This window comes from Chiloscyllium plagiosum, unplaced genomic scaffold, assembly GCF_037043375.1.
Source record: "Chiloscyllium plagiosum isolate Xiang-an unplaced genomic scaffold, Cpla_swu_hap1 HiC_scaffold_4, whole genome shotgun sequence".
Taxonomy (NCBI): Eukaryota; Metazoa; Chordata; class Chondrichthyes; order Orectolobiformes; family Hemiscylliidae; genus Chiloscyllium; species Chiloscyllium plagiosum.
Genome location: NW_028270142.1, coordinates 56,594,462 through 56,666,550, shown reverse-complemented (window position 1 = coordinate 56,666,550; position 72,089 = coordinate 56,594,462). Strand labels below are relative to the sequence as shown.

The window sequence follows — 72,089 nt, the reverse complement described above, 5'->3', positions numbered from 1 at the left end:
TAAAGCAAAGAGAGAAGCAATTTAGTGTGTCAATTCTGTGCCAGTGCATTAAAGGAGCTTACCCGATTAAATTGGAAATCAAAGTGCATTCAAACAAGGAGAGGCCTGTAATTCAAGAGGGTGGTGTTCATGGTTTGAAGTTTAACAGTAACAGAGCTGACATTGCTGCATCACAAGTCACACTCATCTGTTTTGCACCATCCTCATACATCCATTCCATCTCAGCTGTAACTACTCTGTGACATCCATCATAGAACTACCCCAGTTTGACCTCTTTAATTCCTGTTGTCTATTTTGCCACCTCAAACAAAGTCTCGGTAGCTGTTCAGCTCTGATCAAGTGGCTGAAGTACTGGCTTTTTCTTTTCTGGACATCACTATTTGGAGTTCTTTTAATTTCAAGCACCTCTTCATTGCAAAATATTTGCTGATACTAATGGTCCATCAATGAGTTCTGACTGTGCAAGGTCATTCTGATTTTTTAAAATTCTCTGCATGCACAAGCCATTTGTTTAAAAAATTACAAGATTCTACTTTGCTTGTTACATGTTACTACATGTACTAATTTATACATTCATTCAGATTGTTTCATTTTTGTGTTTTTACGAATTTTTAATCATTCTTTTTAAAAGTTTGTTTGACATTTATTGCTTCTACTGCACATGGATGTCAGAAGATGCAGCCTTTACCCTATGGTCCATGTATGGAGTTTTTAGCTGATGTCACAGCACCCACATTTCAAAGGCCTTTTTTTTCACTTAGTGTCAAGGTTGCTGAGACAAACAGGAATGTGGATCAATGTGCTTTTTGAGTTTTCTTGTTGTTAACACAACTTTCACCTTCGTAAAATTACCTCTGGCCACATCTATCCTTCTAGCTTCTGCATTACATCTGCCATCTTCTGTGATGATTTGCAATACAGAGTTATTATTTTTGCTTTTTCTTTGCAGGATTGGGTAGTACTGGCAGAAGATGGATTGGGTGCTGGAGTGGATCCACAATATAATTTCAGCTTTGGCTCTAGATAGTTTTCACATCAATTCCTTCACTAACCCGCTGTGGAAAGAGAGAAACAACCTTAGCCCAGCTCCTAAAAGCTGTAAGCAAGGCTGAATTGTTCATGTTGAGGTCGATTTTGACTCCCACAGAATATTTGATGATGCAGAAAGTTCTTGCAGTTTTTCATTATCTAACAGCGACGAAATAATTTCCCTTCTGGTTACAATGGAATTACATTAATAAAGCATTGAGAATGCACAGATCCAAAACAACACATACTTTGTTGATGCAGATTGATAATTTGGTGTGTGTTAGCAGTAGAAAGGAGAGACTCTGTTAGGTTGATTCAGTTCTGATTGTACATTTAGAGATATATTCATTAGGGTTGATTATAACTGATTCCAGGCGAAAGTGAGGATTGCAGATGCTGGAGATCAGAGTCAAGATTAGAGTAGTGCTGGAAATCGACATTTCAGGCAGGATCCCTTCATCAGGAAGTTCCTGATGAAGGGCTCCTGCCCAAAATGTCGATTTTCCTGCTCCTCAGATGCTGCCTAACCTGCTGTGCTTTTCCAGCACCACTCTAATCTATAACTGATTCCACCTAGTACTAACGGATTGGGTACAATCTGAGAACAGGATCAGGGCCTTGTTTTCCTCAGTAGCAACATGGACTGCTACCACCATAGGATGTTTCATTCCATTATGTCAACCCACACCTGAACCTTACCTTATTGGCAGCTGCCGGGGTGGTGAGTAGGCCAAGTCTGGCATTGGCCACACCTGTTTGGTACCTCAAAGCTTGATGATCCAGCATAAATGAGGCTGGTACCTCTTTATCTTGGAAATGGGACACTGGCCATTCAAAGATCAGAATCACCTTCATGGTAACCTCCACATACCATTCAGTTATTATTACCCTCTCCTCCTGAAATTAGGTAAAAATAATTTGCATTGCTGTTGAAGTGTTTCATCTTGCACTTGTCAGGATAGATGGAAGAATGCCAAATTTCAAAAGGAGCAACAATTGTTTCTACCTGGGAAATAAACATGCTTTAAAGATAACACAATCTCTCCTTTCCACTGCTAATTTGCACGTATCACTCTCAAACCTGAAAATTTAGCATAGGGCTAATGAAAAACTGAACTGGTTTTGACAAAACCACTGAAGACCACTATGGTAACTTCACTTAACTTGGAGCAATGTCTTTCATTTCTCTCATGGTTGGTAGTTTATCAAAATAGATTGATTGCCTGACCACCATAAAATGCAATTGATTTCTATTCCACTCATTTCTATAGCTCAAATATAGAAATGAAAAGTGATCTGTTCTGACAGATTACAGCTCACACAGTGAAGGTGAAAATGTACCTCCTTGAATGTTGAGTCATAGAAGGCAATTATTTGTTCTTGTCCTATAAAAACTGCTGTTCTGATCCAGGTGTGGATGAGCGAATGTTAATTCAGGAATAAATGAACGCTTGTTTAATATTACCATGTAAGGTCAATAAAAGCATCCTCAATTTTAAGGGGAGCAAGGAGAATGAACACTCCTATAACAATCCTAATTTCAAGCAGCTACACTCAGTGGGATGCACCCCTTGAAATTGATGGTGTTCCTGAGATCTGAGGTCCTTCAGGATGTTTTCTAGCCTTTTGTTAGCTGTAACCAATGCTTTTGTTGAAGCATGCTATCATAGGTCCTGTGCATCTCCTTCCAGAATCTACTGCCTAACTTGGGAGATAAGCCATTCTTTCTGATCAGACCTTCCTGATTATCTGTGTGGGAGGAAACACTGATATGGTACGACTTCGGTGAAGGACATCGCATTAATTGTTTGTAATCAAAGGCACAACACAGTTGTCGTGGATGTATCCAGGAATAGACTGGCTACTGTGATCTTAGGCAAAGACTTGCAGCTCCACCCTTGCTAATGTTTTGGACATTGACATTGTTCCTCTAAGTTAATTTTATGCTATTGTGTGTTATTGCAGCCAGATGGAGTGGCTCTCCAAAAGCTAGTGCTTCCAAATAAACCTGTCGGACTATAATTTGGTGTTGTCTGATTTTTAACTATGTCCACCCCAGTCCAACACTGGCATCTCTAACTTATTCTTCCTATTAAGAAACATTTTGCTTTCTAGCACTGCACTCTTCACCCATGGGGAGTAGACTTTGAAAAAAAACAGAGTAATTTAGTAACGACCTGTGTTACTGCTAAGAATCATTGATAGATGTTGATACAGGCCCAGTCATAGATTTGTTTAGTAAGGTAAGGCAAAGAAAACTCCCATGAAGGTCACTCAAGTGCTAAATAGCATTAGTGTCAAAAAAGGTTCAAAAATAGCCTGGAGTCATTTAACAAGAACAAGAAATAACCGTGCCATTGAAGCTATCCTCCCAAAGCTGGCAAGTACCAGAGGATCATAATTCCATTAGACATAGGAGCAGAATTATGCCATCCAAGCCAGCAAGTCTGTTCCACCATTCAATCATGGTTGACATGTTTCTCAATCCCATTATCCTGCCTTCTCCCTGTAACCCTTGATCCCCTTACCAATCATCTATCTCTGTCTTAAATACACTCCATGATGGCTTCCACAGCCTTCTGTGGCATTCAGTTCAATAGATTTACCTAATTCTGGCTGAATAAATTCTTACTCATCTCAGTTCTAAAAGGTTTGCCCTTCACTCAGAGGCTATGCCCAGGGATTCTAGTCTCTCCTACTGGTTGAAACATCTTCTCCATGGGTCCATTCTATCCAGACCTCTCAGTATTCTGTACATTTCAATCAAGATCCCCTCGTCCTTCTAAACTCCACCTCAACTGCTCTTCATAAGACAAGCCCTACATCCCCAGGATAATTCTTGTAAACGTCCTCTGCGCACCCTCCAAGGCAAGCACATCCTTCCGTAGATGTGGGGCCCAAAACTGCTCAGAACATTCCAAATGCGCTCTACCTAGAGCCTTATACAGCCTCAGCAATACATCTCTGCTCATTAAACAAATACTAACATGGCATTTACATTCCTAAATGCCAAATGAAGCTCCACATTAACCTTAAAAGAATCCTCAACATGGTATCCCAAGTCCCTTTGTGTTTCAGATTTCTGAAGCCATTCCCTGTTTAGAAAATAGTCTAAGCCTCTAGTCTTCCTACCAAAGTGCGCAACTTTACATTTTCCCATATTGTATTTCATCTGCTACATTTTTGCCTACTCTCCAAGCCTATCTAAATCCTTCTGTAGCCTTTCCACTTCCTCAACGCTATCTGTCTCTCCATCTATTTTTATGTCATCTACAAACTTCGCACAAGTGCCCTTGGTTCCTTTGTCTGGGTCGTTAATGTGTAACATGAATAATTGTGGTCCAATCATGGACCCTCCAGAAGATCACCAGTCACCAGCTGCCATCCTGAGAAAGACCCTTTTATCTCTACTGTCTACCTTCTGCCAGTGAGCCTACCCTCGATCCATGTCAGTACCGACTCACTACACCATGGGCTCTGACATTATTTCGTAGTCTTCTGTGAGGCATTTTGTCAAAGGCCTTCTAAAAATCCAAATGGATCATGTCTACTGGCTCTCTTTTGTCAAATCTGGTCATTACCATCTCAAAGAATTCTAATAGATTTGTCATGTATGACTTTCCCTTGTCAAAGCCATGCTGACTCAGCCCTATTTCACCACATACTTTTACATATTTCATAATCTTATCCTGAATAATGAACTTAAACATTTTACCAACACTAATCAGCCTAAAGTTTTTTCCTTCTACCTTCTTCCCTTCTTAAACAGGGGGTTACATGAGCTATTTTCCAGTCAGCCAGGACCTCTCAGTGATTCCTCAAAGATCACCATCAATGCTTCTACAATCTCCTCAGCCATTTCCTTCAGAACTCTGGGGTGTAGCTCATCCAGTCCAGGTGATTTATCTAAAACAGGCCTTTCAGCTTCCCCAGCACCTTCTCCTTACTGAACGCCACTAGACTCACCTCTTCCCCTGACCCTCTTGAAGATGTGGTATGCTGCTGGAGTCTTCCACTGTGAAAACAGATGCAAAGTATCTATTCAACTCCTCAACCATTTCTTTATTCCACATTACTACTTCTCCAGCCTCATTTTCCAGTAGTCCACCTTTGCCTTTCCCTTATCTTTTAAGTATCTTCTTTTGTATTACGGATGAGCCCACCCCCTTTAACTTTTTCCATGATTTCCCTTTCAAGTGACACCCCCCTCCCCCATTTAGTTTAAAGTAGTTTAAAGCTCTATTTGCAATTCAAATTATGTGATTTGCCAAGGCTGTGATCCAAGCATGATTAAGATGGAGCCTATCCCATTATAAAAGCTTCCTCCATCTCCAGTATTGGAGCCAATGTCCTAAAAATTTTATACCTGTTTCTCCCACACCAAGCTTTGAGCTATGTGTTTACCTCTTTAACCTTGTTGACCCTGTGTCAATTTGCTGGTGACTCAGGTAGTAATCCAGATGTTTGGCTCTGATTTTTAATATGGCCCTTAGCTGATCATAATCCCTCAGCAGAACTTCATTCCTCTTTGTACCTATATCATTAGTACCTATGTAGACCATGACAACTAGATCTTTCCCCTCCCACTACAAATTCCTCTGCAGATGGAGAAGGAAAAGCTGAAGGGAAGTCTAGCTACGACAGTGCAGGTCACTGGTGAGATTCACATTAAGCCTGTTGCATATAAGAATCCCTACAGTGTATCTGTGAAGAGTATCCCACTCACAGCCATTCCCCAACCCTATTACTCTACATTTCCCCTGACTAATGCACCTAGCCTCCACAGCACTGAACACAATGGGCAATTTAGCATAGCCAATTCACCTAACCTGCACATCTTTGGACTGTGGAAGGAAACCAGAGCACCCAGAGAAAACCCACGCAGGTACAGGGAGAATGTGCAAACTCCACACAGACAATCACCCAAGGTTGGAATCAAACCCGGGTCGCTAGTACTGTGATGCAGCTGTGCTAACCACGGAGCCACCATGCCACCCTTTAGTCACCTTACTCAAGTAATGAAATTCTTACACTGGGGTCAGTTTAGAGAAGATTCATGTGGCTGATTCATGGATGAAATAATTGTCTTATGAGGAAAGGTTATTCAGGTTGGGTTTATATCCATTGGAGTCTTGATGCATGAGAGGTAATCTTATTGAAACATAATATTCTGAGGGGGTTTGATAGGGTGGATGATGAGAAGGCATTTCCACTTTTAGGGAACTCGTGAACTAGGGAATACAATTTCAAAATTAAGGGTCTGCTTAAGTCAGAAATGAGGAGGAATTTCTTCTCTCAGAGGTACAATAGTTATAAGCATCACAGAGTCATAAAGATATACAGCACAGAAACAGACCTTTCAGCCCAGCTTGTTCATGCTGATCAGGTATCTTCAATAAATCTAGACCCATTTGCCAGCATTTGGTCCATATCCCTCTGAATCTTTCCTATTCACATACCCATCCAAATGCCTTTTAAATTTTGTAATTGTACCAGACTCCACCATTTCCTCTGGCATCTCATTCCTTACATGCACCACCCTCTGCATGAAAAAGTTCTCTTTTTACAATTTCCTCCTCTCCCCCAAACCTATGCCCTCCAGTTTGAAACTCACCCACTCTAGAGAAAAGATTTTAGCTATTCACCCTATCCATGCCTATCATGATTTTATAAACCTCTACAAGGTCACCCTTCTGCCTCCGACACTCCAGGGAGAAAAGCTTCAACCTATTCTACCTCTCCTTAATGCTCAAATGCTCCAACCCTGGCAACATCATTGTAAATCTTGCCTGTACCCTTTAAAGTTTTACAATGTCCTTCTACAGGAGCGAGACCAGAATTACACACGGTTTTCCAAAAGTGGCCTAACCAATGTCCTGTACAACTGCAGCATGACCTCCCAACTCCTATACTCAATGCACTGACCAATAAAGGCAAACATATCAAATGCCTTCTTTACTATCCCATCTACCTGCGATTCTACTTTCAAGGGAAGTTGAATCTGCACTCCAAGGTCACTTTGTCCAGCAACACTCCTTAGGACCCGACCATTAAGTGTATAAGTCCTGCCATGATTTTCCTGTCCAAAATGCAGCACCTCGCTTTTATCTAAATTTAACACCATCTGTCACTCCTCAGCCTATTGGCCCATCTGATCAAGATCCCCTTGTAATCTGAGGTAACCTTCTTCACTGTCCAATGCACCTCCAATTTTGATGTCATCTGAAAACTTAACAACTATAACTCCTATGTTCACATCCAATCATTTATATAAATGACGAAAAGCAGTGGACCCAGCACCGATCCTTGTGGCCCTCCACTGGTCACAGGCCTCCAGTCTGAAAAGCAATCCTCCACTAACAGCCTCTATTTTCTACCTTCGAGCCAGTTCTGCATCCAAATGGCTAGTTCTCCCAGTATTGCATGAAATCTAACTTTGCTAACCAGTCCACCATGAATGCCTTACTGAAATCCATATAGGTCATGTCCACTATTCTGCCCTCATCAATCCTCTTCATTACTTCTTCAAAAAACTCAATCAAGTTAGTGAGACACAAATTTCCACGCACACAGTCATGTCATCCCTAATCAGTCCTTGCCTTTCCAAATGCATATAAATCCCATCCATCAGGACTCCCTCCAACAATTTGCCCACCATCGATTTCAGGCTCACAGATCTATAGTTCCCTGGCTTTTCCCGACCACACATCTTAAATAATGGCGCCATGTTAGCCAACCTCTAGTCTTCTGGTACCTCACTTGTGACTGACTATCGATGATTCAAATCTCTCAGCAAGGGGTCCAGCAATCACTTCCTTAGTTTCCTACAGAGTTCTAGGGTACACCTGATTGGATTCTGGGGATTTATCGACGTTTATGTGTTTAGTTTCTCCTCCATTGCCTGCAGTTCCACACAGTCATATAATTTTCAAATCCTTACCTCCTCCTCCTCCATGAGCAATGGAGGCCAGATTATTGAATGTCTTCAAGACTTTAGATTTATTAAGGAGTCAACAACTATGGGGTAGGATAGAAGAGTGAATTCCAACCACATCAGATCAACCATGACCTTATTGGAATGGCAGGCAGGAAGAGGACAAATGGCTTCCCTTACTTTTACTTTTTATGCTCTTTCTTGCACATGGCTAGCACTGAACGTTTTGTTCTCTCCATCATTTTGTCATCCTTTTCTGCTCCTTTCACTGTGGGGGGAGGTGTAAATAGCACAATAACGGCTACCTGCTGTGAGTCCATGTTAGTCATCCTCAGTGCAACACATAACACTCTACCTGACCTAGACCACACCAATGCCCTTTCCCTGTCTTGAGGCCCTGCTAGAAATTCCTCCTCTTTTGTGTTAAGTCATACAGCAGATACTGCATTTCTTTAAGGGGGCATGCTTGTGATGTCATCACCAAATAATGACATGTGATCTAATAATATAAAGCTCTCAGTCTCTATCTTACAGAGTTCTGTCCTCTTGTAGCAGGGAATGCTGAAGGAAGTGTGCTGCAATATATCGGAATTGCTAATTTTGAGTCCAGCTATGCAGGTATCCATGATTATTCATATTACTGACATGAATGCCAGGTGCTCTAATAAAAGGTCATTGAGTTCATACGCGAACACTTCTCATTTGTCTGCTTTTTTATAGTTCATTCACAAGATGATGGCATCTCTGGCTAGGCCAGCATTTATTACCCATCCCTAATTGCTCAGTTAGCAGGTAAGAGTTAACCACATTGCTGTTGGTCTGGAGTCACATATAGACCAGACCAAGTAAAAGTGGTAGTTTCCTTCCCGAAGGGCATGAGTAAACCAGATGAGATTCTCCTGACAATTGGCAATGGTTTCATGGTCATCATTAGACTCTTAATCTCAGATTTTATTTTTATTGAATTCAAATTTCCCTATCTCCCATTGGCAGGATTCAAACCCAGGTTCCCAGAACATTACCTGGGTCTCTGGATTAGCAGTTCAGCATGGTGGCTCAGTTGTTACTACTGCTGCCTCACAGCACCAGGGACCCGGGATTGATTCCAGCCTTGGATGACTGTGTGGAGTTTGCACGTTCTCCCTATGTCTGTGCGGGATTCCTCTGGGTGCTCTGGTTTCCTCCCACAGTCCAAAAATGTGCAGGTTCATTGGATTGGCAAGTTAAATTAACTGCAGTGTCCAGGAATGTGTAGGGGGCGGGTCTGGGTGGGATGCACTTTAGCAGGTCAATGTGGACTCGATGGGTTGAATGACTTGCTTCCACACTGCAGGGATTCTCTGATGTATAAAACCACTAGGCCATTGCTTTGCCCTTATGTTACGGGAGCTAACGTAAGTATCATTCTCAAAGGACCACTTTACCGATTTCTTTACTAGATCATAGGAAGTAGTTGACTTTCTTGGCACAGGAACAGAGGCTAGTTTAATCTTCCTGTTCAGTAATAAGCAGTAAATTGCTCACCCTGTAATAATCACTTCCAGACAGAGAAGGTGCCGCACCATGATGATAAAATAAATACTACATGCCAGAATTGGTTTGAAGGGCATTATTAAAGTTATTGCTGTCTTTCAAAGATGTTTTACCAAAAATGGTGATGGATTATCGAACTTTGTAATTTAAAAAATTCATAGAGCTACTGCTGAAAGTATGGTCTGCCCCTGCCTTTTATAACACACTCATTGTAACAGTGTCATCAAAATCTTTACAAGTTCATTCGACTGAATAATATTCTAAAGTGAACACCCCAGGAAGCAGCATAACCTGTAACTGGGAAAGGGAAGAGCTAGGATTTGGATTATCTCTGAAATTGGGGAAAGTGCATGTATGCTAAATTTTCTGTCTGTGAGTATTGTAGTCATTGACCCATAATTACATATTTACATAATTACTCAAATGAGTGTTTTTAATTGCTGTTCTGCTGGTTGGCAATTGCCACTGAAAGAATTGACCTGGTACATCTGATCTTCAATCACTGCCACCGCCTCCATATGGTGCAATCCTCTTTTAGCGAGTACGGAGTCTAGAAGTGGCCATGTTGGTACCCTGGAGGAGATTATGATGAAGCAATTAAAGGCTACATCTGGGAGCCCTGTTTGATAATGAAGAATGATGGCTGGGACTCCTGGAGGCCAAAACAATGGGAGCACCCGAGGTTATGGGCAGCCCTTCGCCCTACCTGAATCTGGGAGCGAGACTCCCTCAGAAGACTTGAAAATGGTGTAAAACATTTCATGTTCAACGCTGCTGGGAGACTCTTCTCATTTTTTCTGCAAGCTCCAGGCACCATTGTGGGTGGAGGAGAGGACGTTGGGGAGGGGGAGAGTGGGAGGCAGTCTGCCATCTGGAAAATCCTGACAGCACATAAAGAGTACCCGCAATTGGCACCTTAACTGGCCAGCTGTCACTGGCAGGTGGGTAGCCATCATCCTGGAAATAGTCCAGAGTTGGGAACATCGAGAAAGACTAGCACACAGGCCAGTGACAAGAAAACATTGGTACTCTTGCTTCCAAACTTGCCTCGATCTCCAGATGAAATTTTAGCTTTGCCTTTTTGTGATGTTAAATGCAATGATTAACACTGAGTTAAAACTGAACTGCAAAGGCAATGATAATATCATTATTTCCTTAATTGTAAGATTTCGCCACACTATCGCTTTATTATTTATATCTGAAGACTTTTCCACACCATCACAATTCCCTGTTCAAATATTATCATCTAACCTGGCCCTGCTTACTGAATATTGTGTCCTAGCTCGCCCCCTCCACCCCACCTTGGTTTAGTATCATTCCCGCCACACTTTTGATCTTCATCTTCCCTATGGAAGGAGTCTACTTGTGTATGAAGTCAGATGGTAAGGTCTCTGCATATCATGGCAGAAAGTAATGATAAAAACACATTTGTCTGGATCAGGGAACTCTGTACAAATAATGCTGTGCTAGAAACTCGGCAGAAGGGTTGTCTCTCCTCTGCCTATGATTTGTTCTTCCTGATGATAAACGTTAAAGAAACTATGGTCGTGGGAAAAGTTGTTGCAGATCACACCAAATAACATCCCATTGGAAATGGTTAGCAAATTGCGTTACCTTGAATCCATAGTAACAATCTATTCCTTGATACACAGCTCAATACATGCATCAGGAAAGGACCTACTATCTTTGGCATAGGATAACAAGAAGCTGCCCTCTGGGGCCAAACGATACATTGTAAAGCCTATGTTCTCAGCACCTCGCTGTAAAATGAGTCGCCTATAGCTAACTGGAAAAGAAGCTCAATAATTGTTTGATTAGATTAAATTCCCTACAGTGCAGAAACAGGCTCTTTGGCCCAACCAGTCCACAACAACCCTCCGAAAAGTAACCCACCCAGACCCATTTCCTTCTGACTAATGCACCTAGTTCTATGGGCAATTTAGCATGGCCAATTCACCTAATTTACACATCTTTGGAATGTGGGAGGAAACTGGAGCAAACCCACTCAGAAACGGGGAGAATGTGCAAACTCCACACAGTCACCCAAGGTTAGAATTGAACCTGGGACCCTGGTGCTGTGAGGCAGCAGTGCTAACCACTGAGCCACCATGCCATTATCTTTGCTCTCTGTATCACACTATCTTGCCAGCAGAATAAGCTATTAGTCTGTGATACCAACACAGTGAAGGCAGAAGCAGAAGCAGATGAGGCAGAGTCACAAATGTAACTATCCTCTCAGATGCAGAGCTCCTAAATGTGTTGGCACTAATTAACCAGGAGTAGCTTCAGTGGATTGGGCATATCTGCAGAAGGGAAACATACCCAAGGATCTTCTGTGTGGATAGCTAGCTAGTAGGGCACCTAAAACTCAATTTGCAAGATGCTAAGGTCTCATCTACCTGCAAATTTGCAGGTAGATGAGACCTGAACATCAACTATTGCGTTAGGGAGTTTATAGATGGTGCTAAGACGGATCTAGGAGAAAGTGAGAACTGCAGATGCTGGAGATCAGAGTCAGGAGTGTGGTGCTGGGAAAGCACGGCAGGTCAGGCAGAATCCGAGGAGCAGGAGAATTGACGTTTCGGGTATTTCAGGAAAGAGGCTTGTGGGCCAGGACTGAGACATAAATGGGAGGGGGTGGGGTTGGGTGGGTAAGGTAGCTGATAATGTGATAGGTAGATGAAGGTGGGGGAGAAGGTGAGAGGTCAGAGAGGAGGATGGAGTGGATAGATGGGAAAGGTGATGGATAGGTCAAAAGGATGGTGCTGAGTTGGAAACTTGGGACTGGGATAATATGGGAGGAGGGGAAATGGGGAAACTGGTGAAATCCACATTGATCCTGTGTGGTTGCAAGGTCCCATGGCAGAATATGAGGCATTCTTCCTCCAGGCGTCGGGTGGTAAGGGTTTGGCAATGGAGGAGGCCCAGGTCCTACATGTCCTTGGTGGAGTGGGAGGAGCAGTTGAAGTGTTCAGCCACTGGGCTGTAGGGTTGGATGGTGCAGGCATCCCAGAGATGTTCCCTGAAACAATACGTAAGTTGGCACCCTGTATCCTCGATGTAGAGGAGACTATATCGGGTGCAACAGATATAGTAGATGACATTATCTCTCAGCCACCCGGCCCACAAGCCTCATTCCTGATGAAGGGCTGATGCTCGAAATGTCGACTCTCCTGCTCCTTGGATGCTGCCTGACCTGCTGTGCTTTTCCAGCACCACACTCATGGCTAATAGGGAACTGTCCATAACTCCTGTGACTATTGTCTACTACCACAATGACTAGTGACTACAGCAGCTTGGTGACAGGCACCAGTGCTGAAAACAATCATCTGTTTTGTCATATGGCAGCTTCATGTGCATGATGCACAAGCTGTCTCTCCAGAAATGGCCTTCAAAATCATCAGCAAAGATTCACCAAATGAAGCGTTCATACAATCCCCACCACACCTATCATTTGCTGTATGTCCATTATCTCTCATAATTGAAAAAATTAAGCAGTTACTGCTCATACGAACCTGACCAGGTGCTGAGAGCAAAATAGACTTTGAAAGTTTGACTTTCCTGAAAGTTGGATTTTTAACTCATCTCCAGCTTTTGTAAAGACCAAGTAATTATATATTTCTGTATTTTTTATTGTGGACTAAAATGGGAAAATTTAAAAACCAAGGATTGTTGAAGGGTTGTTGCATTTTTTAAAAGCAAGTTTCCTGATACTCATTGTAAGTACTGTTTACACAGCTACTTGCTCAAGCAGTAGTTGAAGTCTGGTTGCAGATGTGCTTGAGCCAAGGGGCTGTTTACAAAGGGAGGTTCAATCAGCAACAAGTAACTGATTGGTCTGTGGATTAGTGACCAGTTGTAAGTGTGAACCAAACACTCTGTACCTCCTGAAAACAAGCAAAAATATATACAGAGAAAAGGTCGAGAGTCAGCATTCTGATTAGCAAAAAGATAATCTCAGCAAACCAAATGGACAGGGAACACTGAACTATGTTCTCAGTCTTTCCCTCTGTGCATACCACCCATGTTTTCTTTGTGTCTATCTGTGTCTGTCCATATGTGTATGTGTAGGGGGTATTCTACAACTGGATTAGAGTTTTGATGAGTCAAGTCATGTTGATGGTTCACGATCACCTGTAGTTAGCAATGACCCATTTGCAATAGTCATTTTTGTGAAGCACAGAAACTAGCCTATGTTTTCTGTCAGTCTTGTTCTAAAAGTTGGATAAATTAGGGAATTCTGCAAATTTTTAAAACATTCTGTAACTTTGTGACAACATGGGAATAGCAGAGCCTGATTTCTAGCGCACTACCCCAGTGAGGTCTGACATTTTCCAGTTCTGATGCTCAATATCATAATTTCATTCCAGATCCTAACCTAATTAATATGAGTGAACTTAGCAGAGACAAGCACTGAAGCGACTATTGGCTTCCTTGGTCTCAGTATCACATGTAGCATAATGTGTTTTGCGCTTAACGCCATTTGTTGGAGACACTATGGCTTAAAAAAAAAGCTCAGAAATGACAATTTGGCCTCTGATGGTTGTTTTTAAGTGTTGTGGTCTTGAGAACAGTCACAATGATTAAACTCTTCTCACACCAAGTCAGCTCTCAATTTCTTTGGGGTTTTTTTTCCCCCCAGCCCAGATAATTTCTGTCTCAGGCTGTGCAACTCAAAGGGGTGTGGGTGTGAAAGGGGGCAGCCCCTTGATTTACTCATGGGGTTCCAGTGCATGATGAAGCTAGTTTTGGAAAGTACCTGTTTCCCAATAATTCAGGTCATGTGAAACATTTCACATCTGCAAGTGTACTGCTGCCTGCGTTATGTAAGAAAAAGAGAGAAGCATATTGTGTTTGGCAATGTGAAAAATAGTTCAATGTTCTCACCCAAATGTCTTTAAATTTATAGCCTTTACCAGAGCTCTGTTGAAGGATTTCATCGCTCTGTGTTGTTCCATCGGGGAGGTTACTTGAATACCAATGAGTCATATACTAATGGATCACTGAATGCATTCTTTAACTATAGTGGGCATCCTGTGATGCTTATTTATACAGGCACCACATTTTAAAATGTGAGCATTAAAACATTGAGGACAAGGCATCCAACTTTTCTGCTGCCAGTTCTTGAGATCAGAAGTAAAGAAATGTACACATTGTCAATGGATATGCAAGCAACCATTAGTTTTAGAGTTGTGGCTTTTCTTTTGAAGCAAAGGAACGGTTCTATTTGGTGAAAGAGGTGACAGGTATTGATAGAGACATGTTAGTGACATAGGATAGGATGGTTTCCCACTTAGGAGGGCCAATGTTACTCTCAAACATCAAAGTCTACATAGACTCTTACAGCATAGAAACAGGCCATTTGACACCACTGGTCTCTGCTGGTATTAATGCTCCTCTTGTTGCCCTTTCCACAAGAACAGAAGAAAAAGAAACAAGAGTGGACCATATGACCTGTTGAGCTCCATTATATGATCATGGCAGATCTTGCATTTTGCATATAACCTTATCAACATGTCTGTCTATTCCTTTCTTCCTCATATGTTTATTTAGCTTCCCCTTAGATGTATTGTGCACTTCACCACAGCCAGTGGTGGTGCATTGCATCTTCTTTCTACAGGCAGTTGCTAAGTAATGTCTTCTGTACCCTGGCTGTCCTGTGGGATGGAATTTTGATTGGTGTCACAAGCAGACACAGGAATAGCCACATGTGCACCATATTCACCCAGTGTGTTGCTTAGGTGGCTTGAACCACTTCCTGGTCATTGATATTTTGTTAGTGGACAGCACAACCAAAGACTAATTTCAGATTGGAGTTTCCCAGGTCCCTATGCCAGAACATCACCCATTATTTGGGTTGACCTCACCTTTGCTGATGATACTAAGCTGGGTGGCAGGGTCAAATGTGAGGAGGATGTTAGGAGATTACAGGGTGACCTGGACAGGTTAGGTGAGTGAAGAGATGCATGGCAGATGCAGTTTAATGTGGATAAATGTATGGTTATCCACTTTGGTGGCAAGAACAGGAAGGCAGATTACTACCTAAATAGAGTCAAGTTAGATAAAGGGGCAGTACAAAGAGATCTGGGTGTTCTTGTACACCAGTCAATGAAGGCAAGCATGCAGGTACAGCAAGTAATGAAGAAAGCTAATAGCATGCTGGCCTTCATAACAAGAGGGATTGAGTACAGAAGCAAAGAGGTTCTTCTGCAGCTGTACAGGGCCCTGGTGAGACCGCACCTGGAATATTGTGTGCATTTCTGGTCTCCAAATTTGAGGAAAGACTTTCTGGCTATTGAGAGAGTGCAGCGTAGGTTCACAAGGTCAATTCCTGGAATGGCGGGACTATCATATGTTGAAAGATTGGAGCGACTGGGCTTGTATACCCTTGAGTTTAGAAGACTGAGAGGGGATCTGATTGAGACATATAAGATTATTAAAGGATTGGACACTCTGGAGGCAGGAAACATGTTTCCGCTGATGGGTGAGTCCCAAACCAGAGGACACAGCTTAAAAATAAGGGGTAGGCCATTTAGGACAGAGATGAGGAGAAACTTCTTCACCCAGAGAGTGGTGGGTGTGTGGAATGCTCTGCCCCAGAAGGCAGTGGAGGCCCAGTCTCTGGATTCGTTTAAGAAAGAGTTGGATAGAGCTCTCAAGGATAGTGGAATCAAGGGTTATGGAGATAAGGCAGGAGCAGGATACTGATTGAGGATGATCAGCCATGATCATAATGAATGTTGGTGCAGGCTCGAAGAGCAGAATGGCCTACTCCTGCACCTATTGTCTATTGTCTATTGTCTTTAAAAATATGTTATATCTGTCAATACCTGAAGAACTGCGCTCAGTGTGCATTGCACACAATCCACCCACTTCTCTTTAAAACTGCAATCAGGGCATCAGAACCAGGCATAGCATCCTAGCTTGCTGTTGGGGCATAGGGTACTGTGTGCTTAAATAAAGACCTGGGTCCAGGTTAATGCCACCAACTTTAAATTGTTAGTCTTCTATTTTGGAAGACCAGCTTTGAATTTTTTTTGCCATTTTTAACTCACACTTACAGCAGGATACCCCAATTGTACTGGTGTGATGTTTCCTGATTTTAGCTCTAGCCATCCATTGATCCATTTTGAGTGTTGTTTTGATATTTCCTATTTCTATGACTTGGCAAGTGTGTACTTTAAAGAATGCATTAATACATGTTATTTATTCTTGAGACATCTTGAACAACTGTTCCTGTACTTTGTAATTCATCAGAAGATCAACCTGTTAAGTGATAGAACCCATGCTGATGTCTGTAATAAAGTTGTAATGTACATGTAAATACATCTTCTCCAGAATTTCCAATTCCATTGAACTCTATTCACTTTTTCTATCTCCAGAGCATCCTCCAACCCTCCAAGATCTCTGCACACCTTCATTTTGACCTGTTGCATAACACTAATTTCAGCCTCTGAACTGTTTCCAGCTGCCTCGGTCTTAAGCTATAGAATTCCCTCCTTAAATCTTGTTGCATCTCTATCGCTCTCTGATTTAAGACACACTGTAAAACCTACCTCTTTGGCTGAGCTTCTGGTCATCCTTATTGTGGGACTTGTGCCAAATGTTGTTTGATAATGTTACAGTGGGACTTTTCTTATGTAGCATCTTATAGATGCTATACAAATAGAAGTTGTTTTTGCTCACAATGTTTTGGTACAGCAAAAACACTGTTTTAGGATAGAGGATTAGGCCATTTAGGACTGAGATGAGGAGAAATTTTATCCAGAGAGTGGTGAGCCTGTGAAATTCTCACAGAAAGCGATTGAGGCCAGAACATTGAATGCTTTCGAGAATGAGTTTAATATAATTCTTAGGGCTAAGGGGACCAAAGGTTATAGGGAGAAAGTGGGAACATGGTGCTGAGTTAGATGATCAGCCATGATCAGATTGAATGGTGGAGCAGACATGAAAGGCTAAGTGGCCTACTCTTGCTCCTATTTACTATGTTTCTATATAAGGAAATCCAAGTTATTTGCACTCTTAAGGATTTGAGTGCCCATGAAAATATTAGTTATTTTGAGGCATTCCAAAGAATGACTGCCCAATACCATCCAGAACTGAACAACCATTCACAAATCTGGCACCCATTCTCAGTCTGACTTTGGAATTTTTTCCAAAAACCTTTCCACCTCCCTTTTTCTTCCTGTAAGGACTTTTTAAAACTTAACTCCTTGACCAAACTTGGTCCTAATATGACAATATGTGTCCCAATGTCAGAGTGTGTTTGATAAAGCTGTTGTGAGGAGCCTTGAGATGTTTTACTGTGGTGAAGGAGCTATTTCAAGTAAGTTGTTGTTATTGACTCAGAAAATAAGTTTGGAAGCCCAAGTAAAACAGAGTCAGGGTTGCACATAATGACTTTTCCATTGCCAAGGGAACAGGAGAGCAACTTAGACAAAGTGGGAAAATGGGGTAAACATGAATTTAGATATCACAGAAGCCACTTATATTTTAACAGTTTTTGACTGTACCCTGATTACTTTCAATATTTCAGTACTCTCCACTGTGAGAATATAGCCATCCTGCTGGTACTTCATCACCTGTAAACTATTAAATGAAAGCAGCAGGAAAAAGGCATGACAAAATGTGTCGATTTTCAGTTCAATAACTTAATATTGATAATGACTTGAGAATCACAAAATCAATTTGTTTGGGACTCGCCACCCCGATTGCTTTATGAACAATATTAAAGTGGCGTGTTTCATCAAGCTGACATCTTTTATTGCGCACAAAGGATTTTAAAGTGTCCGAGCTTTTGCTTTCAGCTGATTAAGTGATCACTCAGCTGAAAACGGCCCTCTGTGGCTTTTACTAGCTTGTGCACGCAATACTATGTCTCTAAAAAGGGGCCATCCACACAGAAGCACCAGCATATCTCTGGTGGCCAACTCTGTCATTTTATGCAAGTACTTTCCAGCAACTCCATGTATTATTGATGAGATGGGAGAAGAGAAAACTACAGCTGACCTCTCCTTTATCTTGTGTAGGGGCAGCAGTGGCCAAATTTTACTTAAATGCTAACTTCCTGGTGATAGTGCCCTGACTGAACACCTCAGTACAGAAGAGGTAAAATCTAAACCTACAATTATTCCCAGTTTCCGGAAGACAACTGCAAACCCAGAATCAGCCGTCATTGGGATAAATTTACATGGAGCTCCTGAGATAAACCCTCACATTTCAGCAGCATATTCTGAGAAATTGAATGAGCGCTGATGATTTTTCATCTTGAATTCCACAAACATGGTCCGCCACAATAGGAATTTAATGCATATTCCCTTTGTCGTTATGTTTGCTACACATAAAAGAGTGGCAGATACCTTATGAAGGTCAAGTATATTTGCCTGCTGTGTTTTCCTTTTAAAAAAAGGTTCTGAATCTTTTAGAAAACCTGCCCTCATGGCATGACAGAACCTGAATTCTTTATCAGTTTCACTTTGCAACAAATCATGGGAGTAACGGTACTAAATAATGTTGACAGACTCTTAACTTATTTAAAGCCAGCTTCGGTAGTAGCAACCCAGCCTCTGCTCTTACACCATTCTGTAATTTCACTTCCTCAACCAAAACTGGAGTGAGACCACCCCCAGCCCCAGGCAATGGTCTACCAGCCAAAAAAAAAATGGCAGTTGGCTGCATTCCAAAATTGCACCTTGTTCTAAAATGGCAGGTGGCCAAGAGATAATGTGAAAGTGAAAGCAGATGCAAACCATGTGCAGAAATACCATCACTGGTAAACAAAAAAAGCACTGAGGACCAGAAAGCTACATCTTCCATTCTGCAAGGGAATGCTGTCACCGAATTACTGACTGCACAATCGTGTGGAATTTGGCTCATTTTCTGGAGAAAATAACTTTTAATGGTTAACTCGTGTGACGATGCACACTTCTGAGATAAGAGGGTGGCACAGTGACTCAGTGGTTAGAACTGCTGCCTCACAGCGCCAGGGATCCAGGTTCGATTCCAGTCTCGGGGCGACTGTCTGTGTGGAGTTTGCACATTCTCCCCGTGTCTGCGTGGGTTTCCTCTGGGTGCTCCGGTTTCCTCCCACAATTCAAAGATGTGCAGGCCATGTTAAATTGCCCACAGTGTTAGGTGCATTAGTCAGATCGAACTGGGTCTGGGTGGGTGACTCTTCAGAGGGTGGGTGTGGACTTGTTGGGCTGAAGGGCCTGATTCCACACTGTAGGGGAATCTAATTTAATCTAAACAAAATCGGCATGGAAGCAGTGTGAAGAAGTGAATCTATCTGTCCAAGTTTCAACAGGAATAGCGTAGCTCCTTTAAATAGTTAACAGCTTGCAGCAAGAGGTCAGCTGTTGAGGGTCAAAGAATCCAGTGACAATATTTGTGAACAAGCATGTGGAGACCTGAAATACCCCCAAGGAACACAAGTACAAGTCGTATTGGTGTCTGGGAATTGTCCTAAATATTTGCCTGGTCTTATCATTACAATGGAACCTGTATCTATACTAATTACGGGCTCACAGAATTACAGTCTAGCTGAACATCAGCAATGCTATAATGTCAATGCATCAGCTACGACTCAGTGCCAGCATTGTCACCTTTGTGTCACAAGGTTGTGGGTACAGGCCACACTCCAGTTCAAATGATATCTGTGTGTCATCATGATGAGATGCTAAGCCAAAAGTCTCTCTGGCCCCTCAAAACACCAGTAATTCATAGAAGTACAAGAGAATGTTCTGCATATACTCACCATTGAAACAGATGACCTAATAATTGTCTCATTGCTGTTTGTGGGTGTTTGCTGTAAATTGGCTGCTGCGTTTCAGGTATATTGGTACAGTGTCAGACTGGACCACAGTAATTACAGTTTCCAGTAAGGTTCTCCTTGACAAAGAGATTCGTTTCACTCAAGTCGGAATACAGCCTCAAGAAATCCTGCCTTGCAAAGAGAATGAAACAACGTTGAAATTAACTTCTTTAATGCAGGTGGCAAGGCTGCATGATAGTCATACAAGGTTGGTTACCCATAATGGTTGGGGCATGGAAAAAGATGGGTCTCCACCTAAAGTTGCTAATCTTGATTTTAAAAAATTGATCCTTATGTTCAGTCCCTCCCTGCTTCATCCTTCCCTATCTCCAAACTGTCCTGCAGCCCTATAACCCTCTGAGACCTCTGCATTCCTCCAATTGTGCTTCTCTGCACATCCTTGGTTACTCCCACCATTAACAGCATTGCGTTCAACTGCCTGGGTCCCAAGAGCTAAAATTCTCCCCCTCACCTTCTCCAAATTGTTATTTTTCTCCTTTAAGATGATCGTTACAACCTATATTTTTGTTTCAGATCACCTGGCCTAATGTGCGACTTGTTGTCAATTATTTTTTGTTGTTGTTCTTGTGAAGCACCTTGGGACATTTTGCTATGTTAAAAGATAACTTGCTGTTGTTTGTGTTAATTCATTGTGATTTATGCCATATGCACCAATAATCCAGAGGTGGCCCCAACTAGGTAGTTAGATTAGCCATGCTAAATCGCCCAGAGTGCCCAGGAATGTGCAGGCTGGGTGGGTTAGCCATAGGAAATGCAGTTATATGAGGGGGGGGTGGGTGGGATGGTCTTTGGACGGTCAGTGTGGACTTGATGGGCTGAATGGCCTGCTTCCACACTGTAGGAATTCTATGATACTAATACTGAGAAGTCATTAGAAACACTCACTATATCCCTGGGACAGTTTAGGAACTTGAAGGTGTGAGACACCTCCTCAACATCTTTCTAACACTGCCTGTCATATTAATGTAACCTGTAACTACTTACTAATGTGAAATAAACTACATCTTGTTACTTACAAGAAACAGGAAGTGGTTCTCCTCTGTCACCATGCAGTTTACTACAGTTGAAGATGATGGTGACAGCCATCTTCATCATGACTAGCAACTCATACAAAATCATCCTCTCCCCCAACTGCATTTATCCTATTCCCCAACTCACAATGCGGATGATATTACATTCAGACCATAATGGGTTTCTAAGCAAACGACAACAAAGGTTTGTCAAATACTAATGCACTGAAATTGTGTACTTTCATATCAATGTCACCCCACAATAAATAAACACAGAAAACCCAGGCTTAATGTTGCCTTTAATCTTGTTTATTCTCAGATCCAGCAGCTTTGTGTTGGCTCTGTACTTGAATCCACAATGTCACATTCATTTGCACTACTCCATTTACACAGCTGACTCACCAAGGTGCTTTTGTAGTTAAGTTTGTTATATTTTGTTCGTATACATTTCACAACTGGATCATGTGCTATAGATGCTGATGTTAGTCCCTCACCCAAAATATTGTGGGAGTGCGTGATTAAATACCTCACCCATAATTTGCCAACAAGTCAGCCCTGGTATAAAGCAAGCGCTGAGGTGGAGGGCATGAGTCCGAGACTGTTTCAGAATACAGTATCAACAGAGGAGATTGCGATAACATTAATTGAGCAGTCTGACTTCAAAGGGAGCAAAAATAAGGAGTGAGGAGAATAGACTGCCTGTTCACTGTAACAGCTTGATATTGTCACACAGTGTCGCAATCTACACCACTGAGTCAAAGTGATCGCTGAAGATCAAACAACTTATATCTTGTCTGACCTCCAACTGGTAAGAGGCAATGGTTGGACTGAAACTGATGTCAACAATCTCTGCTATGGCACAGTTGCCCAATCTAAGATATGACAGGTTAAGTATTTGCTTTACAAGGAAAAGAGCAGTAAAAAATTATCAGAGGCACTGTTTGTAAAGATTACTCACTGTCACCGGATTCAAAGCAGGCCCAGCAGCGGGATGCCCACCTGAACTATTGATCATGACACAACCAAACAACTGAAGAAAATACCCCGTGCTGAAAGGAAATTAAAACATATTATCAATAGGGTTTTTTTAAAAAAACAAATGCTATGGCTGCTCGACTGGAAATGAAAACTGAAAATACTGGAAATACTCATCAGGTCAAGCAGCACTGATAGAAAGACAAAGAGTTAATGGGCAAAATGTAATGTTTGCGACAGGATTCTCCCCTTGCCAAGTGGATAATTGGTTGGAGTCCCGCATTCCCTCTGCTGGTGAAGGCCCACCTTGGGTTGAGACCACCAGACGCTCGAGTGGAACAGTCAGACCTTCCTCTGGAGTAAGGACTTGAGCAGCAGAAATCCTGCCCCTAGAGACCTGCCTGCCAGTCAGCAAATAACCCTCCATTGCCACCATCGCCACCAGTGGCAGTGGCAGCTGTCAGTCATGCACCCACCAGAGGTCAAAAATCAAAGAAGAATCCCATTGAGACTTGATTTACATTGCAAGGAAGGCTCAAAGGAGAGTGTTGAGATTGGGGAAGAGGGTGGGGTTGTGGGGAGGAGGTTTGGATGCAGGGTCAGGAGGTGACTTTCAGAAGAACTGCCACTGCTCCCCCTCCATTCTCAATCCTCAAGGTCTTCAGCACTCAGTGCCTTTGAACATGGTAATCCCCAACAGGCAAAAGAGGATAGTGCAGATGTTGGAAATTACAGTCAAGATTAGAGTGTTGCTGGAAAAGCGCAACAGGTCAGGCAGCATCCGAGGGGCAGGAAAATCGACATTTGACGCAAAAGCCCTTCATCAGGAAATGATGGTAATCCCCAATGTCAACCCCAGCACACCCCCATTTCCCCACCAAAAGCATTTGACAGTTTACTTCTCAGACTTCTTTTATGATCACTGATCAATGATGGTTGTGGGGTTACACCCTTAATTCCCTACTTGAGAGCCTTAATTAGCATCCAGGCTGGAAAAATCAACCTTTGCAACCTGGATTTCACCAGCTGTGGGTGGGAAGGCAGTGGAATCTCACTCAGTAACATCCTCCTGCTCCCGGTCTCGAACACTCTGTCAGGCAGGGAGCAGTGACATGACATTCTGCCCAACATTTCAGATCAATGACTTTTCTATAGAATATTATTATTTCATTAGAATAAACAGATAAACATATTAGTTGATCAGCAGTAAGAATGCTATGTAATATTTTGAGACATAAACTTATGTAAAATTTTGACTCATAAACTTACATATTGTCAAATCCTTTAGCACACTACTTTAATGGAGAGATTAGCTTATTAAAAAATGAAACTGATAATATCGCCATTAAAACAAAGTGGGTTTTGATATAAACATGCAAAATCTTTGTATGATAACACAGAAGAACATTCAGGACAGAGGTTCTTATTGAAACATATAGGATTCTTAAGGGGCTTGACAGAGTGAGTGCCAAGAGGATGCTTCCCCTCATGGGAGGATCAAGGACCAGACGGCATAGACTCAGAATTAACAGATCCAAATTTAAGACTGAGCTGAGAAGGAATTTCATCTCACAGAGAGGTGTGGATCTTTGGAACTCCTTGTCACAGAGAGCTGTGGGGGCAGAGTCCTTCTGTATATTTAAGGCTTAGATAGATAGATGATAAATCAGTAGGGGAATCAAGAGTTACAGGGATTGAGGAATGTCAGATCAGTCATGATCCTATTGAATGACAGAGCAGGTTCAAGGGGACAAATGGCCTACTCCCTGTTCCTATTTCTTGTAGTCTTATGATTATGTTGGGAAATATCTTGGAATGACACATAAGCTTCCAAAGAGAAGTTGGTTTCTGAAAGACAGCATTTCCTATTGTGATTTTCACAAATAAAATTTAAAGCTACAAATGCACATAATAAAAAGTGGCCAAGGTCCAAGGACAGACATTTGACTACATATCTACAAGCTTTCAATTTAACTCTCCCTTCTGGCTTTGATGTTCCGCCACATCTTTATCAGCAATTGGTTAACAACATCTGACATCGGCTGTGTGTGCCTGACATGCAGGTGCTCATTTCCTTTCTCGTGACATCCATCGTTTCAAGGACTCCAATAGGTTACACTCTATGACCCCAGAGAAATATGCCTGGTGTCAGGCAAAAACAACTTGAACTGCTACTGAGGGCAAAGATCCCCTCAAGGTCGGGCATCTGTTTTTCTTATACAGGGTAAAGCTATGTTCTCAACTTGCAGGATGTAGATACGTTGCAATTCACAATTCTTGCTGTCATGTTTTAACAGAACTTGACTTAATGCTTTTTTCAAGTCAAAGTCTGAAGGATTTATTTGCAATTACTTCTGTGTATTTTAAGGTACTAGCCTTAAAGTAGAATTGTTATAGAAATCAACACTCCACATCATTGAGTGTGAGACTATTCTAATGTTGTGGATTTTTTAAAATCAAATTTGGATTCATTGATTAATGAACAAGTTTCAAGATATGATAATTCTATTGCTGCATCACCCCTTGGTGCAGTTTCAAGGTGTGTTATTAAAGGTGATTAGACTCGTTAGTTAGATTAAAGGAAGTACACAGAACTACACTTGGAGGCACAAAACGGAGCAGCAAAGTGGCAAAATTGAACTTGTCCAAGACATTGATTACAATACTCTTAAACAATAGCGAATGGTTTTTGAACAACTGCTTATAAGCAGAATGTAAAATAAACGTAGAAGGTGTAAATTAATTTAAATGTTACCAGGAATGAGGAGTTAGTGTTATCCAGAGAGAACACAGGGTGACCTGATAGTGATCCAATGAAAGCCGCAATCATTTTAACAGTGATAGACGATTCCCTCCAGTTAGTGAACCCATAAAACAATTGAAAGGGAAGTTAGAATTCTTTGCACACAGAGTAGGTTTGGAACATGGAATTTCTTACCACCAGCTGTTGTTGAAACAGTCCATAAATTCTTTCAAAGCAAAATTATAGAGGTGTTTGAAAGGTGACAAGAGTTAAAATGGGAACAAGAAAAACTATACTGTTTGAAATGAGCACTTAGACAGATATGAAATAAACATTTTTTTTAATAAATAGTGGATTTTAAATTTGTTAGTCCTTTTAAATGGGTGCAGTGATCTCAATGCGTGTGATTAATTGGTGTCTGGATGGGAGATGAACTACCAGCTGATTTCATTTGCTGTATGCAACCAGAGTTTCCAGCATAAACTGCAAACATCTGCAAGAGGCACAGTATTTATAAGAACTTACATTTCTTCAGGGTAGCCTGTTTTACACAAAGGTAAGCTGTATCTCTTAAAGGGGAAGAGGTGTTTTAGTTGCAGATGCTGACTTTCCTTTTACAACTGAATCTGGGCTGGAAAAGCAGAATGAGAGAATGATCTACATCAAGGCTTTTGGTTGGTGCACTGTAAGTTTTGGAATGATGTGTAATATGGAGGACATGTCTTGTATCTGAAGGAGGCAGGAGGCTCTCCAGGCAGATGATGAGCAGGCAGAGGAGCAGATGGTCATGGAGGTCAATGCCTGTACAGACCCAAGCACCTGGATGCAGTTCTGGAAGATGTTTAATGCCCACACACTGATCAAATTAATGACTGCATTATAGAATTCTATTTTCTACCAACTGCACTAGTTATTTCTGCCTCTGCTCAATATGTCCCAACACCAATAGTTACCTACTGACAACCTTAGTCAATCAGAACCCATACTTTACATTCATATGCTTCACTTCATTCTCATATACTTTGCACCATTGCAAAGGTCTCAAAATAAGATCTCTCAACTTGATAATACTGGCAGCTATTCAACAATGATGGTCATATCATCTGAACAGATTGTATCACACTCACTGACACACTTTCCTCTTTCTGACTGGGAAATAGCCACAGACAACTAGACACAGCAAGAGCTAACCAGAATGAAAGGAACTTGTCTATGCGTCCTGACCCCACGTAAAAGGCGATGCCATCCATTGCTGGGACCAGCAACTGACATGAATGTTTGAGGATGATGCCATCTTCATATCTAATCCTCCTTCCCACTGCTAACTCGCCCTTTATCACATGCTGTCTTGTGACTGAGGAGCTGGTGTTAGCGTACACTTCTATCTTTCTCTCCTCCCTTCTCCACTAATTGAGCCTTGCCCTTTCTTTATTCTTTCAGAGCTTGTAAACTAAAACCTGGCCAGGAAGTAGACAAAGAAGACAGTGACAACGAGACACGCTGTCACATGTTTTTATACACCAGCTCAGATATTGACATAATTTAGAGGTCAAAATAGAGATGGTATCTGCACACATGATGAGGTGCTAGGCACAAGTGGTCTGCAGCCAATTAAGGGGAAAAGAACATCTTTGGTGCCAATTGGCTAGAAATTGATGCCACACACTATCCTACTAAAAGCTCAGGTTAACCTTGGCAACAATAACTGATTCAGAGCATGCATGAATGCACAGACCTAACTGTTTGGTGCAGATGAAAGCCTGTAAGGAAGTCTATGTTCAGTGTCAAGGAGCATGGATCATCGAAAGCTTAGATTCCGTTCTTTCTAACACAGAATGGATGGCCACCTCCATCAACAAAACTTCGGAGCTAAACATAACACTGCCATTCCAGCACAAGGATATGTCACTGAACGTCCATGCAATGGGACCTTAGACTGAAGATCGTGCAAAGAATATCACATAAGCTGTTTGCCAAGACATCCCCTGCTTAAAAACCATCTGCAGATATGGGCTCCTACTTAAAACCTTTCTCCCCTTCCTTTTCTCCATCTTTGAGCAGCCTTACATAACCTCTGTTCATTTTCCTAAACTATCTACCAGGAGGAAACCTTACCAGCTCATTCATCTATGGAGGCACTTGGTTTGTGCATCACCAAAAAAAGCTTCGGCCCCTGATCATGTGGAAATACACCCAAGATGCATAGAATTGCATTAGCCATGAAAATGCAAACTACCTAAAAGTTGTTAATGATTCCTTGCAATGGTGCTAGGGAAATGTAGTAAGGGTGGAAGAGATGGGTTTTTCAAGCCATTGAATACATGTTGAGTCATACAAGGTAAAAGAGGGCTTATGCTAAAACATAGACCTCCAAAATGGTAGGGCTGGTGTCAAATCAGTGCAGTAAGCTGGCTCATATCATGCCCAATCTGCTCTGTATACACTTAATGGAGCTAACCATTTCACCAATATGGCATCTGGTACACTTCGGATTAGATGTATGTGTGTGCCACAGAAATCAATTTGGAATCAATGTGGAGCACCCAAGATGTTCACCATACTAGATATACTTCTTCTCCATACAACTTGCAGTAATATTCCAAATATAGCTCTGTCTAATACTTTTGATCTCTAGCAGATCGTATGTTGGCTCTTTTAAGATTGGAAGAGCAAAATGTGCTTATTTTCCAATATTATGAATTAATCTTGTGGTTTATATCAGTACTATCCCCATGGTTTCAATGTATTCCTTTTGTTTTAGTGATCAGAACTGTGTCTAGTAAAAAGGTGTGGTCTGACAATAGTATGATAACAGACTTCCTGCTGATTTATACTATACTGTTTCTGCCAGGTTGGACACATTGAGTGCCAAGTTCAATAGCACACTGAAACCTTTATATGACATAACAACAGGGGCTGAAATTACAAAGAAATTCAGTGTTCTTAAAAGTCAATGGTTATCTTGATCATGCAGTAAATGGTGCAAATTAATAGGAAAGTAGAGTAAAGGTTATGTTTGACAATGTTTAGAGGAGTGCACTTCCTGTCTTTAGTCCCACTACTTCACAGGTAACATGAATGTCTACTCTATCAGATTCAGAATAAAACCATCTATCATCAAGGTTTCTTTAAGAAAAAAAACAGTAAAATTATGTACTACAATACAAAGACTATTCAGTAAAGATAAAAAGCTGATTAATGTACTCAATTTGACATATGAAAGTGTAAATGTTTATCCCTCTGAATAATCCAATACATACACAACAGATAGAGAACTAAATAATGATATTCTCTGCAGAAATTGACTTTGTGAAAAATTACTTGGCCAATAATTATTAGTTCTCAAAAGGCAAAAGAATAAAGCATGAAACCTTCGAGATGGCTTTCGGTTAGCATCGGACATGTCAATCAGTGTTAGCAAAAATATACAACTGTCTCTAGGACCTCTGCAGATACAGTTTCCTCAGGAATTGTCAGGAAGAATTCTTTCAGATGCTTCTCAAGAGAACACCTGGATCTGAATTTCAATTCTAGCACGAACCTCAAACCAGAGGTTTCTCAGGAAGGCAGAAGCTGAACTGGGGTGCTGCTTTCTTTTAGCAGACTTTGACCCTGACAACCATGAAACCAATCACCCAGTTTCCAGTGGATAGGTTTGAATAATTAGCTTAAACTATGTGATTCTATATTTATTCTTACATGGGATATAGGTATTTTGGAAAGGCTTGTTTTCTAACCCTATTTGCCCATGAAGCTAATGGCTTGCAAGGCCATTTTGGAGGGCATTACTGTGTATTTGAAGTGACAGATAGGCCAGAACCAATTTAGAACGGCAAATTACCTTCCTTAAATTGACGTTAGTGAATGAGATGGTTTTTTGTGATAGTCGGTGATAGTCTCAGCACTGATGGTCATGAAAGTATCTTTGCATATTACATTAATTAATGTGTACTGGGTATTGATCCTTCCAGAGCATTTGTCTAGGCCTTTGAATTATTAGTCATTATTACCATGACACCCATCTCCCCTACAGGATGCATAAGAAAATAAGTTTGGGGTCATTGTGAGAGATGTGACAGATAAGAAGGATGCAAATGTAACTTCTTTGCAAACTTCATTCTTGACTTTTTTTAACGAGTTGAAGCATGTGAGTAACCTGATTTTTATTCCTCTATGACTACATGACACTTAATTATATTCAGTGTCATCTATTATCATTTTGTCCATTGATAGGTTTTTGGTAGTTCATTTTATAATTCACAAGCTACCTTCTCAAATTCAAAAGCTCCTCCTCGTTTGGTATTGCCTGCAAATCGATTCAGTTTGTTTTGAGTTTCCATTGCAATGTCATCGATATAATTTTTGAAACAGGAGAGATCCCAACATTGAACTCAAAGACAACTCTTCCAGCTTGACGTTGATACGAAAGAGTGCCTCATACTCCACGTACTAGAACCTAATAATCGACAATTTCCACAGAACTGTTCAGTGGAGCATTTCTGCTAGGACTCTGGCAAACCGACTACACTTTTCAGAATTATATTTGCAGATACATTTTATTTTGCTCAAAAAGTCCCCAATTTGCAGATAGTCAATACAGGCAGTCAGTCCATGTAAAATTTCATAAATTCCCCTTTGGAAATAGAACCAGTCTATCTCAAGATTTGGATACAGTCAGACTCTAACCTTACACCTTTAATGCATTGTATGAGCTGAGATGTCACTTTTTCTTTTCATAAAACCTTACTTTATCTCGAGAACGTGACTTAAAATAAGTTCTGGAACTTGCATGTCAATGAACCAAAACTTGCAATCCATTCTAAAAGATGAAAGACTTAACAGCAATCTAGGTTTGTTCAATATATCATTTCAGTTGCATGACATTGTCATCTTTTGCTATAAATTCTGTGTCTTATGGCCCTGCTCCGCAGCTGCCTGATAAAGGAGCAGCGCTCCGAAAGCTAGTACTTCCAAATAAACCTGTTGGACTATTGCCTAGTGTTGTGTTATTTTTAACTCTAATTAGACGCAGTTATTCTATTGACAAAGCCAAGGAAAACTCTCAGCTGCTGGCTATAATAGTTTTCACATAGATGTAATGGATTCCATGACACTTGTCAAAAAGCAGTAAGGAGTTCCTTGATTATTCCTCCCTCAGCCCCCAACACCAAAAGCAAGTCATTTGCTTCACTATCCATGGCCCTGGACATTCCATCCAGCTGAAGCAATGATTTCCTTCTTACTTCTTTCATTTGGAAAACAGTGTTTACTGCTTGCGATGTAATTCCATCCACACTTGGATACCAAGCACACACTGCGTACCATTGTGTGGAACATCTCTCACTCTCAAACATGTCCTTGTTCTTTCTGTCACTCATGGTTTCACTTCACTAACTCGATCCCACTCTAACCTTTCTATCCTTGGTCTGCCATAGTGTGCTGATGAAGATCGATGAAAGGTCAAGGAACAGCCCCGATCTTTCTGTTTGACACTGTACAACTTTCTAGACTTAAAGGTATGTATTACAACTTTGGAGCATAACCACTGCCTTCATTTTTTTTTGGAATTGTGTTTATGTTTGTTCAATTATTACTGGTTTCTTTCTTCATGTTGGACAATTTAAACTTCATTTTGAAGTTGGACAATTGCTATCCAGTCATTCACATCACATCTTTTCTTTTTTACACTTTACTCATTTCTACTTCTCTTGGCCTTTCTGTCATTTACTACTTCCTGTCGTTCAACATCTTGCAAACCTTCTGTTTTGTTCTTCCTGACCCAAATGGCTCTGCTAGTTGCTTGAATCTTCTGATGAGAAGTCACCGCAACCTGAAATCAGTTTCTCTCTTTATATACGTTGCCTGATCTACAGAGTTTTTCCAGCATTCCCGCCTCAGGCGACTGACTGTGTGGAGTTTGCACGTTCTCCCCGTGTCTGCGTGGGTTTCCTCCGGGTGCTCCGGTTTCTCCCACAGTCCAAAGATGTGCAGGTCAGGTGAATTGGCCATGCTAAATTGCCCGTAGTGTTAGGTAAGGGGTAAATGTAGGGGTATGGGTGGGTTGCGCTTCGGCGGGTCGGTGTGGACTTGTTGGGCCGAAGGGCCTGTTTCCACACTGTAATGTAATGTAATGTAATCTAATCTAATCTAATCACTCTCTGTCTATTTCAAATTTCCATTATATTTGAATTATCCTGCTTTTGCTCACTTCACATCCTCATTGCTGCTTGGAAGATCATTGGTATGCAGAAAATGCCTGCCATGTTTATTTCTCATGAAGTGATCAAGTGATCTATCATCATAAAGCTCTTTGTATGGTACGATCTGCCTGCACTGTACACAAAACAAAACTTTTCATTGTACCTAGGTACATGTGACAATAAATAAAATAAAATAAAATCAAGTGTGTTTTATTCTATCCCTGTCATACACCTTTTCTCAGGTTTCCATTTATATAGCTCTAAATTGGCTTTTATAAAGAATGCGAGAGATAAATAGCTTGTCTTGCCCTTAAACTACATGAACCCAGCACTTAAATGCATTGGAATCCAGTGAAAAGGACAAGCTTCAGCTCTCGGCATTGATGCAGAGTGATCTGCTACTTGAATAAGCCTTGGAGGCTTTTGAAAGAGGACCTTTTATTCTTGGATGATGCTCAGCAATCAATTTTGCCGAAGGTGTGTCTGAGACAAGGACAAGCTATCAATCAAAAGAGCCAATTCCGAGAAGCAACAAAGAATTCTGTCCTAAAGAAGACAAATGCTGCCTTATTCAAACCTCATAGCAATTCTTCCTCCCATCAGAACCCCAACATCGAAATAGCCACTTTGCTAAACACAATCATAACACAGACTAAACACGTCGTTTCATTTTAGCTGATGTGGATTTTTTCTAATATGCAGGAATACTATTTATTGTTTAGAAATTATATATATACCTTCATGTCTAAGACAGCTGCAGCCCATTGTCAAAGCAATTGTACACCCAACAAAATCTAGTTATAAATTACATTTTTCATTATCAGCACAAACTGAAGCCTGTGGACAGAGTGAAGCAGCTGGACTTGAATTCATGAAGCATTTGCAGGCTCCAGTATCAAGTATCATGCAGTACTTCAGGCTTATCATATACTGACTAAATTCAGCTTCAGCCACTGGTGTTAAATCACTAACAAAGCTGAGCTCGGAGAACAGGAATAGTCATCTGAAAAACTATTAACATTGGACTAGTGAACAAGAATGGACTTAATTGACACTTAGGTCAGAGTAATGGTCTCTGACTGAGAAAGGTACTGATGTATCCGGGCTCTGTCAAGGCCAGAGGTCCACATTTCATACAGAACCAGATGTGCATCAATTGGCTTTGCATTATTTTTCAGTTCCCCTTTGTGCCATGTTTTGCCAATCAGAGGCAAATCCCACAGTCAGGCATGATTGTGATAAGAAGAATATCATGCAGTGTTGGAAACATACTGATCCATCAGACACTCTGTTACGGTCAATGAGGTGATTGCCAAATGCATTTGTTAGCATTTTTATTTGAAGTCTGTAATCTTCATTCATGGGTGTGTCTTACAGCTGTGAAATGACAGTAACACGGTATTTCTTTATTTGTTCAAGTACAAAGGTGCAAAGGTATCCTATCAATGAAAGCAAAGCCGCAGGACTATAATGTCATTAACTGCATGTGGAAAAGCTTGATCAGGGTTGTTGCGTCATTCAAAACACAGTTTAATAGCAATTATTGGAACTTATTGAGGTATAATTATATGAAGTACACACTATTAAACTTGTATTCTTTTTGATAGTCTGAATGGCTTAATAACTCAGTGTAACTAGAGGTATCCATTACAAAATCAGTCTTTGCTGGATTTGCATCTGATCATAAGTAATTTGTTCACCAGTTGTCATCCGAAATATTAATGTTAACAAATTAAATAAAACATTTTATCTGCTATGTAAGTCTCTTTGGCCCAAAGAACTACATCTATAACCTTCTTGCAAACATTTGATGGTTTTGCTTTCTGTGGCAGAGAATTCCATTGTCTGCGTGAAGAAATTTTTCCTCATCTCTGCCCTAAATGGCTTACCCCATATTCTTAGTTACAAATCACACAACACCACATTATAGTCCAACAAGTTTATTTGGAAGCACTAGCTTTTGGAGTGCTGCTCCTTCATCAGGTGGTTGTGGAGTATCAGATCGTAGGATACAGAACTTATAGCAAAACTTTACAGTATGATGTAAATGAAATTGTATATTGAAAAAGACTTGGATTGTTTGTTTAGTCGTTCATCTTTTAGAATGACCATGTTGGTTTCAGTTCTTTCATATGTAAATCCCAGAACTTTTTTTAAAAGTTACATTCTCAGGTGAACTTTAACAATAGGTGCCCTGTCAGCTCAGATAATGCATTTAAGGTGTGAGGCTAAAATCTGGATGTCTGTGTCCCAATGTTCAGACTGATTCTATTTCTAAAAAGGGATTTACAGAATATAACATGGATTCATGCAGTTTTTGAGCAAAAAAAAACAAGCTGACAATTCAACATCATTTGATGTTGTTATTGAGAACCAATTTCACCCCCAACACATTCGTTAAGATAGCAAACATCTAATGCAATTCTAAATGTCAATGCGTCCTTCAAAATAAAAATGGCAGATTTAATGATGTTTTGAGCTGGATGGTTCTCACAGAAGATACAATCTTTCTATGATTTTACCTTATTAATATCACTGTGCCAATGTAAATAGAGATTACAAGATGGTAAAAACTTATCTTACAAAGTGAATACAAACAATAAATAAAGGATACATTGTTGTAAGCTCACCTTTACGATCTTAGTAAATACAACTCAATCTGTCAAAAATTAAAAACACATCTGGTAGGGTATGGTTTTCTATTTGACTCGATATTGCTTGTGAAATTGCACAATCTCAGAGATTAAAGAATTAAATCCTGGGAGACAGTTGGTTTTGAATTATCAAATGTATCAAATTTTACTTAAACGTGTCTTTCATGTACTAACAACACATTTTGCTTGAAGTTACATCATAATGATACAATGCTTCAACATTCTTGTTATATTATCTTGGATATTTCATTCTTAAATGAATTTCCTGTTGTTTTTTAAATTCATCAGGTTATATCAAGAGCAAATGACGTTCTCCATTTCAATAGGACTGCAAAGAATCTGATGTCATCCCCGCTGAATAAACAATTGTCAAGGCCATATACCCAGGCTGATTAATCCTCGAATTTCCTTCTGTGTTCTGAATGAGAGTACTTGCATTTATATAGTGCCTTTTCACAACCTCAGCATGTCCCAAGCTAACTTTCTGAAGTAAAGTCACTGTTGTCACATAGGAAGTCCTTTGCTTTCACTCAGTAATGCAGCTATTTTTCCTTCCCAGGGTGGCAATTTTTGCTTAACCTAAACAGTTAATGCGTACAACCTGATAAAAATAAATGAAAAATTCATTATTTTGCATAAAGTGGCCACACACAGATAACAGCTTTTGAAAGTTTTGCAAATCACCCATTTATCTACAATCAAAAAAAACATCAGAATTGCAATTCATTTCTCAAAACATCTATTTTTCTTTCTTCTTACAATGTGCACAAGCTTGAAAACATACTTGGAGTCATCGCACTTTAACACTCTGATGTCTCTAGTGTTCTCTCTTACTCTTTTCAACCTTGCTGTTGTCCTGCATGGAGCGGTACTTGGCTGTTCAGCTAAATGTTGCAGTTATTAGGAGTCATTATTACTCCATTTAAATGATTCAGATGGCAACAATATGGTCCAATAACTTCCACCAATGTTGAACATTCAACTAACAGATCTACCAGCTTTCAGGAAGGACTCTGACAGACAAGTTTGAGCAGATTGTAGAAAGGAAGGCAAAGAAACCCAATGAGCAAAGGGCCATCTTTGCATTCCTCTAAGGGTAGTGTTTTGTTGGATTTATTTCACTAGAATTTCAAGGAATAATTATCCACACTCTCTAGCAGGCTCTGGATAAACTGAATAATGTAGGATTGGAACATTTATAAATATGAAAAGAAAGTAAATAACATGTTAAAACAGTAATTTGGTTGCCCCAATGTCCTTTGGGTAAAAACATTGTGAGTGACGTTTTGTAATAAGTCACACAGACTAGCAGATTCCATTATATAACTCATGTTCAACTGAATGGGTTGGTCAAACAGCAGTTAAAGGTCACATTAAAACAAAATATGATGGAAATACTCACAAGTCCGACAGTATCTTGTGGAGAGAAAAATAGAGTTAACATTTCAGATCTGTGACCTTTCATCTGAATTACAGATTACAATTTGCCTTAGTAATTTCAGTTAAAAAAATGTCAAAATTCTCACTCACATTAGCTATTAAATGATCGCCTTTTGGAAAATGCACAGGTGAATGGTAGCATTAGTCTCACTGTGAAAGATATCTATGAATTATAAACAGTTATTGCTTAATGTCCTCTCTGGTGCCAAGTTATACAAGTGACAAATCAAAGGCACAATCTCATTACTGATTTCTGTCAAATAATAAGATAATGGTGTATATGGAGACATAACAATCATCGTGTGCTAGACTCTGAGATGAGAGAAGGAACAGTCTGTGCCTGAGAGACATGTACTACCTCTGAGTGAATAAAAGTGTATAACAGTGGAAATGCAGGGAGCACTGCAGAAACCTGCCAGCCAGACTATTGTCACTGTTAGGTAGAGGAACATTTACTAATGTATACCAGGCCAAAACTAATCTGAAAAGGCAGCCATATAAGCATCCATAAGCAGAACAATAAACTAATTCTAATGTTGATTCCAGGCTTGATCCAGTGCCTGAACTCATAAACTGAGCCAGAATTTCCGTGCAGTGCTTCTGAATTGTCAGAGGTACCACCCTCCTAGTGACATGTGGCTTTCCTACTCTAGAACTTAAGACTAACCTAACAACAAGTTATTTATACAGCGCCTGTAATATAGTGAGGCTGTCAGAGGTTCTTCACTGAACAGCAAACAGTTAGGTTTTAAGGAATGTCTTAAGGGAAAATTGTGATGTTAAAAAACAAGGAATTTCGGAGTCTAGAGTTAGAACAGCTGAAGGTAGGCCCACTAATGGTGTGGTGCAAAAAAGGCCGGAACTAAAGGAGCACAGAGTACTTGGAGGAATGGATGCTGAGAGGAGGATATAGAAAAAGGGATTGATAAAACCATGGAGGAATTTAAGAAAAAAGGTTAATTTTAAGCTTGAGGCTTTGCAAGAACATGAAATGAAAAATCGAAGGGAGCCAAGGATGATTTTCCAGAAGTAATGTTGCCAGGTCAAAGATATTTGCTATTTAGATGAATAGACAATCCTCCCTATGTTCTAGCCAAAGACTTAGAGTCTTAGAGATGTACAGCACGGAAACAGACCCTTTAGTCCAACTCGTCCATGCTGACTCGATATCCCAACCCAATCTAGTCTCATTTGCCAGCACTTGGCCCATTTCCCTGTGAACACATCCTATTCATATACCCATCCAGATGCCTTTTATAATGCTGTAATTGTACCAGCTTTCACCACATCCTCTGGCAGCTCATTCCATACATGCACCACCCTCTGTGTGAAAACATTGCCCCTTAGAACCCTTTTATATCTTTCGCCTATCACCTTAAACCTATGCCCTCTAGTTCTGGACTCCGCCACCCTAGGGAAAAGACTTTGTCTATTTATCCTATCCATGCCCCTCATCATTTTGTAAATCTCTATAAGGTCACCCCTCAGCCTCCGATGCTCCAGGGAAATAAGCCCCAGCCTGTTCAGCCTCTCCCTATAGCTCAAATCCTCCAGCCCTGGCAACATCCTTGTAAATCTTTTCTGAACCCTTTCAAGTTTCACAACATCCTTCCAATAGGAAGGAGACAAGATTTACATGCAATATTCCATAAGTGGCCTAACCAATGTCCTGTACAGCTGCAACATACCTCCCAACTCCTGTACTCAATACTCTGACCAATAAAGGAAAGCATACCAAACACCTTCTTCACTATCCTATCTACTTGGGATTCTACTTTCAAGGAGCTGTAAACCTGCACTCCATGGTGTGACACCATGCTGTGTTTTAACCCATCCTTAACCACAGTGTGGCCCTTTCACAGTGAACAGCCAAATGTTCTTACAAGCAGGATTTCTGGATAAGAATTGTGAGTGAGAATGTTTGCTGGTTTTCTTCCTTCTGTTCTAGGGTAGTGGGGAAAATTGTAATGCCCCCTAGACTTGTCCTTCATGAGATCAGCTAACACGACCACACTGAGAACTTTAGTAATCACTTCATTAATCAAGAATCATTGTTGATGGACTGAGGGCAACAGCAATAACAGCAACTTGCACTTACACAGCACCTTTAATGTAGCAAAACATCCTGACATGTTTCATGGACAAATATCAGACAAACGATAAAAACTGAGACCAGACCAGTGGAAGGGACAATAATACTGGTGGTTAAATCCTTGATCAGAGTGGTTGACATTAAGGAGTGTCTTAATTGAGAAGAAAGGATTAGAGAGGTTTTAGAATGAAATTCCAGAGCTTGTAGTTTAGACACATTGGCCCCAACAATTGAGTAAATAATAGGTTGGGATGCTGCAAGAGGTAATCCAGGATACTCAAATGATGCCTTTTTAAGAAGAGGATTTTTTTGGGGTTAAGAGAAAGGACTCAGCCAATCCTTTACTTCCCCATCCTTAAATTTGGTGAGAAAATTTACTTTAGTAATCCCTTGTCATATTTCATTTCAATTTAATAACAATTTAGTACAGGGCTATTCAAACAAAGCTTAATGTCTGCATGATCAGCTTTTCTTAACTGTTTTACCTGACAAGTCTCATTAAACATAACTCTGAGAACCACAAGCTAAACAGACATTGTAACTATAATGAGAATGCTTGGAACTAACTAAGTAAGGATATGTGAATATTTGTTTGATGTATAAAGACTATTCATAAAACATAAGCCATTGAAGATTTTCTGTGAAATTAAAGCTGCAACTAACAGTAACATATTGTCAACTTTACATTATAATGCTCCACTTTAGTTAAAAATATATTTATTGAGAGGCCTTAAATTTGTACTTGAAATGACTCATTTAAAATACCAGGTTACATTTTAATCCCAGGAAATACAAAGTTGACTAAGTAAGTGGAAGAAGCCAAATTGCAAATCCTTACACCAAAGGCTAATTAAGGAAGCAAGCTTGTATTGGAAACATCACTTAGTTCCAGTCATTGGCCCCCAAATAAAAACTTCAAGGAGCTATCTCAGCAGTTAAGGAAGGAGGAGTTAAATCAAACAGGCCTGAACTGTCCTGATTTCAAAATCCCTGATCTGTGCTAAATTAGAGCATCTCATCAAACTAAGGAGGATGCAACCATACTCTGAATAACTTCAATGCTCTGGGCTAAGGAGGAGGAGAAAAAAATTAGGCATTGTTCCACACTCCTCTTTCCTAAATGCTGCTTTATAATATAGGTGTGAATGTTGATTGATAACTGGGCTTAGCAATGATGATCTCCCTGTGCACCCTCCCACTCACCTTCTCCTCTATTTACTGCCCCCGCATCCTTTTGCAGTCAACCCATCCATTATTTTAGAGACCTGGGTGAGGCTTGGGAAAGCTTCAGCACCTGTCCTGTGGAAGCGGAACATGAGTCAGCATTTTAAAGTGAGGAGAACGTGAGAAAAAACAAGCCTTGACTTGTTCCTGAACACATCTAACTGTGATGGAACTTAACAATAGGTTTAGTTTCCTTCCATTGAGCACAAGTCAGAGAGTCTATACAAAATAGGCAGAGGCCATTGAGATCATGGAAGCCTTCTCAGAGAAATTCCTTCAATCCAATTTCCCCTTTCTAGCCCCATAACCTCGCAAGTTGATTTCCCATGAGTGCCCATCCAAACATTTTCTCAAACTCTTAGTTTTCTCCACTTCCACGAGTAGACAGTGAGTATCATGTCACTATCACTCACTGTGTAAATAAGTGGGAACCCAATCAATATTTCTCTCAAAAAAGGCCCTGTCCAAACCAGCCATGTCACAACTCTTCTAAATATTAGTCATTCAGTTTTCATGAGAAGCAAAATATGCATAGGAGCATTGGAACACAAGTAGGATATTCAATCTTTCAAGCCGGTTCCTCTATTCAATGAAACTGATCTGTGACCTAATTCCATTTAGTTGCCTTTGGCCCATATCCCCTAATACATTTGCTGAACAAAACTTTATCGATCTCAGATTTAAAAGTAACAACTGATCCTGCTTACACTGCTATTTGTGGAAGAAAGTTTCAAACATCTACCACCCTTTGTGCGTAAAAGTGCACCAAAAATCTCCCCTGTATAGCCTGGCCCTAATTTCAGACTCTGCCTCTTAGTCTAGAATCCTCAACAAGTGGAAATAGTTTATCTTTATCTCCTCAGTCTTTTCCTGTTACTATTTTGAAGATTGTGATCAGATCACCCCATAACCATCTAAATTCTAGAGAAACCAGGCCCAATTTGTATAATCTCTCCTCATAGTTTAACTCCCTAAAGTCCAAGTATTATTTTTGCAAGTCTATGTTGTACGCCTCATATATCCTTCCTAAGTTGGAGAGTGTGGTGCTGGAAAAGCACAGCCGGTCAGTCAGCATGCATGGAGCAGGAGAGTCAACGTTATGAGCATAAGCTCTTCATCAGGAATATGGGGATGGCCCAAGGGGGCTGAGAGATAAATGGGTGGGTAGGGGTGTGTGGGGGGGGGGGGGGGAGGGGGGGGGGGGAGGGGGGGGTGGCTTTGCTTTTCTTTCACTCTGATCTCCAGCATCTGCAGTCCTCATTTTTTCCTACCCTTCCTAAGGGCTGCTGCCCTAATACTCACAATACTCCAATATGGTCTAACCAGGGTTTTGTATAGCTGCAGCATAACTTCTGCATTTTTGTACTCTAGTCCCCTAGATATAAAGGCCAGCATTCTATTAGCCTACTTGATTATTTTCTGCATATGTTTGTGATATTTTAAAGATCTATTCCCTCTGTCTCTTTGGGCATATGCTATATTTAACATGATTCCATCTAGGCAAGTACCCTGAGCAATCCTCTTTCAGTCTAGGTGGATAATCCCACATTTGCTTACATGGAATTCTATCTGCTACAGTTTTTCCCAATCAGTTAGTCTAACAGTACCACTTTATAACTTTATGCAACCATCTATATTGTCTGCAATGTTGCCTAACTTTGTGTCATTGGCAAATTTGTATATCTGATAAACTATGCCCTTATCCAAGTCATTAATAAATAATGCAAAGAATTAAGGCCCTAACACAGATCCTTATGGGATACCACTGGTCACTTCCTGTCAACCTGAGTACCTAGCCATTACCTTAATTTTCATCATTTTATCATTTGCCATTCAACCAATTTCCCAGCCATGTCAGCAATTTGTCCTCAATTCCGCAGCTCGTACCTGAGTTAACAATTCTTATGCAGGACTTTATCAAATGCCGTCCGGAAGTCTATACAGACAACATCCATAAACATTCCCCTGTCTACTACCTTAGTCAACTCTTCAAAAAAAAATTCAATGAGGTTAGTCAGACATAACATAGTCATGAATCAGTACTGGCTCTCCCTGATTAACTGAAACTGTTTGAGGTGTTCAGTTACTGTAACCTTGAATATAGATTCTAACAATTTCTCCACCACAGATGTTAGGCTAACCGATCTGCACTTCTCTGGTTTTCCTCTTCCTTCCTTTTAAAAAGCGGAGTGACGTGCAATTTTCCAAACAAGGGGGAAACAATCTAGGGAACTCTGAAAGATTATAGTTATGGCATCTGTAATTAGTGCTCCCCTGTTTTCTTTATCACCCTCAGCTGGAAACCATCAGGTCCTGGGAATTTGTCAATCTTTAATCCCATTAATTTCCTCATTATCGCTGTTTTATTTATGTTAACATTACTCAGCCTCTGTTGCCAATCCACTATTAATTTCCTTGGGAATTCAAGCATACTATCCTATTTTTCTGCTGTAATTACTGAGGCAAAGTTATTGTTCACTATACTTGACATTTTTCGCATAGCCATTGACAATATCTGCACTTTTTGTGACTGAACATTGCTCCTGACCACTTACTTTCTCTGTATGTAAATGTAAAATTTCTTCTTTTTAATTTTGCAGTCCCTTGCAAGTTGCTTTTCATAATCTATTTCAGTAGCTCTTATAAGTCGTGTAGTGCCCTTTGCTGGTCTTTGTATCCTTCCTATTCCGCAGGTTCTGTGCTGCATATTGCATTTTTGTCCACTCTTTCTTTTAGTTTAATGTTGTCCCGTATCCTTTTAGTTGTCTATGGAAGAAGACTTTGTGTAAGTCAACCGTAAATGGTTAACCATAATGTGAAGATGCCGGTATTGAAGTGGGGAGGGGAAATGTTAAAAATCAAACAACACCAGGTTATAGTCCAACAGGTTTACTTGGAAGCACTAGCTTTGGGAGAGTTTTGAAAGCTAGTGCTTCCGAATAAACCTGTTGGACTATAACCTGGTGTCGTTTGATTTTAAATTAAATGGTTAAGAACTGGTGCCAATATTGTCAGGATAACAATAGGCAAATATCACAAAATGTCCATGGAGTGTCCCATTTGCATGATTCCTGACACTTCCTGGGGCAAATTTGAACTTGTGCAGACAGCACAAAAGTGGTAAGAGTGATTAAATTAGCTATAGATGAAATTTGAAGGAAAGTGGACAATAAAATCAGTATAGAATAATCATCTATACTCATCTAATTCTGTTTGTAAATAGAGGTTCTACTGCTGAACTGAAGGTTTGTTTTCAGATGTTTTGTCCCCATACGAGGTAACGTCATCAATGAGCCTTCAGTGAAGCACCAGTATTTGTGACCCGCTTTCTATTTATGTGTTTAGGTTTCCTTGGGTTGGTGATGCCATTTTCTCTTCTTTTTCTCAGAGGGTGGTAAATGGGGTCAAATTGTTGATAGAGTTCTGGTTGGAATGCCATGCTTCTACGAATTCTCGTGCGTGTCTCTGTTTGGCTTGTCCTTGGATAGATATGTTGTCCTAGTCAAAGTGGTTTCCTTCCTCATCTATATGTAAGGATACTAGTGATAGTGGGTCATGTCTGTCTGTGGCTAATTGATGTTCATGTATCCTGGTGGCTAGTTTTCTATTTGTCCAATGTAGTGTTTGTTACATTTCTTGCTAGGTATCTTGCAAGGCTGCAGAATGCTGAGAGAAATGATTGATGATGCCCACAACAGACTCCATAAGTACAAAGTACATGCCAAAAAACTTTACTCACTAATTCTACAGACCATGAGTGGACAGACATAGTACAATGAGCCATAGACATTAGACAGTGACAAACACAGAAAATGAAAATGAAAAAACTTGCCCTGCAGAAATAGACAAGACAAACTCACACAAAATAACAACACAGGCAACACAGAAGCATGGATAAAAAAAAACCTTATCTGACCGACCCTTAAAAGACACTGAGAAAGCCGTCTTAGTAAGAGGATTAAATTACAACTTCCTGGATGCGGAATAGAAAGAATTCTTAGCAGCATTAGAAATAATACTGAAAGACAATGAAGCCACGTAAGTAATGCAGCAAACAATTAGACAGAGTCACACCAACATTAAGCAGAAAAAAAACACACTCAATACACAAGAAAGGAAGGCCTTAGGAGGACTGAAAAAAGATAAAATAATTGTTATCCTACCTGCAGAAAAAGGACGCTTGACAACACCAAAAAAAGATTGTCAAACAGAGACATGCATGAGAATTCCAAGAAGCAAGGCATTCCAACCAGAACTCTATCAACTCTATTGACTTAGACCCCATTTACCACCCTTTGTGAAAAAGAAGAGGAAATAACATCACCACAGGAAATGACATCCTCAACCCAAGGAAACCTAAATAGATGAATAGAAAATGGTTCACTAACACCAGTGCTTCACTGAAGGCTCACTGATGACGTTACATTGTATGGTAATGAAACATCTGAAAACGAACCTTCCAGCTCTGCAAGCAAACTTACATCCAGAACCTCAACCTGATCTACAAATCTGCTCAAAACTCACTAGTTTTTCTACTAACATTATCCAGGATTACCTTTATATATACCGAAGGAGCCCTAGCAAATGCAATGTACTATATATAGGATAAGATTCTATATAGCCTGCCAGTTTAGAACCATCTTTGTAATTCTATTAGTTATGTGATCTTATATTATTGATGACGAGGATTACCTTATTTACATATTAACACTAACCCTTTACACTGCTGTTTCAAATCTTTATTGTGCAGTTTTACCTATGATCAGCTTAGTATCTATCAATGTCCATACATTGAGAGTGAGAGTTAGTCCTTTCATGCTGTTGTTTACGATCGTGAAATATCGTGTCAAATATTTGGTATTGAGACCTTTTCTTAAAAGTATTCATCAATGCAAAAAAATGGCTGGAGTTATTTACAACTCTGTTCCTTATTGCCAGTATGAGCAGTCCCTCCTCTCAGTGAACATTGTGCTACCCTCCCCTGAACTGACAGAAATTGGACAGTAAGACTGTTATAGACCCATGGCCTGTTGTATTAATATTATTTCCACTTGTTCAACATGCCTCATCTCTCCAAGAGGAATGATGACCTTTCATTTTTTATTCACTCCTGGATGTGTGTCTCGCTGGCTAGGCCAGCATTTATTGCTCATCCCTAATTGCCCAGTGGGCACTTAAGAGTCAACCTCATTGTTGTGGGTCTGGAGTCACATGTAGGCCAGATCTGGTAAGGATGGCAGTTTCTTTTCCTAAAGGACATTAGTGAACCACATAAGCTTTTCCTAACAATGAATTCATAATTATCATCAGACTCTTAATTCCAGATTTTTATCGAATTTACCTTCCATCTGCCCTTGCAAGATTTGATCCCATGTCAGAACATTATCTGGATTAGCAACCTAGTGAAATTTACCACTATGCTGTTGCCTCCTAGTGGCATTTTAGCTAGACTATTAATCCAGAGACCCAGGTAATATTCTGGGGACCTTGGTTTGAAACCTGACATGGCACATGCTTAAAAATCACACAACACCAGATTGCAGGAAGCACTAGAGCACTGTTCCTTCATCAGGTAGCTGTGGAGCAGGATCATAAGACACAGTATTTATATCGAAAGATTACAGTGTCACACAACTACAACAATATATTGAACAAACCTAGATTGTTGTTAAGTCTCATATTTCTGAATGGTTTGCAGGTTTTGGTTCATCAAGCACACACACACGCAAACACGCACATTTTCACATGCACTCACACTCACATGCACACACTCACACTCTCTCTCTCTCTCTCATGCACCACACACACACACATTTAATTCCATGGGGTGAATTTGCATTTGCAGAATTATATTTGCAGACACATTTTATTTTTCTCAAAAAGCGTGCAATCTGCAGGCAGTCAATCCATGTAACATTTTATAAATTCCTACTTTGGAAATTGAACCAGTCTAACTCAAGATTGGGATACAGACACACTCTAACCCCAAAGCTTTAATGCATTTTCTGAGCTGAGATGTCACCTTTTTCTAAAATCTTAAGTTATCTCGAGAAAATAATCTAAAAGAAGTTCTAGGATTTACGTCTCAATGAACCAAAACCTGCAACCCATTCTAAAAGATGAAAGACTTAACAGCAATCTAGGTTTGTTCAATATATCATTTCAGTTGCATAACACTGTAATCTTTTGTTATAAATTCTGCTTATGATCCTGCTCGTCAGCTATCTGATGAAGGAGCAGCGCTCTGAAATCTTGTTCTTCCAAATAAACCCATTGGACTGGAACCTGGTCTTATGTGATTTTTAACTTGGTCCACCCCAGTCCAACACTGGCACTTCCACTTTGGTTCATTAATATGTAAATCCCAGAATTTGTTTTTGATCACATTCTCAAGATAACTTAAGTTTTTATTTTAAAAAAGTGACACCTCAGCTCAAACAATGCATTCAAGGTTTGAGGCAGATGGTGGAATTTGAATTCAATAAATATCTGGAAATAGGAGTTTAATGATGACCATAAAAATCATTGTTCATTGTTGGATAAATCCATATGATTTACTAATGTCATTTGGGTAAGCAAACTTCCCTCCTTACCTGGTCTGGCCTGCATGTGACTTCAGATCTGCAGCAATGTAGTTGACAGTTAGGGATGGGCATTAAATGTTGGCCTGGATAGTAATGGCCATGAACGAATAGAAATGAAATCACCTGCGCGAAGTGTCTGCTTCCCCGTATGAATCTATATCTGCATCTGTCGTCCTCTAATTCTGACCTCACCTGTTCTCTACATCTCTTTGTGTCTCTCTTTACACCATTAAATGCCCTCCTTAAAGCATACCTCTTTGACCAAGCTTTGGGCCGCCTGTTGAAATATTCCATTGTTTGACTTTGTGTCAAAATGTGTTTGATGACTCTCCTGTGAAGCACCTCAGAGCATCTTACGACATTTAAGACGTCAGGTTAGTGCAAGTTGGTGTTACTGTGAAGTACCAAGACAATTGAAAACTTATGCAGGTCTACTTGATGGCACTGAACAATAACCAGAGAAATTATCAGCTGTGATGAAAAAAGGAAACATAATAATAGCTTACTCCAGAAAAAGATCTAAGAAATTTCATGTTATTGAAGAATTGACAAGCAATTAAAAATGCCAGACACTGCCACTATCTCAATTTAAATTTCTACATGTTCTAAAAGGAAGTGGTTTTAGCTTAATTTGCAAGCAGAAGGAACTATATTCAGAATGTGCAATATCTCATCAGTGTCTTTGCATCAAAATACAGGATGTGGTTCAAGGCCAACTATAGGCAAAGCACCTATAGCCAGGTTTCTTTGCATGAATTTCTCACCTGTTTGGTTTCCTGAAAAGGAGGACTACATAGCACAAGTTGCAAAAAGCAGTGAATTCAAGTTGACAACATCGGGGCTAGATGTAGGCGGGGTTTAATGAAAAATGAAACTGTTTTCTTTTTATTTATTCATGGGATGTAAGCATGATGGGCAGTCCTCTGGTTGCAGACAGGTCTGTTCTTCAGTCCGTTCGGAAGTTGATTTGTTTGCAATTGGAACTTAGTGCAGGACAATATAAAAGAGCCATTCATAACTACAGGAACTGTTTGTATGTTGGATCTTTAAAATTACACCCGTGAATGGGATCGCATTTGGAAGTTCAATTGTTCGTAAGTTGGACATTGGTAAATCAGGGACCCCTGTACTGGTCAGGACAACATTTATTGCCCATCTCCATTAGCCTTTGAGAAGGTGGTGAAAGGCTGCCTTCTTGAACTACTGCAGTCGATCTGGTGAAGACTTTTTCTTATTGCCCCTTTGGATTTGGATGTTGCTGCCTGGGCCAGCATTTGTTGCACATCCCTAATTGCCCTTGAGTGATTTAGTGACCATTTCTGAGGCAATTTACAGTCAACCAAGTTGGGCTGAATATTCTTTTTCTTTGGTCAAAAGTCACACAACACCAGGTTATAGATCTATGGGGTCATTTGAAAACACTAGCTTTCGGAGTGCTGCTCCTTCATCAGGTGCCAGTGAGAGAGAAAGACCTTAGACACAGAATTTAAAAGGAAAAGATCAAAGGATCATACAACTCATGCAAATGAATTGAACACACTTAAGATGGCCCTTAGATCCTTAATCAGTTTGGATGGCAAATGCAGGTTTCGATCGATTAATATGCGAATCCCAGAATTTCTTTCCCGTCACTGTCCCGAGATAAGTTCAGGCTTTACCAACATAAAGGAGGTAACACCTCTGGTCAAACAATGTATTTTGCTGTTTTCCTCCCAGTTCCTCAACACTCATCACATCACCTCATTGCCAGCTCCAATTATACAGAGCTCAGTACGCCAGGATAATGTGGCACATTCGTTCCAGTTTATATAGGAACCTCTAGCTCCAGATTATTCCAAGCTGTAGGAGGCATTTTATCTGCCCCACCATGGCCCTGGTCACAGCATTTGCAGCAAAATGGCCAAGGTGCCACACTAAGTTACATTTAAAAGGGAGTGACTGCAATCACCCAGAGCTTTGACCAACTTTGACAAGTAGTCCTTAGCCATGACTGACCAGTCTCCTGACTGCTGTGAATGCAGTTCCTTGACTGACAATATGCAATTCCCCTGACTGCTTGCAATTGCCCTTCAAGGCTGACTGGTGCTCACTCTCTGGATTATAGTGTCAAGTCCAATATGAGTCTTCATTGAATTGAAGTGTTGTATTAGACTTGAAACATTAGCTCTGTTTCTCCCTCTCCAGATGGTGCCAGACCTGCTGTGTTTCTCTGACATTTTGTGTTTTTATTTCTGCTTTCTGGCATCCTCAGTATTTTGCACCCTGTTAGGAAAGAAAGTTCCTGAATTTTCATCCAGCATCAGTGAAACAACAGCCAGATGGTTCCAAGTCTGGATGGTGGGTGACTTGGAGGGTAACCTGTGTCTGCTACCCTTGTCATTCCAGATTGTTAGAGGCCATGGATTTGGAAAGTGCTGTTCAACAACTCTTGGTGAGTTTACTTTTTGCAATATATTCATAGATTTACTGTAAGTATATTACAAAGCAGTTCAAGTCATACATTGCATTAAGTACAATAAAAAATATCAAATTTCTCATTTCAGTATTGCATCTTTAGGTGTCATAGAACATAGAACATAGAACAATACAGCACAGAACAGGCCCTTCGGCCCACGATGTTGTGCCGAACATTTGTCCTAGCTTAAGCACCCATCCATGTACCTATCCAATTGCCGCTTAAAGGTCACCAAAGATTCTAACTCTACCACTCCCACAGGCAGCACATTCCATGCCCCCACCACTCTCTGGGTAAAGAACCCACCCCTGACATCTCCCCTATACCTTCCACCCTTCACCTTAAATTTATGTCCCCTTGTAACAACACTCTGTTGCACACGGGGAAAAAGTTTCTGACTGTCTACTCTATCTATTCCTCTGATCATCTTATAAACCTCTATCAAGTCACCCCTCATCCTTCGCCGTTCCAATGAGAAAAGGCCTAGCACTCTCAACCTATCCTCGTACGACCTATTCTCCATTCCAGGCAACATCCTGGTAAATCTTCTCTGCACCCTCTCCAAAGCTTCCACATCTTTCCTAAAGTGAGGCGACCAGAACTGCACACAGTACTCCAAATGTGGCCTAACCAAAGTCCTGTACAGTTGCAACATCACTTCACAACTCTTGAATTCAATCCCTCTGCTAATGAATGCTAATACACCATAGGCCTTCTTACAAGCTCTATCCACCTGAGTGGCAACTTTCAAAGACCTATGAACATAGACCCCAAGATCTCTCTGTTCCTCCACCTCACTAAGAACCCTACCGTTAACCCTGTATTCCGCATTCTTATTTGTCTTTCCAAAATGGACAACCTCACACTTGGCAGGGTTGAACTCCATCTGCCACTCCTCAGCCCAGCTCTGCATCATATCCAAGTCCCTTTGCAGCCGACAAGAGCCCTCCTCACTATCCACAACTCCACCAATCTTCGTATCATCTGCAAATTTACTGACCCACCCTTCGACTCCCTCATCCAAGTCATTAATAAAAATTACAAACAGCAGAGGACCCAGAACTGATCCCTGCGGAACTCCACTTGTAACTGGGCTCCAGGCTGAATATTTACCATCTACCACCACTCTCTGACTTCGACCGGTTAGCCAGTTTTCTATCCAATTGGCCAAATTTCCCTCTATCCCATGCCTCCTGACTTTCCGCATAAGCCTACCATGGGGAAAATTGAAACACTGATTAAATATAACAAGAAATTTTATATCTTTCAAGCCAAGCTAGAAGAATTTCTGTAAAGTAACAGACTCTCAGGATATAATGGCTGAAAGGCCTGGTGGTGGCCCTTTCCACTTTGGCAGTGGTTGTCTGAAGCTTTGGTGTGTCCATCGGTGCGTAGTTCTGAATCTCAGAATGTGCCCATCTGCAACACTTGGATGAGGACAACTGTTTGCATTGAAAGATCATCATGTTTTAGGCAGACCAAAGAGCATCTTAAACCGAGTTGATGACGTTCCAGGCACAATCGACGTTTGCCTCAGTGTGTGGATCCAGCAAACAATCTGAAGAAGACAGTCCTACATCACGGAGTTGCTCAAGATGAACTCTAGCAAAAACCACTGCGTTTCCCTCCAGTTTGCAAAGGCACATTCTAAAAGAAGATGTACAACAATCTCTTCATTGCCACAGTCACCTTGGGGGCAGAGTGCACTGAGAAAGAGAGTCCAGGTGCTCATGAAACATCTCACCATCAGCCAAGCCACATCTTAGCACTTGTTAGAAGGTTCTAGTAATGAAGTGTTCTGCCACATGACATTGGCAACCTGCCCAGGAACTATTCATTAGGATTACCTTCACCTTTTCCTATAGAACCTTTAAGATGTTACATGCTGACCACTGCCCAATGGACTTGTAGTCCAAAGTGTTTTCTGCACAAATATTTCCATGACAGGCAGCTGATATGGTCAAGTCCAATTACTTGGAGTAATCTCTGACAACGAGGCCAGACCTATCCTTTGTAACACCAGGGGACAGATAGAACCTGAACACATAGTGACACTTTGTACCAGGATTTATGTACAGCTTGATGCTGCCACACACAAAGGCATCCATAGGATGAGGGTGGCATTGGGTATGCCTTCTATCCAGAGATTTGTACATTATGCCCCTGCAGGCATGACTCATCTTTGACCTCCAGATGAAATCGAAGGTGTTTGGGTGTCTGTTGTGGTGCAGACTTGGGGGAATGGGATAGAACCGCATGCCACATACAGTAATTCACACTTGGTGACCAGGTTTTTAACCCACAACAGAGAGGGAGCGGTGCTCCTCCCACATGCACAGTTTCTGTGGCGATGCACTCCTCCCAAGTTTTTGCACACCCAAGCCCCACTGAACCATATGTCCAACACCTACAGGCTGACCTGATGATAAAGGAGAAAAAGGATCATTTTGTCCAGTTCCCAAAGAACATGGCCTCGGTCTTGGTTCCCAAGGCCAGTTTGATCTGATTGCAAATGTTCAGAAGTCTGCATGATATCATCCATATACAGGAAGGCGTTTACCTGCAGGCTTCTACTGCCCAGGATAGTCACTCTTGTACAATACAACACAATACAATTAATCCAGCATAGGCACAGACCCTTTGGCCCACTAAGCCTGCACCGATTCCTAATCCTTATTTAGACCTGCTACTTATTGCCCATGCACAGTATCTATTCCTCTGTTCACCTCACGTTTATGTGTCTACCAAGATATGACTTAAATATTGTTAACATGTCCACTTCCACCACCTCCACTGACAATGTTATCCAGGCACCCACCATCTCTGGGTGAAACATTTTCTCTGCACTTCTCCCCTAAGTTTTCCCCATTCACCTTGAACCTGTGCCCTCTTGTAGTCAACCTTTCCAACACTGGGAAAAGCCCTGACTATCCATCCTATCTACGCCTCTTATAATTTTGTAGACCTCTATCAGGTTGCACACTCAGCTTCTGTCTTTCCAGTGAAAACAATCTCAGTTTATCAAACCTTTTCTCGAAACTAAAACCCTCCAGACCAGACAACATCTTGGTAAACTTTCTCTGCACCCTCTCCACAGTATCCATATCCTTCTGGTAGTGTAACAAACAGAATTGGACATAATATTCTAAATGTGGCCTAACTAAAGTTTTGTATAGCTGTAACATGACTTGCCAACTCTTTTATTCGATGACCCGGCCAATGTATGCCTTCCTGTCCACCTTATCTACTTGTGTTGCTGCAATCAGGGATCTGTGGATCTGTATGCCCAGATCTCTCTGTATGTCAATACTCCTAAGGGTTTCTGCCAGATATTGCATAATTTGCACCTGGATTTGATCTTCCAAAAAAGCATTAACTCACATTTGTCTGCTATTTCTCTGTGCAAATCTGCAATCTATCAATATCCCGCTATATCCTGTGACAATCCTCCTCAATATCTGCAACTCCACCAATTTTGTTATCATCCACAAACTTACTAATCAGACCACCTCCATTTTTCCTCTGGATCATTTATATATGTTACAATAAAAGGTCCTAGCACTGATCCCTGAGAAACACTACTTACTGATTTCCCATTCCAAAAGTACCCTTCCACCACTACTTGCTAAATTCTATGACCAAGCCAGTTTGTATCCATTTAGCCAGCTAACCCCTGATTCCAAGAGATTCTACCTTCTGTACAGCCTTCCATGAGGTACCTTATCAAATGCCTTACTAAATTCCATGTAGAAAACATCCGCTGCCCTTCCCACGTAAGTCATTTTTGTCACCTCCTCAAAAACCTCAATCGCGTTGCTGAGACATGACCCTCCCTGCACAAACCCATGCTACCTGTCACTAACATGTCCATTTGCTTCCAAATGTGAATAAATCCTGTCTCTCAGTATCTTCTCCAACAGCTTTCCCACCACTGACGTCAGGCTCACCAGCCTGTAATTATCTGGATTATCTCTGTTTCCCTTTTTAAACAAAGGAGTAACATTGGTCATTCTCCAGTCATCTGGAACCTCACCTGAAGCCAAACAGGATGCAAAGATATCTGTTAAGATCCCAGCTATTTCTTCCCTTGCCTTCCACAGTATCCTGGGATAGATCTGGTCCATTCCGGGATACTTGTTTACAATCATGTATTTCAAGGCACCCAGCACTTCCTCTTTCAGTATGTTGACCTGTCCAAGAGTATTCATACACCTTTCGCTTACCTCAACATCCCTCACATCCCTCTCTTTGTGAATACCGATGTAAAGTACTCATTAAAGATCCCACCCATTTCCTTTGGCTCCACACATAACCTCCCTCCTTTATCCTTTGCCAATGTGGTCAATGATTTCTGTGTGTTTACTCTCCCATATCAGGATACTCTGTACCTGCTCAGAGACATCTATTGCCCTGGCACCAGGGAGGCAACATACCATCCTGGTGTCTCTGTTGCTGCTACAGAAACTCCTGTGTGTGCCCCCGATTATCAAATCTCCAATTACTATTGCTCTACCATGCTTTGTCCCTCCCCTCTGCACAGCAGGACCAGCCGTGGTGCTACTGGCTGCAGCTGCTTCTGTCACCTGATGGGACAACCCCTTCACCAGTATCCAAAACTGAATAGTTATTTGACAGGAAGACAGCTGCAGGGGACACCTGCACTGACCTCCTATCCTGTCTAGTGGTCATCTTCTGTACTTAGGGTGTGACCATTTTTCTATAACTATTATCCATGATGCTCTCCACCATTTGTGTGGTCCTCATGGTCTCCAACTGATGGTCAAGCCAGTCCATTCATTCAGTGAACAGCTGAAGCTGGTACACATCCTGCAGATATGGTGATCAGGAATGCTGTTAGCATCTGCTGCTGGCTTGTCCTGAAAGGAACATGCCCGAACTGAAACTAGGTCCAAGAACCCCCAGGCTTGACTTTAAATCTTCCCCTGTCTAGACTCCTCCCTCTGGCTCCTGCTGCTGGCTCCTCCTGAAAGGAATCTGTCTTATCCGAAACAGTTCTCACTCTCCTTCGTTATGGACTCAGGTAAAGGTTCCTTAAATACAAACAAAGCAGGAGAGACAACACAAACTTGCCCGACTCAAGGTACAGATTCCCACCCTTTTCTTAATTTCAAAAATATACTTTATTCATAAAAAATATCTTTATATATATATATATATATATATATATACGTAGACACAAATGCAGTTCGGTTCTGTACAGTCGCATATGAAGAAAACAAGCAACATTATTGTTGAGAAAACAGAGTCTGCAATCTTGGAAGTCCAGCATTTGGCTCCTGTTGGGCCTAAAACTTCATGAACGGGTCACAGAAAATTATCCCTGTTCCTGAATGGGTAGGCCCGAGACATTCTCAACATGAGACTATGGCACTGTAGGGACTCTTGGGACTCTCCAGGCAGGTCACCAGGTAAGATCTTACCAGCAACAGTCCTGGCATAGGCCCTTAAAGGGGAAGGGGATGAGATTGAGACTGTGGGTGACTATGACAGGATTAATCAAGACATTAAGATGAAAGCATGAGGAGGACATCGAAGCAATGATTGGATTGGAAAGCAGAGATCCCATTGTGTTAATGGGGGATTTTCAGAAATGCAGTTGTATCTCCTAGCTTATTAATGCATTTTTAAACAAATTTACCTTGGTTATAGCTTTTAGGCTGATTAAAGCCCACTGGTTAGGGCTCTGATAGATTATGTAATGTTTTTGTGAGCACAGGCTGCTTCTCCACTCCAGGCCATGCATGTTTGGAGCATCTGAATTATGCACAAGGAACCTCAAACTAGCAAGGTGTTTAATGCCCATTTCAGAATTTTCAGTGTTAGTACAGAAAGAGACCTTGGCATATTCTAAGAACTTCTCACTAAACTGTAAGTATTTGTCTTATCCAGTCTCCCTTGAAATACTGTAGCCCCCAGTTATTGTAACTCTGCTACATTGCACAATCTTCTCTAAGTTGCCTTTATATTTTTCACATTTTATTTCCCACTGTTCGGGGATTTATGACTGAGATTCAATGTGCGAGGTATCCTTCGTATAATTGTAACAAATTAACTCAGCCATGCCTCCTCCTTCCTCTCCTCCAACATCATTGAATTTTTCTGTAAACAAAGGTCCCAATTGTGCCCCAAGAGAGATAATCTTTCAATCAAATTTTTTTTTTCTTTCGTGGGATTTGAGCATCATTGACGAAGCCAGCATTTGCTGCTTGTACATAATTAACGCTGAGAAGGTGGTGGTGAGCTGTCCTTGTTCACCTCTGCAGTCCATGTGGTGTAGATGCCCCTCTGTGCTGCTAGGATGGAAGATCCAGGTTTGGATCCAACGACAGTAAAGGATTAATTTGAGTAATTTCAAGTCAGGATGGCACACAGTTTGGAAGGTGTCTTGGAGATGGTGGTATTTCACTGTGCCTGCTGCCCTTGTCATTGTATGTGGTAGAGACCAAGAGTTTGTGAAGTTAAAAATAGATCATGCCCCATCATTTTACTTGTTGCATCTAGTTTCTTGAGTAAATGAATTGCAAAGTTCATTTGACTAACAAGTCCATCCCAGATTTGATTTTTTGATACTCCTTTAACCTTTCAGAAGGGTGAATGAATGAGTGCATTCTGCTGGGAGTTGTAACTTGTAGTTCTGATCCTGCATCCAACATGATCAATTAATCCACATAATTCATTGTTCAAGTTGCTTCAAGGGAAGAGGGTAGAAAGGACACAGGAAAACACTTAGGTTCACTTGGCTGATACCCAGGATGAAAGGTTTGTTCTATGAAGAATGGTTCAACAGTTCAGGAAAATACAGATTGGAGATGAGAAGAATGTGTCATTGAGTCATATAGAGCCATAGACCTGTACAGCATGGAAACAAACCCTCAGTCCAACTTGTCCATGCCAACCAGGTATCCTCGATTAATCTAGTCCCATTTGCCAGCATTTGGTCCGTATCTCTCTAAACTCCTTATTCATATACCCATCCAGATGCCTTTTAAATGTTGCAATTGTACCAGACTCCACTGCTTCCTCTGGAAGCTCATTCCACACATACACCACCCTCTGTATGAAGAAGCTCCTCTTAGATATCTTATAAATCTTTCTCCTCTCGCCTTAAACCTGTGCCCTCTCGTTTTGGACATTCCCACCCCAGGGGCTATTCACCTTATCCATTCCCCTTATGATTTTAGAAACATCTATAAGGTCACCCCTCAGCCTCCAATGCTTCAAGGAAAATAGCCGCAGCCTATAGGAAGGAGGCCAGAATTGACGCAGTAATCCGAAAGCAGTATAACCAATGTCCTTACAGCAGCAATATGACCTCCCAACTCCTGTACTCAATACTCTGACCAATAAAGGAGAGCACCTTCCACACTACCCTATCTTCCTGCGACTCCACTTTCAAGAAACTATAAACCTGTACTCCAAGGTCTTTTTGTTCAGCAACACTCCCCAGGACTTTAGAATTAAGTGTATAAATTCTGCTTTGATTTGCCTTTTCAAAATGCAGGTCCTCACGTTTATCTAAATTAAACTCCATCTGCCATTCTTCGGCTCATTGGCCCATTTAATCAAGGTCTCATTGAACTCTGAAGTAGCCTTCTTCACTGTCCACTACATCACCAATTTTGGTGTCATCTGCAAACTTACTAACCATACCTCCTATGTTCACATCCAAATCATTCATATAAATGACGATAAGCAGTGAACCCAGCACTGATCCTTGTGGAACTCCACTGGTTTCAGGCCTCCAGTCTGAAGAACAACCTTCCACCACCATCCTCTATCGTCTACCTTCGAGCCAGTTGTGTATCCAAGTGGTTAGTTCTCCCTGTATTCCATGTGATCTAACATGCTAACCAGTCACACCCCTTACTGAAGTCCATATAGATGACATCCACCATTCTGCCCTCTTCAATCTTGTTTGTTACTTCTTCAAAAAACTCAATCTTGTTAGTGAGACACAATTTCCCATGCACAAAATCATGCTGATTATCCCTATGAGTTCTTGAAGTACATGTACATCCTGTCCCTCAGGACTCCCTCAACAACTTGATCACCACTGATGTTGAAAACTGAATCTAATTGAAATGTATGAGATTCTGAGGATGCTTGACAGTGGAGATTTGGAGATGTTTTCCATTGTGGGGGAATCTAGCAATGCAGACAGTTTCATAGTAAAGGGTCACCCATTTCAGGTAGCATCCCTTGTTTATGAAAACCAAGTTTTGAGAGGGGAGATAAGGGGGAATATTTTCAGTCAGAAATTCTGAAGATCTGGAACATTACATGATAAATGTGGTGAAAACTGATTCTATAGAAGATGCTTTAACAGATTGTTACAGGGACTTAAAATTACAGGTTTATGCACATAAAATGGGATGAGATACTCAACAGAACAGCTTTATTCACAAGCTGATTCACACATGACAGCCCAGACAACCTCTTTAGAAGCTGCAAGTTTCAATGATTATAATGTTAACATGAACCAAAAACCAGAAACCTGAACTGTGCAGCTCCTGGAAGAAACAAATGAGTCTGATAATCATACACCCCACTAATTATTTATCCAATGCATCAACGAAGTTCAATGTAGATAGAGAGCTATCTTAAAACATTAGTTTCTCCAACACTTCTTGCCATCTGCAGTCAAGATAGCTGTGTAGGTGACCCATTGTAAAAGCAGAAACAACAAGATGCAGCGAATGACTCAGTTTGTTCTCCATCAAAATGCCCCCCTGGGAGCAATTGCCTCTCCTTCAGCACTGCTGCCTCACAGCGCCAGAGACCCGGGTTCAATTCCTGCCTCAGGCGACTGACTGTGTGGAGTTTGCACGTTCTCCCCGTGTTTGCGTGGGTTTCCTCCGGATCCTCTGGTTTCCTCCCACAGTCCAAAGATGTGCAGGGTCAGGTGAATTGGCCATACTAAATTGTCCGTAGTGTCAGGTAAGGGGTAAATGTAGGGGTATGGGTGGGTTTCGCTTCGGCGGGTCGGTGTGGACTTGTTGGGCCGAAGGGCCTGTTTCCACACTGAAATCTAATCTGTAATCTAATCTAATGCAATGAAGATGCTAACTCACTAGGCTTGCACTACATCTCATCATTCTACCCAAAAAAAGACCACAATCGAGCTCAGTTAGTTAATGTCAAACTTTCACAATTTCTGCCAGAAATTTCTTTAAATGACGCAAACATACAACCATCTTGGTGTAGGTTACAGGGAAGCAATATGGGGATATGGTGGTGCGTTGGTCATGGCCTGGGTTCTCATGGAGTTGGCAAGACTGTTTGGAAGTGAAAACAAAGCCATTAGAACCCAATTCCAAGATTCCAAACTCCATTCCAAGCACACTCAACTTATACTGACCTGGTTTAAAGGAGCTGACAGGTGTGGATCATGAGTCCATACCCTGCACTCTGGATCTGCACAATTTCATTCCAGGATAAGCATTCTCATCGAGCTGAGCTAGCTTGTGGAAGACTTGTGGTTCAGGCCTCTTCAAAGGTGATGTGGAACAAGGGTCTGGAAGTAAGAATCTACTAATGACTATGAAACCAATATTATTTGTCAGAAAAACCCATCTAGCTCACTAATGTCCTTTAGGAAAGGAACTCTGCTATCCTTACCTGGTGTGGCCTAAATGTGACTCCTGACCCACAGCAATGTGTTTGACTCTCAACTGCCCTCTGAAATGACCCAGCAAACTATTCAGCTGTATCAATTGCTACAAACTTTCAACAAAGAAATAAAACTGGATGGATCAACTGGCATTGACTTAGGCACCAGAAAAGACAACGGTAGAAACAGCCTTGATGACCCTGCAAAATTCTCCTTATGAACAACTCGGGCCTAGTGCCAAAATTGGGAGACCCATCTCACAGACGAGTGAAGCAACAGCCTGATATAGTCATATTCGTGGAATCACATGTGACAGACAATTTCCCAGTTCACATTATCCCTGGATATGTTCTGCTCCACCGGCAGGACAGATCCAGCAGAAGTAGTATAGACTGGTATATAGTTGGGAGAGAGTTATTTTGGAAGTCGTCAACATTCACTTAGGACTCCATAAATTCTCATGGCTTCAGGTTGCTGATTACCATGTACCACCCACCCTCCACTGGCGAATTGGTACGCCTCCATGTTGAACAACACTTGGAGGAAACGAGGGTATCAAGAGTGCAAAATGCCTCACAGCACCGGAGACCCGTGTTCAATTCCCGCCTCAGGCGACTGACTGTGTGGAGTTTGCACGTTCTCCCCGTGTCTGCGTGGGTTTCCTCCGGGTGCTCCGGTTTCCTCCCACAGTCCAAAGATGTGCAGGTCAGGTGAATTGGCCATGCTAAATTGCCCGTAGTGTTAAGTAAGGGGTAAATGTAGGGGTATGGGTAGGTTGCGCTTCAGCGGGTCGGTGTGGACTTGTTGGGCCGAAGGGCCTGTTTCCACACTGTAATGTAATGTAATGTAATCTAATCTAAATAATAGAGACCAGACTTCAGCTAATTCAATTGACTCCACATGATATCAAAAAACAGTTGGAGGTTTTGGATACTGCAACGGCCATGGGTTCTGACAACATGTGGGCAATAATACTGAAGACATGTATCTTCTGTACATGTAGTCAATACTGTAGCCAAGATCTTCTAGTCCAGTTACAACACTGACATCTACCCAACAATGTGTAAAATTGCCCAGGAATGTCTTGTACTCAAAAACCTTGACAAATCCAAAGCAGCCAATTACTGCTCCATAAGTGCACTTTCAATCATCATAAATTCATGGAAAATGTCATCAACAGTGCCATCAAGCAGGATATGCTCAGCAATAACCTACTCACTGACACCCAGTGTGGGTTCCACCAGGGCCACTCAGCTCCTGATCTCACTACAGCCTTCATTCAAACATGGACTAAAGAGCTGAATCCCAAAGGTGACTTGAGAGTCACAACTTTTGACATCAAGGCCCCATTCAACTGAATGTGGCTTGAGGCAGCCTTAGCAAAGTATTAGGGGGCAAACTCTCCGGTGGCTGGATGATACCTAGGAAGATGGTTGTGGTTGTTGGAGGTCAGTCCTCTCAGCTCCAGGACATCTTTGCAGGAATTCCTCAGGATAGTGTTCTAGGCCCAACCATAGAGTAATAGAGATTTACAGCATGGAAACAGACCCTTCAGTCCAACACATCCATGCTGACCAGATATCCCAGCCCAAACTAGTCCCATCTGCCAGCACCCGGCCCATATCCCTCCAAACCCTTCCTATTCATATACCTATCCAGATGCCTTTTAAATGTTGCAATTGTACCAGCCTCACCACTTCCTCTGGCAGCTCATTCCATACACGTACCACCCTCTAAGTGAAAACGTTGCTCCTTAGGTCTTTTTTATTTCTTTCTCCTCTCACCCTAACCTTCTGTCCACCATAAAGTCAGAAGTGGGAATGTTCACCGATGTTCAATGTTCAGCACCATTCATGACTCCACGGGGGATACTGAAGAAGTTCATGTTCAAATACAACAAGCTGTGGGCAATATCCAGGCTTGTGCTGACAAGTAGCAACTAACATTCCATACCACACAAATGCCAGGCAATGACCATTTCCAATAAGAGATAATCCAACCACTTGACATTCAATGGTGTAACCATCACTGAATCCCCACTATCAACATCCTTGGAGTAGTCATTGACCAAAAACTCAACTGGACTTGCCACAAAGACATTGGTACAAGAAATAGTCAGAGTTATGAATACTGTAGTAAGTACCCCATTTCTTTACTCCCCAAAGCCTGTCCACCATCTACAAGACACTAGTTAGGAAGTGTGATGGAATATTCCCCACTTGTCTAGATGAGTGCACCTCCAACAACACTCAAGAAGCTTGACCCCCATCAGGACAAAGCAGCCCGCTTGACTGGCACTACATTCACAAGCATCCATTTCCTCCACCACCAATACTCAGAAGCAGCAGCAATGTGCACTATCTACAAGATACACAGCAGAAATTCATTTGAGGTCCTTGTCATCACCTTCTGAACCCATGACCACTTCCATCGAGAAGGACAAGGACACTAGACACATGGGAATGCCACCATCACTCCAAGCTATTCACCATTCTGACTTGGAAGTGTATTGCCAATCCTTTACTGTGGCTGGATCAAAATTCTGGCATTCCCTCCCTAACAGCATTATGGGTCAACAGCACATTGATTGCAGTGATGTAAGAAGGCAGCTCACCATCACTTTCTCAAGGGCAGCTAGGGACAGACAATAAATGTTGTCTAGCCAGCATCAGTCCCATGAGTGAATAAAAATTAGTAAGTTTCAAAGGTCTTACCCATCCTCTATGGCACTGTCCACACTTCATGCCATGTGAAGGCATTTTCATGCCCATTCAGAAACTATAAGCACATGACTAATGTCTTCAAGGCCAGATGTCTATCAGTCTGTTGAAAAAGTTACATCCCAGGGAGAACATTGCCTGATTGATAGCTCTTACTCAACAATCTACTCTATCTATCAATTGCACATTTATTTTTCTTTTCTTTCTTATATCCAGAAGTACTCTTACATGTTTTTTCTTTCGTCACCAAATTGCCTGTTGTATGTTTTCACCTCTTAACCACCTAAAGTAAATCATTTGTGTTCTCCAATTGATTAATTTACATGCAAAGGCTGTTAAGGGCAATGCGAAGGTGAGGGAAAGGTAGGGAGAGGATGAGGAGGCTTGCACAATCTTTACTTTACATGAGATAAAGAGATGTCAGGTGCTTGCAGTTAATGCTATTGATACTTCAAAAAGTTTTGGTTGGTTGAATCAAGATCTGTGGCAAAGTTATATTTTTAAAGAAATCAAAAGTTAGGAATGAATAACTGTTTTTACAAATACCATTGTTACTAAATGTTCAGTGATTCTACAGAGTATGTAGAGAATGAAAGAGCATGGAATTGTCATTATCCTCTACATACTCTGTAGAACCACTGTGTGTGGAGGTTTGTTGGGAAGATTAGGTGGCATGCATTGGCATTATTGAGGCTGGAGAACTGGGGAGTGTATGGGGGCTGTAAGGATGTGAAGGGTGGATGCTGGAGGGCTCTTCTTTGTTTCTTTGTTATTATAACAATGGGGATGAAATCCTAGAGCACCCAAATGGGCCTTTGAAACAGTCTGACACAGCAACAAGCAACCTTTGAACTCTTTAAGGGGTGGTATTGTCACCCACAACCTCAGAATGAAAAATTTACTGCAATTTCCTCCCAAGGTATAAATGCTGAGTTGGGAAATATTAATGGTTTATGGGTTATTAATCCAGAGAGCAAGGTTAAGGCTCTGGGAATGTGGGTGCAAATCTCACTCTGGAAGCTGGTGGGATTTCATTTCAATTTATGGTTAAATCTGGATTTGCAAGATTTTCTCAGTAATGGTGACCATGAAACCATCATCTGTTGTTATGAAAACCCATCCAGTACACTAAGATCCTTTAGAGAGGTGAACCTGCCATTCTTACCTCATCTGACCAACTAATGACTCCAGATCCACATTCATGTGATAGACAACTAACCACGCTCTCAGATAGCATCGCAAGCCACTCAGCTCCAGCCAGGTGAGGATGGCCAACAAGAGCTGGCCTTGACAGTGACCTTTATCCCAAAGAAAATAAAAATCTAATTAATATGTACTAGCACTAAAGAGGCTTGTGAGACCCAAACTTTACAATTGCATGAAGCCTTAGAAACATATGCTTGAATACAAGGAAGATCTCCACATCAAAGGAAATTGTGGGAAAGCCACCGGCAGAACAAAGATACCGCATTTTCACAAAGAATAAAGATAAAGAAGCAGTATCTATTGGACAGATGCCCGAAAAAGGGCTAGGCCAAATATGAGCTGAAAGATTTTAGAGTGCATCATTTCATATACTATCCTTTCTACATTTGTGCAGTCAGCTTGATTAAGAAATAACAAATCAAATACAGCAAACTTGTTAATTCTGCTTGCTTTGGATGATTCTAACTGAAAGCAAGAGTTGAATGGGTTTATACATTTGGCTTTGTGTTTATTATTTGTTCCACATTTGTGACTCCTGATTCCTCTCGGAGTCAATCTGATGCTCAGCAAACATGATTGGTTACTCTGCAGATATGCGACCCCTCTGTGACTTTGCTGAAAAGTGTGAAACTAGAGATACAGCTCCAGTTAAAAAAAAGTAAAACTTGGAAATTAATGCAGTGGTTATCGTGGTGCTCCATTTTGAGTATACAAGATGAGTCAAACCATCGTGCATCACTTGATGGTTTTATTGGTCTTTCCTGTGTATGATTTGTTAAATACAGCCTAGTGTTAGAGAGTAAGCCACAGTTAGGTAAATATGTCGAGGCAGCTTTTGGGATGCAACAATGGGAAACTCATTCTGGATCACAGCTCGGGATCTTCCTTCCCAAATGTGACTACCAACACTCAACAGTCCAGGACCACACATCCGCAGTAGTCACTTACACCCAGACATTGCCAACATCTGTGGAATTATGGGCTTCAGAAGAACAGGAGTGATGCTGGAGAAGGAAAAATAAAGCCACAAAATAGATAAGCCATTTTGTGATGACTGTATCCAAACGCTGGATACCATGACTGGTTGAGCTCAGTAACATGCACATAGGCAGACACTAATAACTATTAAACCCAGTATTGTATAATATAACTACTATGAACAATCTAAATGAACAGAGCAGTCTGACATTTGGTAGAGTACTATAAATGCTAATGTCTAGTGTGGTAACAATTAATCAGGTCAGCCTTATGTCAGTACTGCTCCTCCACCCATCACCTTGTGTATCATTTATTTAATAGAGAATCCCCTCATCATAGCCTCTGCACCTTACTGATAAACGTTGTAATACTATGACATTCCTCACTTGCTGAAGGCTACCTTCCCTGGCTGAGCCCCAATGTCAATAACACAGGAATGTACTTCACAAGGAGCTTGTATTTGATTGTGAGCATGATGTACTGAACTGGAATCTTTATTACCATGACATCAATCAGTATAAATCTGCTGACTGACTGGCTGCTGTTAAACTAAGGTTCAGCTTTAACTAATGTGCATAATTCAGCTGCTTGCCATCATATGCATCAGGCAACTGATTTCACTAAGTCAATTCACTCTTTCCCTCACGTCTAAGCCTGGCTTTGGGCATAAAAAGGGAAGAATCTGTTGTAAGCTGGATGTTCTGGAACATGTTAAAAAAAGGAATCTCTGAGCAATGATGAATCAGAACTCAGAGATACAACACACAACTGAACTGCCCAGAGGAGAAACAGCCATCAGTCTTTGTCTTATATTTAAGACAACCCTTTAAAATTTTTATTGAAAACAATTTAAATCCAAAATTGTGATCAGAAATTCAAGTTACGTTTTAAAGTGCTAATCAAATGAACTAATAAGAATATTCTACATTTTATTCAAATTGCTTTACACCATATTTACCCTTTGAGGTTTTCGTTTTGCAGGAAAAGCGTACTGCACAGTTCCTTTCTTTCAGTGTCCTCCAGCTCTGCACAGTTTTTTTGATTCTAACCTAGTTCTGACTATGGCGAAGTTAACAATTGTCAGACAGTAACATCCAGTAGATCTAGGCTGTCGAATATCGAGCACTGACTCCCAACCAGGCAGTTGTAAGCTGAAGTCTCAGGGTTGTTCATTGTACAAGCCGTCTGCTATGGTTGGCTGAAAGGCAGTCAGGTGTCAGCGAGATGACTATGTGGAGCTCCAAGCGAAACTCGGGAACTGCCTCACTCAGGAGATGACTTTAGAACTTCAAATAAAAACATTTGATTTGTCCCCCACCCTACTTCCCCAAGGCAGCAGCTTGCTGTTCATCAGCCAAGATGATTATAAACCCCAGACTGTTCATAGCTTTCTGAAATAGAAAATGTGATGGTTTTATCATAAGAAGTTATGGAAGAGAGGACGAGAGAGAGTTATGGGCATTCAAATCACACTACTTTACAGAGTGAGCTAAATAAAAATCATTTTTAGTTTTGATTAAAAATTCTGAGGTGAAAGACATAATAATTACAAAACAATTGGAAATGCACCACCTGTAAGGGAAAACCAATGTCTAATCCTTGTAGCTTTATAACATATTCTGTGTAGAATAACTCAACATGTACAATATCTCATTTAAAACACAATTTGTATGAACATGTGCCCAGTCTGACCCTACTGGACTAGAGTCTGTCCCTTTTAAAACAGAACATGCAGCCGTGCCATACTCTTACCATGTTATATATCTGCTTTGTCGCACACAGCAATTTCTGACCTGGGGACTAAAATTGAAGGATTGAATAAAATCACTACATTACAAGACATAGTCTTTCAAAAAAAAACTTAAGTAATAGAATATAAATCTTTATTAAGAGACTACCAACCATCTTCTTTCATTTTGCATCAGCCTATATCTGTTGCTTCCTGTTAGATTGCAGATGAAATAGTATTCTAACAACCTCTCTTCAATTCATGATCAGATAAGTATGCCACTGATGCTTACTGAAGAAGCTTCAGCAGATAGACAGCAAGCTGCTCAGATTTTGCATTTCCAGGTTAGGTACTTCGAGCAGCAGAGGTCACAAAACTCCTCCCTCACGGGACCCTTCTCCAGTTAGCAATTCAAATGGTGCTCAACTCAGACTTGCATTGACTCACCACAAGCAACCAACCAGCTTCCCCGTCCCTTCACAACTTAACCAGTGTTCGTAAATTTATCTTGGTCTACGTCACCTTTCCTTTCCAGAGAAATGACCTCTGTATTTTCGTGCACAAGTACTTGTCATCGTTTGCATTCAAGTGTCTATTTTTAAAACTGAAGACCCGCACTTTAAATCTCACCCTGAATGGCTCGTGCAATGCATCTGTAGCCTTCACTGCCCACACTCAAGCTCACCCATGAATCATATTCTGCACAATCTGCATTCGACATTGTTTTTCTCCTCCTGCAGACTGCTCAATTGATTTTTCCATCAGTGGTTGATTTTTGTCTCCTTGTGTGTCCCGGGAACAGACCCAGAAATGAAAAAATGCAGACGGCACGTTTGCATCAGAGCAGAGCAGCTGACTGCAGATGCTTGGTTCTTCTGATGTTGGCTGCGTTCCTAAATATGAATGGACTGCAGAGCCACTGACAACTGGCAGCGCTATAGGCCTGAGAAAATGTGGAGCTGGAATCTGCTGTCAGATTAAAGCCCCCATGATGCAGCAAAGTCAATGCAGAGACCAGGTCTGAGACATTTGCACAGTGCAATATCTGGTATCCATCAGCCCCAGTGTGTCTATGGAGACTGAAACACAGCACCGAATTTAACAGTGACTTGTTCTAGCTTAGAAGTAACAAAAGATGCTAACGTTAAACACTTAAGCACCTATTCTGTGGAGTTTTAATGAATTTATTTTGACGGCAACTAAGTCATTTTTTTTCTCCAATCTATCCTTAAGACGTCAGATTGCTGAAGGACTCAGTTTTTCCATTATGCTAGACACTTTGAAAATAGTATCCTGCAGTGGAGACGTTTTCTGGTTAGGAGGTGTGATTGATGGGGGTCCTCCTCAGCACCAGTTTGGCACTTGTATTACAGAGCTCATGGTGAGAAGCTTGAAAGAAGGAAGCACTTTTATTTTGTATTGCATGACTTTGATACATCCCAAAATGCTTTGCGCATTATGCAGTACTTTCAAAGCATAGTCACTGTTGTAGGAAAAATGGGCAGACAGTTAAGACACAGAAAACTCCCAGAAGCAGCAATGAAATAGTTGCCAAATCATCTGTTTTAATAATATTGACTAAGAGTGAATAGTGGTCTGGAATGCCATTCTTCTTCAAAATTACACCACAGGATCAATTCATTTCTCAAAAGGTCAGATGGGCTCTTGTTTTAATGTCTCATCTGAAAGATAATACTTCTGACAATGTTGCCCTCCCTCAGTACTGCCCTCGGTTTTCAATGTGGATTTTGTGCTCAAGTTTCTCTTCTGGGACTTAAACTTTTGAAATCAGAGTTGAGTACGTTGCCAACCAAGTGTCAAAGAATTCGCCACTTCATCTTTTCAGATACCTGGTCTCTGCATTCACTTTACTATGTCATGGGGGGCTTTATCAGGGCGCATGCTGAACCCAGCCATCCTTTGTGTATAGCAATGCTGCACAGTGGGTTTGCTGTGAATGTGTCAGCAAGAGTCTATGTGAAGGTATGGACATAGCTAAAAAGGTCTTCATGAGGCAGTATGGACAGACTCATCTTTAACATCAGGACCAGTCAACACGCTATCATAAACAGGTGTACGATGACTTTAGATTCTATTGTTTTAGAACCACTGTTGGTAATCACTGCACAAGTAGCAGAGATATATTGTTGGGACAAGATCATGTCATCTTCATGACTTTCCTGTTCCCTGCAAAGAATCTTCAGGTACTTTTTGTTGTGGAACTAAGTGTTTTAATTTATTGATAGCTTCAAACTGATACCAGCTTTCTGGATAATGCCATTAGTTCCAGCGAGTGATTGACAGAAGCAGAAATAATCCTAAACCCCGGTGAATAGTGAAATCGGTTTGCTCACCGAGCAGGATTCCTCTCACCTGAAAATGGATTTGGGCAAGGCCCAAAGCTGCAGCTAAACTTCATCGAGTGTACAAATGACATTATGAACATGACAGACAAGTTAGAGTTGCTGATTCTCCTTGGTCCGGACTGAAACTCTTTGTTTCTGAGCCTGGATCTAAAAACAAATGTTTGCGTATCTAATGTTACTGTTCTGTTTTGTTTGTGTGGAAAAATAATGGCACAAGTATTCAAGAACCAATTTCCAAATTTTTTTTAAAAATACAGACAAGCTGTTTAGAGTATGTTTAGGCTTGAATGAAATTCATAGATGCATAGATGCATACTCTATAGAATGTAGTGGGTTTTATATAGTGGTGGTGTGACAGTGAAACAGGAAAGCCAGGACATTCCTGATCAATAAATTGCATACTCCAATTGTGAATATTTTAATTCAATAAAAAATTCCCAGTTGATATTCATGAATAAATGACTCATAATGTTATATCCAGTCATAAATTAATTTTTGTTTTCATTTTTCCTTGGGGGGTTTCACTGGCAGGGCTAACATTATTGCCCATCCCTAATTGCCTGTGAGAAGTCAATGGTCAAATCCCTGCGATGCATGTGGAATGTGCTGTTGGGAGGGGTGCTCCAGGATTTTCGTTCAATAGCAGTGAAGGGACAGCAATACTCTTCTTAGTCAAAATAGTGTGTGATTTGGAGGGGAATTTGCAATCAGTCAGGTTCCTATCCATCTGCTGCATTTGTCCTTCTAGGAGGTAGAAGTTGCAGGTTTGGGAGACACTATTTTAGAAACCATCGCAATTTCTTGCAATTATACTTTGCAGCTGGTACATGCTGCTATCACTGTGGGCTGAAGATGGATGGACTAGATGTTTAATATGGTGGTTGGAGGTACCAATCAAATGGGTCATTTCCTGATATATTTTATTTGCAAAGTACACTGGAAAATGAAATTTTGGAACTCAAAGGAAAAATAGGACTGTGCAGACATTTGTTGGTTACTCAAGAGTATGCAATTTTTTTGAAGAAACTTGACTTGATACTTTTGAGACACAAATTGGCACCAGATTTCTTTGGGTTGAAAACAAAACTGGGAGATGATGAGGACTACGGATGCTGAAGAGTCAAAGTCTATAAAATGTGGAGCTGGAAAAGTACAGCAGGTAAAGCAGCATCTGACCAGCAAGAGAGTCATCATCAGGACTGGGGAGAGGGAAGGGGGCTGAGAAATAAATAGGGCGGGAGGTGGGGCTAGGGGAAGGGTAGGTGGAATGACGATACGTGGGCGAAAGTAGGAAATGATGATGATAGGTCAGTGGGAATTGTGGAGCGGATAGATGGGAAGGAAGTTGGACAGGTATGTCAGCTGAGTTGAAAGGTTGGATCTGGGATGGGGTTGGGGGTGGAAGGGAGATTTGGAAACTGTTGAATTCAATATTAAGGCTATATGGTTGTAGGCTCCCTAAGTGGAAGATGAGGTGTCTTTTTTCCCTTTTCCAGTTTATGGGTTTGTTTAGGCAGTGGAGGACTGCCCAGCAATAGCAGTTTGTCACAGAACTAGGGTGTGGGGGGGAGGGGGGGGCAGTGGTAGGGAAATTTGGACTGAGACCTCTGAAAGCCTTCAAGCGAGTGAGACTATTCTCCCTCTTATTCTCTCTGTGAATAGAAAAGACTTGGCAAAGAAAGAAAACTTCTTACTCATGTGAAGACCTAGATCCAGCTGAACCAACTACTAAATTAAAGTTTGTCCACAGTCAACAATGTGATATAGTAAAAAGAACTGTGAAAACCTCACCTAATTCAATCCCTTTTGATTTGGCTTTTTGATCCACAGGTTTTATTACAGTTTCCTATATTTTCCAGCCTTGATATTCCTGAAAAGCTGTTTGTCTTGTCTATTTTGTGAATGAATTTGTGTATTTGGATTTAAAGGGCGTTAAGTTTAAGTTGACATATTAGTAAGTATTAATCCATCTAGCCAAATGCTAGATGGTAAGTTTCTTTTAATCAAAATGTTTTTGTTTCGTTGCTCAATGATGAAACTTGGCAGGTTTTATCATCTTAGATGGTGATCACAGTCAGCCATTAAGCATCCTAGTGTTTAAATTGGTCCAATTTCACATTTGTGATGACTATGAAATTGTGGGGCTTGACTTCCAGCACACTATTCTCATCAGGGCATAACACCTTGGCCTAGATGGTATTAAGCCTCTTGAATGCTGTGGCTAATGTCCTTATTCAGACAAGTGGCGAGTATTCCATCACACTCCTGACTCCTTCAATGTAGATGGCCAGGCTTTCATGAGAGACAGGAGGTGAGTTACATAATATAGAACTGCCAGCTTCTGATCAGCAGTTACAGCCATAGTGTTTGTATGACTGGGCCAATTAATCTTCTGATGCTAGAGCTTCCATTGATCTTTCAAAGTTGTCTAGATTTTAGCTTGTTGCAGTTTTTCTCTTCTTCCCTTCTCTCCTCATTGAAGGTGTTCCAAAACCTCTCGAAAAGGACAAGCCCACATACTGGGTGTTAGTATGTTTGTAGTTAAGCAAGTTAAGTTTAATTCAAAACTTTGTCGGGCGTCTCCATCCAACTACAGGAATGGGAACACTATGCTCTTCTAAGCTGGGGAGTCCCAAATTCAACCCTGTACCCGAGATCAGTTGAGTCAGTACAGATTGTAAATTGAATCATGTGACCTTTCAGCAACTGCATATCCATTTTTCTAGGAAAACTCTCCAGATAATATTAAAATGAAATTGGGGAAATAATTTAGATGGGAGTTGGGGGTGGGGGAGAGGACAACGTTGAATGGAGCGATGATCTTGTTCATCTTCAGATGATGAAGCTGAAAATTACCAAATAAATCTCTGGGAAACCACTCAATGGATCTCCATTTGGTTCTATTCATTGCAGAAGATGTCAGTGTTTCATTTTTCCAACTTTAAATCATATCAGACAAATACTGATTGGCAATATTCTCCATGAACGAGCTTTAGGAAGAAGTGACCTGAGGAACAGGGGGAGTGGATAAACCACTTCTTAATTCTACTTTGTCATTGAATTGATCATGACAGATCTATATCTTAACTCTACTAACCCATTTGGTTTCCCAAACCTTAATACCTGTCTCTCAAAAAACCTATCAATGTATTTTAACAATGCAACTCATTTTTTTAAAGCAATCGGTGTAACAGGCTGCCAAAACTTGCAAGAGTCACAAACCTCTGTCCAAATTCTCCCATTAAGTATTTTCAGGAGTTGATTGAACTCTATTTAGTTTCTCACTGTGAAGTTTTCCAAAGTGAGTGTGTATCATTCTTTATCTGTGGGTCCAGTGCCCAGGAGATCTCTCGGAACTGTCATGAAATATCCAGGGCCATTAAATCCGCTAGGCAATTGTAAACATCATTTCAGAAATGTGATTACAATTTCCCTGCAGGGATTTTGCACAGAAACTCTTTCCCGCTCTGCTGACCAGAACCACCATAAAACACACCCAGACTCACCAAAACCTCCTGAGCTCCACCAAATCTCCACCATCGAGTTGCTCCAACAAACCTGCCATCTCCGAGATGTTTCACTAGAACACCACCCCTCTCCCCGTCTGAGGTGTTCCGTCAAAACCCCTGAGTTGCAAGTGAGTCTGCAGGCCAAGTTTCAGGGAGACACTGGCTTATGGAACAAGAGAAGGAGACGAGACTTAGATGGTGGAGGGTAACTGTGTGTCAGCGCTGTGTCGGTTTTGGGGGCAAGGGATAATCAGGCCTTCAGATTCTTCCCAGTAATTTTTCTTTCATTTTTAAAATGCAAAAAGGGATGCAGGAACAGTGGAAGCTGGGCAGAGATCATTGAAGGTGGCAGACTAAATATTGAGAACAGTGAATAAAGCATATAATCAGCTGTATTAATAGCTTACAAGAGCAAGGAGGTGATGTTGAGCTTCTATAAGATGCTTGCTCGACGTCAGCTGAGCTATTGTGTGCAGTTGTGGGTGCTAAATTACAGGAAAGGTGTGTATGCATTGGAGAGAGTGCAGAAGCAATTTACAAGAATAGTTCTAGGAATGAGAAACTTCTGTTATGAGGATGGACGGAAGAAGTTGGGTCTTGCACAGAAAGCAACTGAAATGAACTTTCATAGATGTTTTTAAAATCATGGGCAAGCTGGATAGATTATATTAGGAGAAGCTGTTCATACTTGCAAAAAGTACAAGAATGAGACGGCATAGATTTAAAGAGATGTGAAGTAAGGGTGATGTGGGTAGTTGGGGCATGGAATGCACTGCCTGGAAATGTAGTGCAAGCAGGTTCAACTGAGGCATCAAGGAAGTATTGGGTGATCAATTGGATAGAAATAATTTGCAGGGGGTTTGGGGAAAAAGCAGGAGATGACCATTGGGTAATAAAGCTCATTTGCAGAGCCAGTGCAGGCATGGTGGGCCAAATGGCCTCCTTCTGTGCCATAACAATCCTGTGATTCTCCACCAAAACCCCTGAGCTCCACCAAAACCTTCTAACCTTCTAATGTAGTCATTCCAAGACCAACAAATGTTCTGTACAGTTTGTGAGCTTCTGAAGCAAGATCAATTAGAATGGCAAAACTTCCAAGATTGCTCTATACTTATTAAGGGAGGTTTTTAAGGTGTAAAAAGCAAGTCCTGGTAAGTGGAATTAAGATACTGATTGTCCACCATCTAACTGAATGATGAGACAGACTTGGAGCCCTGAATGATCTATTCCTGTCCTCTGTCTCTAAGTTGATGCAGAGACAAGACTTATTTCGAGGCTGGCTTTATTGTATTGACAGAAATTCCATTGCACCATCCAAAATGTTGACAAGGAAATGTCCCCAAAAATATCTAGATTACAGTCTATGAAGGGACAGCTCAGAACTGAATTGCACAATGACATTACTACATGTCAGCATGTCCCATAGTCACATTATAAATATAGCCATGTGGTGAATCAGTGAAAGTTGCACATTGTCATTCAACAGTGCACAGGCCAAAAGAAATCCTTCCTGCATTTTCAATTTAGTCAGATTGTCACCATTAGGATCATTTATGAATTTTAATTCATTACAGACTCTTTTCATTATGAAAGAGCACTTACCTGACACTTATATTCTCATATATTCTTTATTGATATTTTTGCTTTAACTACAAGCCATTTACTCATTCCCCTTTTCATAAAATGCAGGAATAACTTTGTTCCCTTCCTAATTTGTCACAGTCCTCCTCACTTTTGTCAGTTTTGTTCAGGCCCACAGAGCTAGTACCATCTGACTACCTCAGCAATGGTCAACAACTAAGAGCACACAGTTGTTCTGAAGGCAGAGGGGGGTAAGGTGGGTTAGCTAGTGGGTGGTAATCAAAGTTAGTCCTCACCTTCTCCTGGCTCCCAATCATATAAGTTACTGTCAAATTATCAAGTTATGTTTTGGGACAGCATCTCTAATCTAGGGTAAAATGATAAAATTCAGGGGCTGGAGAATGAGAATAAAGAGAACAAAGAACAATCCAGCGCAGAAACAGGTCCTTTGGCCCTCCAGGCCTGCACCTCCACATTTTGCCCTTCCATACTAAAACTGCCTTCACTTACATGGTCTGTATTCCTCTACTCCCTTACTATTCATGTATTTGCCCAGGTGCTTCATGAATGCTGCTTTTATGCTTCCACCACCTCTTCTGTCAGCGTGTTCCAAGTACTCACAATGCTTTGTGTGAAAAATTTGCCTCATACATCTCTTGTAA

General features: G+C 41.0%; 1 long non-coding RNA gene across 1 annotated transcript; it reads right to left on the bottom strand.

Annotated features, from left to right (window-relative positions):
* Positions 1–33,180: 33,180 nt before the first annotated feature.
* On the bottom strand, positions 33,181–64,690 carry LOC122549173 (uncharacterized). The gene is made up of 3 exons (XR_015756839.1): positions 64,602–64,690; positions 63,201–63,633; positions 33,181–34,513 (listed from the first exon to the last, which is right to left on the bottom strand). It is a non-coding gene; the product is annotated as an uncharacterized LOC122549173 (long non-coding RNA).
* Positions 64,691–72,089: the final 7,399 nt, after the last annotated feature.